A 72,089-nucleotide genomic window follows, 5' to 3' on the forward strand; every position below is an offset into this window, starting at 1 on the left:
AATTGTTTTTATGATGTAATAAAAAATTTTAAAAATATTTTTAAAATTTTATATCATAAAGATAATCGCATCTAACAAGTTGGATACTATAAATCAATAGTGTTTTAAATTTAGCTTGAAAGTAAAAATGTCCTCATCTAATGTATATATGGAGCATATAAATCAAACACAAAATTCGATTATACATAATTACATTTTGAAAATAAGGTGACTAAATTACCCTTAAAAACGTATATAAGTCATCGTTTCTAGTTGGATGGTCATAAGTGGTTGCAAAGGATGGAAGAAAGCAAACACCCATCTCTATTTTTAAGTATTACTTGCTTTTAGGTTTTCAACTTCACAATACCAAACCAAACCAAACCAACCCCTACCTCCAACATATGCTTTTCCACAAATCTAAGGTTTTAATTTAGGTAAATTAACTAAAGTAACCATATTATTAAGATAATTTTGAAATAAATAACAGTTTTTTTTGGTTTTTGGCACATCAACCACTTATTTTGGAATAAGACATTCCTAAGTATACGAAAACAGATCAAGTCCATTAGTGAAGTCCAGTCTTATATATGGGACCTACATCTTATAAAAACCCAAAAATATTAAAAACAAAGCATTTAGTTTAGGTTAGGCCAATGTTCTTTATATATATAGATATATATATATATATATATATATATATATATATATATATATATATATATATATATATATATATATATATATATATATATATATATATAGTGTTAGATTATAATATGAATTGTAACTATTATGCGGATGTAAGGCTCCTTTGTGGTCCGAACATTTTTGCTAAATTATATTATATTTAAAAATGGAAATTATCGGATTAAGGGGTGATTGATTTTTTTAATTTTAAAAATATGATTTTTTAGTCAATTCAATTCGAACATATTTTTCTAATCATAAACGATTTGATTCTGTTAGAATGATATTCTTTGAGATTGAAAAATCTTAGAAAGAACAATTTTTATTTTGCATTCTTGAAGAATGAGATACCAAAAAAAAAAAACATTATCGAAGTAAAAATATGATTTTTTTTAGTTAATTCAATTCAAAAATATTTTTTTTAATCATAAACCATCTGATTCTCTTATAATGATATTCTAAGAGATTGAAAATTCTTAGAAAGAACAATCTTTATATTACATTCTTGAAGAATGAGATACCAAAAAACATTACCGAAGTAAAATACACAAACAAAAAAAACCGAATAAGAGACATTTTATGAGAAAGAATAAGAGGCATTTTATGAGAAACATATTTGATAAAAAAAAAGAATAATAATGTATTCCATTCGAAACATCTATTATAAAAGAAAAAATTATCAAATCAATGAAAGTAGTTGTTATTTGTTTCTTTGAGCCCTTATTTCTTTGATAGAAATTATATATCTCAAAATGATGGCATCATGATATGTGATCACGCTCATAACATTGTATCATTGCATCTAATCATATCAGCATATGTATCAAGATTCAAGGCATGTCAATGTTGAATGGTGTGATATCTTTTTGTCAAGATTCGTGTTTTCAAGGTAAAAAGCTCAATTAAGTCTCAAGATGGGGTTTACATTTTATCTTTTATATACGGGGGCCCTATCAACACTAGAAGATAACAATGTCAAAGTTCAATTCTCAAGCATTAGATCACTATTTAAAAATGTGTACTGGTTAATGAATGAGAAAAAGAATGCATTGCGTTTCAGTTTCACGAAGTAATAAAAATGTAGAAGAAAGTTAAAAACAAAAGGAAACACCTGAAACGTTGTGCAACAAAGGATGCTGGCTTGTAAAAGACTCAATGGATATGAATGTGAGTTATGAAAATATACAAACTCGGAGGATTGGAGAAGATGTAGTGGAGGATAGCAACGTGAGTTCTCAAGATATCTACATCTATTTCTGTGTCGTCTTAATGTATCGCCAATCTCTTATTTTCCCCATCAACTGTTTTACTACTGTGATTTCTTTGTTTCTAATTTGGAGGCATCCCATAATATCGGCAATAAATCTTCAACAAATGAGAAAACTCACAGGAATTTTAGAATCCATAAAATTATAGGTGAATGAGGGAGATAGGGAGGAGAGTAGTGGCAAAATTGATGAGACATGGGTGGATGATATTTATCATTGAGAGCAGATATCGCCATAGAGGGAGAAGACGTCAAAAAAAATTAGATGTTTGAGGGTTTACAAAAGAATAAATAGTTATAGATGTAAACTGATTTCCATTAATTTGGATAAACTAAAGGTAAGATTATCATTTCACTCTTATTTGGGTTTTTAAAATGTTTGGACCATATTAATCCCTACATCCGCACAGTTAAAACCTTCTCCTATAGACCACAACCCTTTGCCGCCAACCTCTACCTCCAATGACCTTATTTAGTTGTTGTCGGATGGGTCTTCTCTTGCTACCATTGTTGTTTTTTCTCTATCTAATATTTTTCCTTCTCAACTCTCTTTACCCTAACAAGAGAGTCGTCATCTTCTATCATTACTTTTTCTTCTCTTGATTGCCATACCAACTAAATATGATGCGTTTGTTGCCTTCTCCTACTGAAGAGTGGTGCATCCACTTCCTTCTTTAACGTCCTATCATCATAGTTCTTCTGCCTCCGTTGAAATCCTAGTTGGCCTTGTCGGATTCCTCCACCGACTATGCTTGAGTTCCATATTGATATCAACTTTTTATCCTTTTGTCATTGTATCTAGCTCTCGCCACCACTGCAACCTCTAGATCCGATCGTTGTCGTTTTCACCAATGCTACATTCAGATCTAGCTACAGTCATTGACTCATGTTCTTGATTTTCGTTGGGCTTCTTATCTTCACTTATGTTTTTTGTTTAGATCCAATTTTAATGTCCCCGATAAAATTGTTGGGGGATGTTCGTATGTTAACATTCAGGGTTTACGCCAAAGGCCCTTAGGGATTAGGTTAGGCTAGGGCCCCATATGTATCCTTTTATATATTAGGTTTAACCCTTTATATCAATCAATATATTCTCTCACATGTGTAAATATCAAGTCCGGAGTGCATATAACATGTCCGAAAATTCGTATTTCATGTACTTTTTTGTTAAAATGTATATCTACAATCGTTGTTAACATGTTAGTACCGTAAAAACCATTAGTAATACACATTAGAACATACATAATGCTTTAAATTAGTTTTTGGAATAGGGAGAAGTAGTCCGAAATGTGAAGAACAGTTTCAAAATGCATTGGTGTTGAATAAGAAATTACGTTATGGAAAGACACAAAATGTCCGGAGTGACTTGTATTATTTTTCACAATGTTCTATTTTTCATATAATAACTAATATTGATTTGCATAAAAACCAATATTATTGAAATAGTGTGAAATCAGAAGCAGTGGTTTGATTGAGTTCGAAGGTGCCCCCGATCAACTTGTGTGGGTTTTGCTTAAGAAAGTAAGTTTTATGGATAAAAAGATTACATACCATTTATAAGAACTTTTAGCATTAAACCTGAGTAAGATAAGCCTGAATTAATATAATTACCTGATTTTCGTATTTTATGATACTAAAATTATTCATTTTTATTTTCAGAGACAAAATCGAATGTGGAAATAGAAAAATAGCCACACTCTCACCCACTAAGGTCAAAGATGAAAATAAGAAGGAAATTAGATAGGGTAGGTGTTAAAGCTTGAATTAGAAAGCAAATAGAATTCCAAAAGATGGTGGTGGGTCAAGCTTAGGTAAACGTGTTATTTTAGACTAGTTGTTGTTTTATAATGTTCGTTATAGATTCATTAACTTCACGCTGTAGATACCATTTTATAATGTTTGCTTATAATTTTGGAATCATTTAATTTTTTTTATAGGATTTCTATATTTTTTTTATCACAGTCTTTGACACCCACTACTACGTGTTGATGTCAGAAAACAAGGTATTGCTTATAGGACTACATTATAAATGATTCATGATTTTCAACATCCACAAGAGAGAATGATAATATTGGAAATCACATTACCACCTTTTGCAGTCAAGTAGCATAGAAAGCTAGCGATGTATAATATGTAACCACTTCTCATTACGATGTCGGAAAATATACAACAATTTGTCTACTAAATGGAAACCATCGAAGAAGCATATAGGGAAAGTGCAACATTAGAAGAACGAGGGGAAATGGCTAATATCGCATTTGACCTAATTAAGAGCTACATGGAATTCTTTGAAGTTCATGTAGGCACTGCTAGGTTTCACAGTATGCAAGTCCTAAATTATCATGGAAACCAACTTTAAATATAGAAAATGTAAGGCCATTTTAAACTTTAAAATGTAAAATGGTATGCTTTTCTTAAATGCAATACTTTTCATTCGCATCAAGTAAACGAACCTTATAAAATTTGTTACATAGTTAATTTCCTTTCTACAAATTCGGAAATCTAAAGGGATATGTATTTTGTTAACAGTCGATAAAATATCCTATAACTCTAACAACAACTGTAAAACACGGTTCCGTTCTGTCTGAATCCCATCAATCTTCACATCTACGTCTCGAATCTAATTCTCGACATCTTTTAGTTTTTTCCAGGTTTCAGCGACCCATTTTTCTTTTTTTCATTCAACTATTCGGCTATAATGGTGGATGGAGTATCTGAATAATTTCTAAGACTCTTCGGTTGGCTTCCAATTTCTGTCACCGCTTTGAAATTTTCATCAAGCATCTTATCTGGGAATGGAAAATCTAGGCCTTCAGGAAATGGGTTAATATTGGAACAAACATAACAATATTCTTCTTCATAATTCCAAATACCAAATTCATATGAACTCATTATGAAGTGATTACTTTGATCATCTTGTTGGTTTACAACACTTTATATAGTGGTGATGTAAATTGGTAGGTAGTAAGTGGTGAGTTGAAGGTAAAATTTTACGGAGGTAGGCGTATATTAAAAGTGGTATGTATTTGTCCAAAATGTACTTATACAATATGAAATGTACTTTGCACTAGTACATTCTTGGAATATGATTAAGGATGATAGAATCTTCATCGGTCACCAAAATTTTCTAGTCGGATCACTTTAGATCTGCTTGATACATATGTTTCACTAGGATTTGGGTCATAAAGCCAATCGAACAAACAAAGAAGTCAAGTCAAAATTTAAGTATTTAACAAGAAGGGTGAAGATTTTCATCAACATTAATCACAACATTGAAAATGTACTACCCAATGAAGATGAAGATGATATTTTCGAGGTGGATAAGGAGCAATATAAAATGCAAAGTTACTAGACCAAATTTTCACAAGAAACTTCTTCGAATATTCTTAATCATGTCTCATGACTTTGGGTTACAACTATTCACATCATCCTCTTAAGAGCGTATAACATATTTTGATGTTCATTTGGTTGGCCAACCTAACACCCGTCGTTCCACTTTGGGATGTTGTGTATTTCTCGAGAACAAGCTTCATTGTCTTGGTCCTCTAAAAGATAAGGAATTATCTTCAGCTTGAGTGTTGAGGATGAATACCAAGGCATTGCATATGTTGTTGCTGAGACATGCTGGATTTTGAATTAACTATGAGAACTTAATCAGCCACCCACTTTAGAAAAAATAGTATATTGTGATAATGTCAGTACAATTTAAATTTCAAACAAAACGATATAGCATCAACCTACCAAAAACATCAAAAAAGACTTACACTTTATTCACATTGAAGTTGCAAATGGTCAACTTTGTGTACTTTGTGTCCCATCACCCTCTCAGTATCTTGATCTCTTGAATAAAAATAGCTCTTTTCCCATTTATTTATAGAATTTAGGTCAAATTTATAGATTTGACAACCACCTCTTGTTCAATTTGTAAGAGGATGTTACTATATAATTATTGGGCCATTAGTTTATCCTAGACAAAACTGCAAAAATGGTCCATGTGGTTTCTCATTTTATATAGTTGAGGTCTAAACCTTTGAAAAGTTGTAGATTTGGTCATTTTCAACAAATTTTGTTGTGGTTTTGGTCCCTCTTTCGTTAACTTTAACATCATGGTTGTTAACTTTTTTAAAATGACTATTTTACCCTCAAGGACCATTTCTATAACCAAACTACAATGACCATTTCTACATATATTCTTTTTATTTTTATTGAATTATTATATAATAATAAATGTTATTTTTAATATATATATATATATATATATATATATATATATATATATATATATATACTATTTATATATTAATCAATATTGTTTAATCAGATTATTAATTCCTTTTAATTAATTTTTAATTTTTTAAAATTTCTTTGTTATCGGATATTTTGATTGGATTATTATATATGAATAAATATACTTTTTAATATATAATATTTATATATTATTATTAATAAGTATTATTATATTAGATTATTAATTTATTTTAATTAATTTTGTTTATTGGAATAATTCTTTTTATTGGATTAATATAATATATTAATAAATACTATTTTTAATTTATAGTACTTATATCCCAATAAATATGACATTGACAGATTATTAATTTCTTTTGGTTAATTTTTTTAACTCTTTTTTTTGGATTATTTCTTTTCGTTGAAATATTATTTTTAAATTATTATTTTTTATCTTATTAATATTATTTTGCTGGATTATTAGTTTATTAGTCTATTTTTAATGTATCGTATTGATTATTTTTAATTTTATGAGTTCCACCACAAAGTTGTCAGAAAAGGCAAAAGAGTTGACTGCTCATCAACGAAAATCATCGGATTCACTGCAAAACACCTTTATTGGGGGGTTGACGTAAACCCTACTAACTTTTTTCACCCAACATCTCTGGTAGCCACCTACGACAACCTCTTTAGAATTCGTTGGAATCCTCCATATCTCACACAATGTACAACAATCTCCTATAAACATTAAAAGTGGTGGTGGTGATCGGGTGATGGTAGTTGTATTATTGAAGGTGTCTTCCGCTTTTATTGATTGGTAAAAGTTAGTGAGTTTCTATCCGACCTCTAATGTAGATGTTTTGTTGTGATCCGAACAATTTTCAATGATGAGAGACAACGCTTTTGCGTATTCTGACGATTTTGTGGTCGAATTAATAAAATTAAAAAGAATTAATAGTATCTTAAGAATAAACTAATAATATAAAAAATAATATTTATTATATAAAAAATAATAAATTAAAAATAATATTCCAATAAAAAAGAATTAATACAAAAAAATGAGTTTGATAAATTAATTAAAAGAAATTAATAATATGATAATATTATATTTATTAGGATATAACTGTTATTAATTAAATATAATATTTGTTAATATAAAATAATCCAATAAAAAATTACCCAATTAAAAAAATTAACTAAAATAAATTAATAATTGAGTCTAATACTATTTATTAATATATAAATATTATAAATTAAAAATAATATTTATTCATTTGTAATAATCTAATTAAAATATTCCACAACAATGAAATTAAATTTTTTTAATTAAAAAAATTAATAATCTAATTAAACAATATTTATTAAATATAAATACTATATATTAAAAATAACATTTATTAATATATAATAATTCAATAAAATTACAAAGAAGATATGTAGAAATCACAACAATACACAAAATAACAAATAAACTTCAAGGGTATGTATTTTAGGTTTAATCGGTTCAGGTTACTCAAATAACGTCCTAATTGAGCCTAAACGACCGAACCGTAAATTGAAAAACCATAATGTTTAGGGAAACTTCGAACTATCTTAGCAGTGTTCGTTATTTGTCAGATTTGTCAGATTTTTTGAAGCGTGTAGATCACAATTTAAACTACTATCTACTTAGTTTCCATGTATTCTCTGGTTATATATTAAATTAGATACATGCACCTAAACATGAGGTATTGACATTTCAGCATGTTTGCCCAATTTTAGGGCAACTTTGAACTCTCATAGCATTTTTTTTTTCGATTTGCTTGATTTTTTTCCAACTTGTATTTAACAATTTAAACTATTGTTTACATAGTTGATATGCATTTGCTTTATTGTAATAAATCCTACATATGTTCGAGATGTTTTGTCCCCCATAGAAGAAGATTTCAATATTTATAGAGCTATGGTTGGATAATTCGATCAACATATGAATTTAAATAGTTTGACTTCCTTTGATTATTATAAATGTTCTCATGTTTATTCGGTCCTTAATTATATAGCAAATGTTATGTGGTTTATTTGGGTAATAACCGAACCTGACCGATTAATACATGAACCAAACCAAACCCATATTGGTTTTATCGGTCTGGTTTTCGGTTCCTCGAAGTAGTCTTATTCGGTTTTCATTTTATTCAAGTTTGGTCTGGTTCCGACCTAAATGACATCACTACGTACTACTTATATCCTATCATATAAATGCTAGCATACATTCTGTAACATCCTAGTTCAGATCGTTCTTTGATTTAAGGCTCATGGGCAGTAATTCGGGTATGAGAAGGTTTTAAGGCTTTAAAGAGGAAAATTTTAGATCCTTTTTGGATATGGGTAAGGTAGGCTACGTGATAAAAGAGTTCGGTTTGTGCTTTAGAGCCCAGGGGTATCGGTCAAGGCGTAGGTTCAGGCCTTTCATGAATTTTGGATCTGAGTTAGAGTAGGTTTCAGGAAAAATAAAGTTGATACAAGTGTAGGGCTTCTCGTTACCTTCCCTTGGATATAAAGAACGTCAAAAATAGAGTTATAACGAAGAAATTAGGACCATTTTAAGTTAAGAGGGTTTGAGCCAAACCGGGTACGCGGGGCGTACCAGCTGGGAACGCATAACGTTCAAGGGAAAAGTGATGCGGGCCAAGATAGGAACATTGGGCATTCCCCAAGGGAATGTTGGGCATTCGCTGAGCTGTTTGAAGGTCTCATTTTAGGGTTTGCTTCCTTTATAAGCATCATTATGGACCAAAACCTCTTCCATTCTTCAACCTCCATCCTCTCTAACCCTGAGAACGAAACCCTAGCCTCCATTTGAGTGATTCTTGAGTTTTTTGGTGATTTAGTGGGTTTTTGGTGCTTATTGTGGAAGAAGGAGTTTCTTGAGGAAGCATTTCTTCGCTTGGAGCTTGTGGATCCAAGCCCTAATCATATTGATCTAGCTCCAGAAAGTATAAATTTTAAATCTTGGTGGCTTTCTCATGTGGATCTAGTTGGGTTATGATTTGTTATGTTTTGGTCCTACAAGAAGACGGAACTTGGTGATCAAGCTATTGTTAGAGTAAAGCTTCTAGATCCAGAACCTTCATCAACTTTGCAAGCAACTAGAGGTATAAAGTTTTTATCTTGATGAATCATGTGTTTGATCTAGCTAGTTTTGGGTTTTATGTACTTTTTGTCCCAAAGCTTTGGTCTTTTGAGTATGGACTACTCTAGACCATTTTAGTTGTCCTTTTTGACTTTTTTGAGTGTTCTAAGTCATAAAAATGTGATATTGGTCCATTCCTTCCATCCATGCAAAGTATTATGAAGTTTGGGTTTTTGTGTTAAAAGTTAGGGTTTGGGTTTGAGCACATTTAGCCATGTCAAGGCAAGAAGTTGGGAACTTTATGTTGACAATTGCCTTCTTGGACCAGATTTGAGTGTTGGGTGAAAGGACTTAAGGAGTTAAGGACTAAATGTGAGTTATTGGCCTCTTTATGGAGTTAGAGTGCTTGAAATCGTGTTTGGGCCCCTTTGAGCCATGATAAGGCTTTAAGCCTTTGAATTTATGGATTAACTCATTATTATGTGATTATTCCGAGGTGATGGATGTTGGACTTAATGGAATAAGTCATTAGAACAAGAATTGGAATTTCACCGGGAACGCAGTGCGTAATCTTCGTGAACGCAGTGCGTTCCATCTTGAGTCCCTATCATCCATTCGACGACGAACGTCGTGTGTTCGTCTGATCAGTGGAGTTGTGGGATTTGGACTTGGACTTGTTTTTTAGGTTGGGATTTGCTATTTTGGGCCTTTGTTGGGTTGGCCTATTGAGCATAAGGAGTTATTAAGTTGGGCCTTAGTGGGCTTGCTTAGATTGGGCCTTGTGCTTTGGGTATAACACTGAATGTTATTTGAGAATAATCTTGTTTGGCTCTGTGTGTGGAGCCATTGTGCAGCAGATACAAGTGTAGGAATTGCTATCCATCGACTAAGGTGAGTCTTCTCACTATACTTACCTGTGTGGTAATTTATGTGTGACCGGAGGGTCTTGTTCTTGTTATTGACCAGAGGGTCTTATTGTTGATACTGAGATATGTGTTATTATGAATTCTATCTTTGTGACTTATGTTGTTATATTATTCTACGGATATATTGAATTATGACCGGAGGGTTCATACCGAGACGTGAGACCGGGGGGTCTTTACTGAGACACATGATCGGATGGTCCTTAACGAGATATAGCCACGAGAGGCTAATTATTTGTGTATGTGGTATTTTGGGGAACTCACTAAGCTTCATGCTTACAGTGTTGATTAAAATGTGTTTTAGGTACTTTTGTAGATTCTGGGAAGGCGGAGGCATGATTGTACACACTCGCCCACTTATGATGTCTTGTTGATTTTAGGATACTCTGATACTTTTTGATAATGATTTATAATTATTGTGATAACTTGGATTTATGAATAATTTTGGTGAAATAAAAATGAAATTTTTTTTTTGAAATTTGAGGTGATACACATACTCGAGATGGTACCACTAGATTCCTTCACTTAATGAGGCTTTCTCTAGTTTCCCATCCTGACCACTTACCAATACTAGGACTTTCCGTGGTGTAAAATACACATATAACATCACATAGTCCACATAATAAGTAAGTTCATTAGTGTTGGGATTTGGGCATAAAATCATTCCTATGGTGTACATGCAACCCTAATTGATTTGGATCTAGGTTTTTCTAATTTGAACATACAACTATGAATAGCAAAGCAATAACCCTATGACTAGCTTTGACATGTACTCAGAAAACAACTGGACTTCTAGAAATCAATACTTGTTGACTTTCTTACCAATGTTCATATTTCTGATACATAATGCTTCGGTAAGACTTTATCTAAGCTTATACACCTTTTATTAGAAAGCTCATATGTGTGTCTAAACTATTTCAGAACTTATATCGATAAGTCCCAAATGTTCAGACTAATTGCCAAATGTCACAATTCGAACTATGAAGAGGGATGTCGTAATCATAATCGAATTTAAGAATGCAATTTACACAATCACTATCTCCTTAAAATCTTCTTAGTGAAAGCCTTTCCTCACAATCATTTTCATGAAGTGGAGAGACACCTTACCACTTAGATTTTATGGTGTATGCATTCCTATCCATGTGATTTTTTCATAACCATTATCACAAGACAAGGTTTGTGACAAATCCAAACTCATATGGACTGAACTTGTTCAATCTATATTTCATGCCATCTGGCAGCATAAGGGCCTACCGTGTCTTCCAATTAGTTGAGGAACTCACCCATACAAATCAATGAACTTTAATTGATTAAGGTGTTCCGCCTCTATACACTCAAATGAGAACTCATAGAACTCGCATGCATAGTCAACTCAACTGTAATGGAACAGAAACAAGAATATATCAACACGATAGGTTATAAACCTCAAGTCGTGTGCTAGTGATAGACAATAGGTTCATTTTCTATTTTGGAATGAAGTATGATTCACCTTTTGATTTAACCATTTCAACAATTTCCAATTCCTCTTCTTAGCCATATTAGTGTACTAAGGTGTCCTTAGAGGATCAACTGTGACACGGTTTCATAATCACTAAGTTAATCATAAAACACGATACTGTTGGGTTTTGAGCATTGTAACACTCCTATGGTGTACATGCAACCCTAAATACCTTGGATTTATGTTTTCTCTATTATACATGCAAATATCAATTTTCCAATGTATTATCCTAACTAGCATATTATGAAGTACAAGTAATATAAAACTAGTAGAATTACATACCTCTTTGTTGGTGCTTAATTCCGTGGAACTCAAGAGCCTAGTGCCCCAAATGTGACACCTCAAATGGTTCACACAACACCATGAACATTTGCAATAACCATGAGAGAAGATATGAGTTCATAGATATTGGCTTGCCCTACATATTATGCACTAGTGCTAATTTCACCAACCAATGGGGTCTTTATATAGCGGGCACATTAGAGTTACACCATGTAACCCATGACTTTACCCATTCCTTATGCTCCATGGGTTTTAACCTCCATGGAGTATCCATGGGACACCACATGGGTTAAACCCAACATAAGGAATCATGGATCATAAGCCCAAATATATAATAATCAATGATTTACACAATCAATCCCCATATATTTACTTAGTCTCTTTTTGATCACTAAATTACTTCCAAATTAATTCTTGATCAATACCAATTAAATAATATGATTTCATATTAATATATTAGAGCTTATAATATATTAATATGTGACAAATATCTTCTTGTCATTAAAAGGTCTACCCAAATGTTTCGATGCCATGCAGCCCAAATGGACCATGCCAGGTCGGGTCAAGTATATACCAATTATAGTTATGAACTTAGACACTAATCCAACAGTCTCCCACTTGGATAAGTCTAATAACTATTATTGCAAGTATAACTTCACAACATGACCAGAAATCGTAGCTCTTAAAAGCTACTGCCGAACTCTGAACAAATCAATGACGCGTCCATTAGATAAGTGATCATATATTCCTCCATTCTAGATATCATATGGACTGAGACATGAATTATAATCATTCTCTCTGTCCATTTTTTGTTTCCTGATTTCCGATTTATGACGACAGGCTAATTGAACAAATCAAATCAGTCCAGGATTGGCCAAGCACTTAGGGGTGCCATCACTAAATCATCGAGGGGCCCAAAGATATCGCTTTTATCCCAAAGGTAAAAGGAATGGAAAAACGTTGACTCATATGCTTGTACTGACTACTTTTTGAATCATACACAAAGGCACGTTTTATAACATCGAGTTACCAATCTGTTTTCATGCAATCAATATATAACAAACTCATAGTCCACAAATCATATCTCTAGGTTTGAAGAATATAAGATATTACCATCTCACGGTTCACTCTTGATAAAATCCATGAAGTGAATCCAAATGAGCGTGGGTTGAATCCAATACTTAGGCCTTATGAGTACTCATGAATGTTGCAACAACCATTGCTATGTCTAATGCACATTAGACAAATCATACAATCCAAATTCATGAAAATTTTAAATCAATACCTACTTCCAAAGTATGATTGACTGTAGAGAGTTTGAAAAAGTTAGTCATTTAGGAAGAATGACCTAGTTATTCTGGAAGTCAAAACATGAAAAGTGAAACACAAGAATAATACTTAATCCTATATGGTCCCAAACTCTTGAGTGTAAATAAAAACCCTTTTATCTAAGCACCATATTGATTACTCATTGTTCATTGTTTCAATTTATCAACTTAATACTTGAATTGAAACAATAGTCATGCCATGCAACAAACACACATACTATGTTCGTCCAAATAATAGTTATGCCATACTCCAAGTATGCATACTATGTTTACATATGGTCTTCTCTTTGTGAAATAGATCAATTGACAATATTTTAATGATGTTTGTTTCACAATTCCAATCCTTATTGTAAATGTAAGAATACCAAACTCTTGCCATCTACTATAATATGTTAGATTCTAAACTTATATGCAATGATCCCCTTGTAATGACTATACACAGAAGTCACAAAGACAAAGGATTTGAGTAAAATTAAATCTATTATTTAATTATTTCAAATCTTACTTTGCCTACAGGTTACCTAAAATATAAATAGGACCACTAGGCATGTAATTTTCATCAAGGTTCTAAATGGCGTGAGGCGTGGCGTGGCGGCAAGGCCACGCCTCAAGCTTAACGATCCATGGCGAGCCATGGCGTTTTTTCAAGGCGTGATGTAAGGCGGGAATTTTGTATTAATTTAAAATTATATTACCACATAAATATAAATTTATATTAAATATAACTACTTTTAGCAATATTAGTTCAATAACTAATAACAAAAAGTTAACAAAAACCAAAATACTTGTATCTCCGATTAGAAAAGACATAACAAATAGCAAAAAACTGTGTCTCAAACGAAAAAACACGCGCCATAACACGCCATAACGCGCCATATCGCGCATTGCCACACGCCACGCCTAACACCAACGTTATAAGGTTTTTCGTAACGGCGAAGCGACGCCTCACGCCATGGCGCGCCTTTTAGAACACTGATTTTCATTCATGTCATTACATATAAGCATAGGAATAAAATTTCCCTTATATCTCCTCTCTCCTCATCATTCTAGGGTTTCTGGTTTTGGGTGTGAGCTACTAGAAGCATCATCCTTTTGGTTCTAGCTTTCTAAGACCAACAAATACAAGGGATTGAAGTGATTTGTTTACTATAACAATTCAAAGGTATGTAACCCTAATCCTATGTATATTTTGATTATAATAGGTTTCCTTAGGGTTTTTGATGTTCATAGTTTATTGCTATCAATTAGAGAAAACATAGATCCTTTATATGTTGCATGTGAAGTTAAGGGTTAAGATTTTCACTTCATATTTATTTTAATAACCTAAAAAACTCATCAGTGGTTTCAGAGCCAGTTTTTTCTATTAATTTTGCATAGTATGAATGGATCAAAAGTTAGGGTTTATCAAAAATAAACCCTATCCCTTTGAAAATATTGACTTGGCAAGGGTTTCCTGAAACCCTACCCTCCATCCCTTATATTTGAAATTTCCTTAGGGTTTCTAGTTTCCTTAATTATTATTTTAAATGCCTTAAAAGTAGAATAATTAAAACTTGGAAACTCTATCCCCCAATCTTCGAAAATTAGGAGGTTATAGGATTAAATTTGAGTTATTTAATTAATGGCTTAATTGAAAATAATTATTTAATCCATAAATGATTTAAATTATTTTAATTAAAAGTTTAATTAAAAGATAAAGATAAAATCATAATTGGTTTAAATTTAATTAATTAAAAGTTTAATAATTAATTTTAAACCTTGTATTTTGAAAAGTTATAAAATACATCTTATATATATATATATATATATATATATATATATATATATATATATATATATATATATATATATATATATATATATATATATAGTTAAGAGAAAAACTTGAGTCATACTTGAACAAACATTAGAACAAGTGATAATGCGAAATAAAGTTTAATTCAAAGGATCATTAAAGCTCAACAATAATAATAAGTTAGAATTAGAAGGTTAGAAAGTTAGATGCGGAAATATAAGGAAATATAAATGAGAGCAAGTATTATATCAAGTATACACATAAGTTGATACGTAATGAGAAATGCAGTCAATTCAAGTTAGTATATGAGATCAAACTTAGTGATGAAGTCTAGAAGGACTGCTCCGAAGAGAGATCAATTAAACCGATATGAAGTAGTGAATAAGTAAGAAGAGAATAAATCAGAGATAAGAAATAAGATGCGTGAAGAGATGTATTTTCATTCAGAAAATGAGAACTCCTTTTATAGTATTAGAAGTTACAAAAGTCCTATCTGTTAACCGATGCCATGTAAGGCACAATAGATAATAGGAAATTACATTTATAAAATAGATAAAAGATTGAGACAAAATGCTAATGAGAAAGAACTGCGGTTCCTGATCTTGGCTGTGGATGAGTCTTGTATAAACATGGGATAAGAACTTGGAGTCATACAATTTGAAATTACATGTACTAGATCATCACCAAGTTTCAATGGGACAGGAACTTGAGTCATACAATTTGAAATTACATGTACTAGATCCAATAGTACTTTACTTGCATTATATAAACATGGGATAGGAACTTGGAGTCATACAATTTCAAATTGTATAAACCGAAAATGATCCTTTTAGTTATCACTAGCACACAACCTGAGGTTTATAACATGTTGTGTTTAGTTAACATATTCTAATTTCTATGCACTTCTAGTTGAGTTGGAAATGCTTATGAGTTCCATGATCTTCATTTAACTGCAAATAGCAAAGTACATTGGTCAGTGATAGTATAGTGATAAATATGGGTGAGCTATTAATAATATGGAAGCACTAGTGGGCTCTTGAGCTGCCAGAAGGCAAGAAATTCTAAATAGCAAAGTTTAGTCCATGAAGGAAAAGTGAATTTGATTTTGTTTTTTCCTAAACCTTGTCCTATGACTGTAGGTTGGAATTGATATATTCACATGGATAGGAACATATGCACCTATAAATCTAAATGGAAAAAGGTTTCATTCTAATTCATGAAAATGATTATGAGGAAATACTTTCACTGATAGATTTTAAAGACATGATAAAGATCAATATGGATATTATTTGTGTCAATTGCATTCTCAAATTCACAATATCATTACGACATCCCTCTTCATATTTCGAATTATGAGGAATGGGAAGGAATTGTTTGAACTTTCAAGAGATATAATTATGAGTCTTGAAAGGGTTTAAACACACACACACACATTATCAAAATAAGGTGAGTAAGATTAAGAAGTCTAGTTAGAGAGTTATCGAAGCTTTGCATAACAGAAATCTAAACTTCCATAAGAAAGTCAAAGGGTATCGATTTCTAGAAGTCTGGTTGATTTCTAGGTACATGTCAAAGCTAGTTGGAGCATAATTGTTATGTTGGTATTGCATGTTGACAATTTTTTCATGGGGAAAAATGTCTTTGTTTTTTTTTTTCAAATTACATAGTTCGGAAAATGTTTTGCTATAGTGGACTTAAGGGCATGGGCACTCATACTTCATTTCGTATATAAATAGTTTAGATTGTATGGACTAACAGAACTTAGTCAAAGATATATATATATATATGTGTGTGTGTGTGTGTGTGTGTGTGTGTGAATATCATGTTGAAATGTTTCAACATAAGAGATTCGATATATAGAAATATTACCTCAAGATACTGAACAAATATCAAATCTTTATGTTGGACATAATTATGTGTGTATCATATGCTTCAGATAAATGATTAATAACATATGCTATAATATTCTCTTATTCTAACTTTTCAAATGCCTTTAGTGTTATATGATATTGTTAGGAAACACCATAGTGATATGTTTTAGATTGAGATGGTCCTTAGTCAGAATTAATGGTGGTATATGAATATGGAAATGTTTCCATAGTAGAAGATTCTTGTAGAATCTACATGTGATTTAGAAACTTTAATGCAAGAGAAATGTTTATGGAGTGTACCTTGAACTTGAGACTTCATAACCATGGAGTTGTTTCTAGTAACAAGTTCTAGTGGAACATTCTGTAATATCGAAGGCTTAGTCTTTGTGACTTTAGAACCTTGACATCACATAAAGACAGTGCATGAAAGATGAAATTCCACTACATCTTCGATAACGATAATAATTTGGAATAGTGAAATGAGCATCATTGGAGTAATTTATAGTTAATCTACTCACAAACAATGGACGATCATGAGGCATAGTATGCATGTTCATAGCATGGCATGACTGATGGCATCTAATTCAAGTGGTTAGTTGATTACTCAAAAAAATATATAATGAATAAATTCGTAATATTATGGTGATTAAACAATAGGGATTTATTTATGTTCTATGGTATGATACCAAAGTTAATTAATTTATTCTTGTGTTTCACTTCACATGTTTTACTTCCTGAATAATTTTCTTATTCAAATTCCATATTCATTCATAGTTTTGAAAGTAAGTTGTGAATTAAGACTATCATGAATAGATTTTAGATTGTTCATATAGATTGGACATTGCATGGGATTGCTATAATGTTCATGAGTACTTGAAAATAGGGATTTTAACTATTGGATAAACCCATGCTTAGAGATTACTTCATGGATTTATTCACACGTAATTCTAACATGATAATATCTACGATTCTTCAAACAGAGATACATAAGTTGTGCACTGGTATTGCGTAAACTCATTAGTAACTTGATGTTATAAAACATAGTATCATGTATGATTTGATGAGTAAGGTTATAGCTATGTAGTCAAGGTTTATCCATCCCTTTTTCCTTAACAAGAAAAGCGATATATTTGGGCCCCTTGATGATGTGAGTTGATCAATAAAACCCACTCCTGGTCCAGACTAAATTGACATGTTCGATTTTGTAGTCTAAATTTGATAACAAATTAGGAAATCAAGAAATAGACAAACGAACATGAGGTTGATTATTTATCCATAACTCTGGTCATACGATATCTTATAGAATGAAGGAATAGTTGATCACTTATCTTGGGGCCAGCGTTTGATTTGAATAAGAGTTCGACAATGTCTTTGGAAAGCACTCTTTGCTGTTGAGTTCAAGGTTATACTTGTAATTGTAGTTATAAACTTATCTAAGTGAGAGACTGTTGAATTAAGGTGTCTAAGCTCATAACTAAATTGGTATACTCTTGTAGTTAGAAGAAAAGTCCTTTTTGGGTTGCCCTCGTAACTGGAAATAGCAAGAAATGATATTATGAGAGAGAAGTATAACTTATTAGATTATTATATGATTTATTGATTTATTATGTGATTAACATATTAATTAGAAATAGATAGTTGATTTATTGATTTATTATGTGATTAACATGATATGAATAGTTAAATAATTGACTTGTTAATTTATATGTAAATCAGTGTGAAATCAATTAGAATAGATTAATTATTAATCAGAATTAATCTAGAATGAATTCAGGATTAATTGCAATTAGTTCAAGGTGCAAGGGATGCATTGTAATCGTTCAATAGTTGAACAAAAGAGGCAATTCTAGAACCCTACATGGTATGGACGGTTTTGGAGGGGTTCCTAGGGTTTCTGGAAGCCTCGTGGTTGCATAAAAGGAAATGATTTGAATTATGATTAAATCAATTATTTAATTAATTCAAATCTTGCTTTGCCAGCATGTTACCTAAAATATAAAGATGGCCCCATATCTTGCAATTTTAGTTCATGATATAACATATAAGCATAGGAACGAAAATTTCCTCATATCTCCTTTCTCCTCCTCATTCTAGGGTTTTTGGTTTTGGCTATGAGCCATTAAAGGCTTCATTATTTTGGTGCTAGCTTTCCAAGACCAACAAACACAAGGGATTGAAGTGATTTGTTTACTACAACAATTCAAAGGTATGTAACCCTAATCCTATGTATATTTATATTATAATAGTTTTCCCTTATTGTTCTTGATGTTCATAGTTTATCGCTATCAATTAGAGAAAACATAGATCCTTTATAGGTTGCATGTGAACTTAAGGCTTAAGATTTTCACTTCATATGTATTTTAATAACCTATAAAACTCATAAGATAGTTCTTGTATCTCAGGAAATGCAAGTCAATATGGTGCTTTAGCAACTGGCGTTGTGCCTGGGATCACATCAATCCGAAACTCGACTTGTCGTTTAAGAGGAATGCCCGTCAAATCATTAGGAAACACATTCGGAAACTCTCTGACTATAGGGACCTCATTGATAGATAATTGTCTCCGGTCCGACTCTCTATCCAATGTGAAGGCTAAATAACCATCACTTACATGTTGTAAGTACATCCGAGTCTTGGCTGAAGAACAAATAACTGATTTTTCCTTTTTTTCTCACCATAAATCACAAGTTCTCCCCTACTTAGGGTTTGAAATCGAACCAACTTTTGTCTATAATCAATTAGCACATAATGTCGATCTAACCAATCAATCCCCAAGATGGCATTGAGCTCACCCATAACAATCAGAATGAGGTCAATGGAAATATCTCGCCATAGATATTGATAATGCAGTCTCTTAAAACCCTATCCACACTAACCATCCTATCATCAACAATCTCTACTAACATCGGGGCCTCGAGCATTCCAGAAGAAATGTTGAAATTCTTGCTAAAAGCAAGAGATACAAAGGACTGTCTTGCTCTCGAGTTGAAAAGAAAAAACACCAGGTACATTATTAACAGGAAAAGTATCTGTCGGTACATTAAGGTTGCATTAGCCTTAGTGGTTGTTAGTTGAAATGTCCTTCCACGGGCTCTTGATTCCTCAGGCTTTTTATGCTTGCAATTCATGATCGTTAGAGTAGTCAGAATAAGAGCCATAACCTGCTGACTGACTCTATTTGGTCATGTTGACATGACTTCTCCAAACTGATTCCATCAAGAGCATTGCTTTGAAGGCCTTTTACAATCCTTTTGAAACGTACCAGTTTCTAGTACTTATAACACATTGCATGCCCAACCATACACTCCTCTATAAGATTCCTTCCACGCTTGCCGCAATTCAGACCGACCTTCCTGCTATCCTCTTTGTTTCCAATCGTCTTAAATTTCTTCTGTAGCTATCTAGTCATCTGAGTAGGCATGGGTATCTGAAGATTCGTCTTCCTCTCTAATTCGATCTCACAAAAAGGAGCTACCTCAATCATAACACAAAGATTTTTGCACATTGTGGTAACCAACTACTCACAAATCTCATCCTTCAACATAGAGAAATACTTGGAAATCTTCATGGCCTCCATAGCCACGTAATCAGGGCATAATAATGACTTCTCATAGAAGAACACAATAATTTTATTCACACATTGTGTAGTCTGCTTCAAAGCAATGAACTCTGTGACAACCGTCAAATTCAAAGTCAAATAAAGTCAACAAGTCAAACCGGTCAGCTCAACTAACCCTTGTGTACTTGGACTTACGTTCAGTATTTACTAAACAACTCGCTATTCTGATAAGAAAACATAAATCGAAAAGTACGTACAACTAGATCTCTTTAACCTAAAAGCTGCGGTAAGTGGCAAGCCAAACTGATAAAACAATGATGCATACTCATCGAGAGTGTGTAAGATCCTTAAACAAGGCTTAACAGGGTTTACGAACCATGCATTGCGATGCCGGACACTCACAATTGTCACACATGGATCCTCTCTCAATCGTTTTCACTCTATCCCTCTCTATGTCAAATCTCTCCTTAATCTCTCCAAGTGTGTGAAATCTCTCTCTAATATCTCTCTGTATTAGAAATCTCTCCAAGAATGTCAAATCTCTCCTTAATCTCTCCAAGTGTGTGAAATCTCTCTCTAATATCTCTCTGTATGAGAAATCTCTCCAAGAATGTCAAATCTCTCCTTAATCTCTCCAAGTGTGTGAAATCTCTCTCTAATATCTCTCTGTATGAGAAATCTCTCCAAGAATGTCAAATCTCTCCTTAATCTCTCCAAGTGTGTGAAATCCTCTCTAATATCTCTCTGTATTAGAAATCTCTCCAAGAATGTCAAATCTCTCCTTAATCTCTCCAAGTGTGTGAAATCTCTCTCTAATATCTCTCTGTATGAGAAATCTCTCCAAGAATGTCAAATCTCTCCCAAATCTCTCCAAGTATGTGAAACCTCTCTCAAATATCCCTTTGTATGAGAAATCTCTCCAAGAATATCAAATCTCTCCCAAATCTCTCCAAGTATGTGAAACCTCTCTCAAATATCTCTTTGTATGAGGAATCACTCCAAGAATGTCAAATCTCTCCCAAATCTCTCTCAAAAGTTTCCCGTAACTTTTTGGAATCATTCGGGTCATTCCGGCCCTTAACCGGATCAAAAACGGCTTGAAACGGGGCGAAAACGAGAAAAATAGGCTTTAGAAACCGAAACCGGAGTGAGAGGCTTCTTAGACCAGAGACCGAGCCTCTGGTGGCTAAGCACGCGAGACCGAGCCTCTGGTGGCTAAGAGACCAGAGACCGAGCCTCTGGTGGCTAAGAGACCAGAGACCGAGCCTCTGCCTCTGTCGCTTCACGCTCTGCTCCTCTCGGTCTCTGTTCGCTACTCCGCCCCTCTGTTTCGCGCCCTCTGTTCCCTTCTTCTCGCTCTGTCTCTGTCTCGCGCCCTCTGTTCTCTCCTTCCCCCTCTCGGTTCCTTCCCTCTTCCTTCTTCCCTCTCGGTTCTGCCCCCCTCTCTCTCTCGGTTCAGCACCAGAAGGCCGAGCCTCGGCCAGACTTGGGGAAAATGCCACTTTTAGCCCATTTTTGATATTTTTAACTTTTTAAGCCCGTTTTTCGTGATTTTAAAGCGGGATTTTCTCCAGAAATTATATTTTAATATAATAAACTCTAAATATTCATAATTTAAACTTATTTTTATGAAAATCATTATTTAAATAATAAAAATCAAATGGGTGAATTATTAAAGGTGGAGTGTTGACTTTGCCTTATCCAATGTCACAAGCAACCACCCCACACCCACTCTTTGACTAACCACACCTCTCCACCTTACCTAGGTCACATCAAAGTCCTTTCCACCCAATTTACACTCATTCCCACGTTTTTAGAGCTGGAACAAACATCCTCTCTCCTCATTTTCTCTCATTTGCCCTCATTTCACTAAGTATCAAACACCACTTTCTCTCAAACTTTTCCAACTCCAAACTCGAGATTCAAGGCTGATCTTCACGTGTTCTTCCACTCTTAGTAAGTATAATTCATCCTCCTTATGATTATTTCACTTCATTCTACTCAAATCATGAATATCTTACACAAACTCCATCATATTAGCGTTAGAGCTTCGAATCTTCAAGTGTTCTTGGGTTGAACACTTCTCTTCTTCAACACTTATCTACTGAAATCACTTAAGGTGAGTTCATACCCCTACATTTTCATGTTTTCTCAAGTTTTCAGGGGGGGAATACAAGTTAAAATACTAAGAACATAACTAAATTTTTCTAACAGCCTTCATCGGAAAAGTTCAACTCCATTCACGGACTGTTTTGGGCATCTTAAACATTTTTGTTTTCAAAACTGTACAAGGTGCAAATAGTTCAAGTTTTTAGCTTTAAAATGGCTACTTGCACATCTCCATACGATTTTTCTACAATTTATGGTGATTTTTACAAAACTGCCTATCATTTCAAACAACAATCCGGACCAGTCTGTGATTTTGGACTTTTTCACCCAAGTTGGAGGTCATTAAAAATCGTGATAAAAATTATGAGTAAACTAGACACATTTTTTGAACTCTCAAAATTTACGGATCTAGTTTTCGACTTCGTATGATTTTTCTATGATTTTTCCAAAAACAGGGCAGAATGGCTAAAGTTAGCCAACAGCATGTCAATATCATAACACTTTGTATTGTGTTGAGCAAAGTGTATAATCATAAGTTCTAATATTTGAATGTGTTTCCTTATTAGTTTATCATTATGAACTGAAACTAAGACATTCATATTAAATATTATTCATTCATTTTGGAACACGTATTATTTAACTATAAAAAGTATAGTTTGAATATATTTATAACACTAATACATTTCCATAAAAGGGTTCATACATATTACATACATTTTAGATAAACTATAATAGGTATAGTTTATGATACATCACTCAACGCACTCGTACAAGAAGGGTACATTCATACAAGAAAGATTTATATTCACACACATTTCACGTAAATTTGTTAATCTATGGTTTGATAAATTCACAACACTAATACATTTCCATAAAAGAGTTCATACATATTACATACATTTTAGATAAACTATAATAGGTATAGTTTATGATACATCACTCTACGCACTCGTACAAGAAGGGTACATTCATACAAGAAATATTTATATTCACACACATTTCACGTAAACTTGTTACCCTATATTGTGAGACTCTCTCTCTCTGTCTCTCCCCGTACGTCCGAGTGCGGGATATAATTCCTGGTAGTTATAATCAGAATCTCCTTGAGGGAGAACGTGATACTTGTATATAGATCTATATTGGGATTGACACCCCACACCTTGCTGCTAGCTACAGTTGGACCTGCAGGTCTACGGGTGACAAATGTCATTTCATTTTTCGCGACACTGAGAACGTCGTGGCAGGTTCACATAGTCATAGTATGATTATAACGACTCACATAGGGATATGACAATCCATAAGTTTACGGGATTTTATTTTTAAAACCTAAATGAGTTTTACGTCGATTTAAAATCACATTTTTATCTCTATGGGTACAAATACAAAGTGTCGGGTCTCTATATAAAGTTATTATGATATTAAAACTATACTTCCTCTAGAATTGTTAGACTTCAACTATAGTCGCTGAGCGTATATGTTTGAGTCATATAAGAATTTAGTCTTGGTTGGCCTAGAATTGGTGGTGCCCGCCTCATCTCCTGTTCCTCGTTGGGTTGTGGACCTAGGGCAGACCCACTATATTCAACGTTTTATCTAATTTAAATCTTATATAACTTATATACACTGGACGATTATAGAGGAACTCTACGGGTCATTCTAGGGTTCATTAATGCATCATATAGGAATATTTCTATGCACACTTAACTAAGAAAATATTGGATTTTCTGGAAATCAAACTATATCGATCTTACAAGGAAAAACGGTTTCTACTTCAAACAAAACTCTTATGAACTCACCAACCTTTGTGTTGACACTTTTTAAAACTACTTGTATTCTCAGGAAATCAGTGAAACAGGAAAACTTCATCGCTTTGAGGATGGGACGTTAAACCGTCAACAAATTTATTTTGTCATCATAATGTAATTGCTTTTGAAACATGTAAACATATACTTTGGTGTAACTTTTGCAATTATATATATGGTGGTTGTTTTTACTTTGAACACTATTATACATGTTGTGATATTGTACATGAAGTCCTCCACCCCCAAACGTTTCCGCCATCCTTGGTTTGGGGGTGTGACAGATTGGTATCAGAGCATTGTTTATAGTGAGCTAAGTATATCGAACCACATAAGATATACAACCTATAAATGCATTGGGACTAAGGTCTCTAATTTTAAGATTTCAAAACCACTATACCTTTAGGAATAAATAAATTTTGTTAAAAGTATACATGCATGCATACATAGTAAGGTCAGCATCATTTTAGGACAAAACAAAAGTAATGATTGTTGGATATCACAGGTAAGCCTGGGGATGTATGGTCAGTCTTGGGAGTGGCATAGCCTGATCAACTATGCTGGTCCGAGGAGTGATTAGCATATGCCCAAGAATGGTTGTGATGTGGCAACAAGTCTAAAAACTTACCAACACTACCACAATGAAATACCATAGGGGTATTTTGGCATTATTATAATTACATACGTGAGAACTAAATAGATCTTTATCAATAGGTCAATAGTTGCTTAGTGGATACATTAAAATTTTATGTATCCAGGACGTCATAGACTTAGAATCTGTGGATCTTTGCTCTACTTCCTGTTCTCGTTGGAGTGGGGATTTAGAGTTAGGGTCGCTTATTCGAAGGTCTATCCTGTCCCGAATACATATAACTAGTATGCACTAAACAATATGTTGAAGTACCTGATAAAGATCATCGTATAATTAGCTAATTAGTACGTTTGCGTAGTTATTTCTTATATCCCCATTTCTCGCGAAGATATCATGGCTGGATTCCATCCACATGACGACCCGTACTACCCTAACCACGACAATACCAAATGGCTCGGAGAGGAGCCAGAGAATGATTACCCAACCCCTGTAGATGGTCACCAAGCTGAAGGCTATGCTGATGGTTCTGACTCCGACCCTGAAGTGGAGAACTTAATCCCGATGACTCTTGTTCCGAATCCCAACCCTCGACCGGCTTTCAAGGCCCAACGCCTCCTTGGGTAGAGTGCTTGGAAACCTGGAGCAAAGAACAAGACCAACATATGTCGTTTAATAGAGAACGAAGTTTCTACAACATAAACGAAGGAAGCTCAGCAGATAGAATTTTTCCAATCCTAGTCCATAGAGTTGCCCGAAACGAGATTCAGGGTAGAACAACTCTCCATAGTATCGCAGAGGTTGATGCAAATGCAAGAATACATACGATCCGCACCAATCGCCTTGAACACACTCGTGAATTGTCTAAGAGAGACCCTGAAACCTTGCTGCGAGCACAGGCTGAAACACGAACCGAAGTTATAGAACTCTAAGTACACCAGAGGGTATACAAAAGGCACCTGCCTGATATGGAGTGGCAACTAGTTGAACTGAGGGTTCACCAAAGGGATGATCGTCGCTAGTAGTAGATGCCTTACTTCCTTTCCTTATTAACAAGGAATTCTTCTTTTCCTTATCTATGTCCTATGTGGCATCCTATATGAAACCATATTGTACTGTAAGTACTTTTAGTTAGGCCTTGAGGCGGCCAAAACTCTCCTGCTCCGGATGTGATGTAAGACCCTCTCCAAGGTCAATTTTTCCCCAATTTGCTACATCTTAGACATCAATGACGTTCTCAGTCAGAATAATTCCGTGACACTCTTTGTTCAAATACTTCCTGATGAGTCTATCTGAAGCCCACTTGGCCACTTTAGTCAAGTTGTTGGACTAGAGTAATTTAGCTCCGGGATCGTTCCCAATTTCTTTCAAAGGTTGAATCATGTTATTCACCAACCAATGGAACCCGGTTTGAACGACAAACGTCATTAGATCATTCTTTGATCTTACTTCTACTCTATAGGTGGACAATCGAAATACATCTAGGTTCAATGATAGCCCTTACTAGGAATTCTAGTTCACCAAGAGGGATTAATAAGAATGTTATTTGTTATGATTTCCGCACATATACATTCCCCAGTTATATATAACGAAGACTTGGTAGACAATAGAATGTGAGATTTCTAACCTAGTTTCTTTTCCTCGTTGGGATGTGAAACTAAAGGAGAATCACACATTTTACTATCCGCCCAGTCTTGGTTATATCATAATGTGTATATGTTAAGTTTTCATGTATAATAACTTATCTTTAGTCAGAACCAAAATAATTCAGAGCCAACCTTAGTCACTCACAATTTCCTTGTGTTTCGTATTACAGAGTCATGTCATTGATAGCTTCATTTTATTTACTTATTTTTATAGTTTATTTTAGTACATTTCATTCGCATTTTAGTTAACTTTCATGCATATTTTCCCTTTTGTTATTTTTATGACCATTTCGGGGTACTTTCTAGTTTCTTGAGCATTATTGCAGATTTTCTTGGAAACTAGCGGGGCGGCACTCTTGCGAGGCGATTGGGCTTGAAGGGAATTGGAGATTTCATGCTTGATGGCTATGAAGGTGATTCATGGGGTGGACTTGTCAATTGCTTGAAGGCTTGGAAGAATTGAGCTTTAAATTTGAAAGATGCGGAGGAACATTCAAGCGTATGAAAATTATTAATCGGGCAAGTTCACGAGCTTTGGAGGATTTAGAGAGGTCAAATTGGGCTTTAAATGAAGAAAAACTTGAAGAAAGTGGGCTAGGAGGTGATTGGATTCGATTTGGGCTAGTGGGATATGCTTTAGAGGCCCAAAATCTCAAAGGAGCCCATGTCAGGTACCACCCGCGCAACCCACCCGCGCAGCAGCACGCGGGTCGCGCAAGGCCCTGCAGGGGCAATTTCGGAAATCCTTCTTTTGAGCTATTTGAGGAAGGTTGGTGCCCATCTTTTGCATACTCTTGAACCCCCGATTTTTGAAGATTCTCTCTGGAGTTTTGGGGACTTTTGAAGGCCAAGAACCCTTGAAGAACATCATATTTTTACCTCTTGATTCTTGCTTAATGTTTGGTACAAATTTCTCTAACTTTGTTTCTTTGGGTTTAGCCATGCTTGGCTAAGCTAATCTTGGTTGACTTTTGTTTAATCCTTTGAACTTTTGTTAAATGTTGAAGAATCCATGAACATGTTCTTGAATCTTTATGGAAATGTTTTGTGTTTTAACATCTTATCATTACTTGTATGTTTTAGTTCATGAGTTTAAATGTGTTTGTGGTGATTAGTTGGCTAATTTCTTGATTAAGTAAAGGATCCTCAAATTAGCAAGCAACAAATGATTTTTGTGTTGTTTTTACTTCACACAATCGTAAAAACATTTCCTCCAACATGGTGGTGAAAGCATTTGACCCCTCTTGGATTTGGTGACTTTTTGGTTCTTAATGCTAGTTGACTTTCACTAATTACATGCTATTTGGAATTAGTGACTTTGACTAAGGAAATTGTTATGAGCTTCTCTAGCCATTTCAACAATTAAGAAAAGTCTAGGTAATCTCAAGCTCCTTGGATTACTATAGCCAAATTGAGGATTTAAAACAAGTATTGCACCATTGAATTCTAATGATATGTTCATCAAAAGTCAAAGTGAGAAAACTTTAAGTCAACCATCTTTCCCTTATTGATTTTACATCAAATTCTTATTTTTGTTGCAATTGTCTATTTAAATCATAGTTAATTCTAGTTAGCATCAAGTATTCAAAACACCAAAACCCCCCATTTTATTTTTATTGTTATTTTACAAGTATTTTTACAAAGAGATTTTTCATAGAGTTAGAAATTGAACCAATCTCCGTGGATTCGATCCCTTTACCACTATACACTATTTTAGTGTGTAACATTTAGGGTTATTATTTGTGTTGGCCTCGACAACCACCAGTCATCATCCAGAAATAGTCAGCCGAACAATGAAGCCCCTAACCTTCATATCGACGCCGCAACATTTCAAGCCGCGGTAACAGTTGTTGTGACAACTGTCCTTACAAACCTCCACACTAACGACGCAACCACGACTGACAAGGGAATTGAAAATTTCGATTGTTGTATCGATCTTGGAAGCCAACAAAGGACAACAGTCTCGGACATACAAAGTCGTAAAACCGAGAAGAGGAAACGAAATCGCCGAGCTCAAAAGGAGCGTCAACGATCCCAAAGACTTGCCATGCAATAGCAACAAGTGGCAACTCCTGCCCCTTCAGCAGCAGCACGACCAATTCCTCAAATCCCTAGCATCGGGACAAACCGTGCACACAAGGTTGATGGGAAAACCGGACCCCATAAAAAGAAAGTTTCGAAGTGGATGAATGAGGAGGGCACCCGTGTCCATGTAACTCTAACTAAACACCTCACTTCCACCACCAATGCTAGTGCAAGCCAGATATGTCATCAATGCGGCGAGATTGGACACCTTAGAAAGGAATGTCCAATCATAAAGAACTCTGGTGTAGACGGGAGGATACTAAGGATCACTACCGCAGGAGAAACCACTCCGGAACCGCCCGCAAATATCAGTACGTGTTTCTAACATCGACACTTAAATCCCGAATTTCTTTATATGCTAAATCTAGCATCGATTAAAGCATGCATAGTAGTAATCATGTGGCATCGGGCAAGTTATTCCTCACCATAATCAAATTCTTGTACTACGAAAAGTTATCCCCATCTTTCCCCTAAATCCCTGGATTCCCATTCGAAATGCAAATTTCGGGACGAAATTCCCTTTAACGGGGGGATGATGTGACAACCGTCAAATTCAAAGTCAAATAAAGTCAACAAGTCAAACCGGTCAGCTCAACTAACCCTTGTGTACTTGGACTTACGTTTAGTATTTACTAAACAACTCGCTATTCTGATAAGAAAACATAAATCGAAAAGTACGTACAACTAGATCTCTTTAACCTAAAAGCTGCGGTAAGTGGCAAGCCAAACTGATAAAATAATGATGCATACTCATCGGGAGTGTGTAAGATCCTTAAACAAGGCTTAACAGGGTTTACGAACCATGCATTGCGATGCCGGACACTCACAATTGTCACACATGGATCCTCTCTCAATCGTTTTCACTCTATCCCTCTCTATGTCAAATCTCTCCTTAATCTCTCCAAGTGTGTGAAATCTCTCTCTAATATCTCTCTGTATTAGAAATCTCTCCAAGAATGTCAAATCTCTCCTTAATCTCTCCAAGTGTGTGAAATCTCTCTCTAATATCTCTCTGTATGAGAAATCTCTCCAAGAATGTCAAATCTCTCCTTAATCTCTCCAAGTGTGTGAAATCTCTCTCTAATATCTCTTTGTATGAGAAATCTCTCCAAGAATGTCAAATCTCTCCTTAATCTCTCCAAGTGTGTGAAATCTCTCTCTAATATCTCTCTGTATTAGAAATCTCTCCAAGAATGTCAAATCTCTCCTTAATCTCTCCAAGTGTGTGAAATCTCTCTCTAATATCTCTCTGTATGAGAAATCTCTCCAAGAATGTCAAATCTCTCCCAAATCTCTCCAAGTATGTGAAACCTCTCTCAAATATCTCTTTGTATGAGAAATCTCTCCAAGAATGTCAAATCTCTCCCAAATCTCTCCAAGTATGTGAAACCTCTCTCAAATATCTCTTTGTATGAGGAATCTCTCCAAGAATGTCAAATCTCTCCCAAATCTCTCCAAGTGTGAGAAATCTCTCCCAAATCTCTCTCAAAAGTTTCCCGTAACTTTTTGGAATCATTCGGGTCATTCCGGCCCTTAACCGGGTCAAAAACGGCTTGAAACGGGGCGAAAACGAGAAAAATAGGCTTTAGGAACCAAAACCGGAGTGAGAGGCTTCCTAGACCAGAGACCGAGCCTCTGGTGGCTAAGCACGCGAGACCGAGCCTCTGGTGGCTAAGAGACCAGAGACCGAGCCTCTGGTGGCTAAGAGACCAGAGACCGAGCCTCTGCCTCTGTCGCTTCACGCTCTGCTCCTCTCGGTCTCTGTTCGCTACTCCGCCCCTCTGTTTCGCGCCCTCTGTTCCCTTCTTCTCGCTCTGTCTCTGTCTCGCGCCCTCTGTTCTTTCCTTCCCCCTCTCGGTTCCTTCCCTCTTCCTTCTTCCCTCTCGGTTCTGCCCCCCTCTCTCTCTCGGTTCAGCACCAGAAGGCCGAGCCTCGGCCAGACTTCGGGAAAATGCCACTTTTAGCCCATTTTTGATATTTTTAACTTTTTAAGCTCGTTTTTCGTGATTTTAAAGCGGGATTTTCTCCAGAAATTATATTTTAATATAATAAACTCTAAATATTCATAATTTAAACTTATTTTTATGAAAATCATTATGTAAATAATAAAAATCAAATGGGTGAATTATTAAAGGTGGAGTGTTGACTTTGCCTTATCCAATGTCACAAGCAACCACCCCACACCCACTCTTTGACTAACCACACTTCTCCACCTTACCTAGGTCACATCAAAGTCCTTTCCACCCAATTTACACTCATTCCCACGTTTTTAGAGCTGGAACAAACATCCTCTCTCCTCATTTTCTCTCATTTGCCCTCATTTCACTAAGTATCAAACACCACTTTCTCTCAAACTTTTCCAACTCCAAACTCGAGATTCAAGGCTGATCTTCACGTGTTCTTCCACTCTTAGTAAGTATAATTCATCCTCCTTATGATTATTTCACTTCATTCTACTCAAATCATGAATATCTTACACAAACTCCATCATATTAGCGTTAGAGCTTCGAATCTTCAAGTGTTCTTGGGTTGAACACTTCTCTTCTTCAACACTTATCTACTGAAATCACTTAAGGTGAGTTCATACCCCTACATTTTCATGTTTTCTCAAGTTTTCAGGGGGGGAATACATGTTAAAATACTAAGAACATAACTAAATTTTTCTAACAGCCTTCATCAGAAAAGTTCAACTCCATTCACGGACTGTTTTGGGCATCTTAAACATTTTTGTTTTCAAAACTGTACAAGGTGCAAATAGTTCAAGTTTTTAGCTTTAAAATGGCTACTTGCACATCTCCATACGATTTTTCTACAATTTATGGTGATTTTTACAAAACTGCCTATCATTTCAAACAACAATCCGGACCAGTCTGTGATTTTGGACTTTTTCACCCAAGTTGGAGGTCATTAAAAATCGTGATAAAAATTATGAGTAAACTAGACACATTTTTTGAACTCTCAAAATTTACGGATCTAGTTTTCGACTTCGTATGATTTTTCTATGATTTTTCCAAAAACAGGGCAGAATGGCTAAAGTTAGCCAACAGCATGTAAATATCATAACACTTTGTATTGTGTTAAGCAAAGTGTATAATCATAAGTTCTAATTTTTGAATGTGTTTCCTTATTAGTTTATCATTATGAACTGAAACTAAGACATTCATATTAAATATTATTCATTCATTTTGGAACACGTATTATTTAACTATAAAAAGTATAGTTTGAATATATTTATAACACTAATACATTTCCATAAAAGGGTTCATACATATTACATACATTTTAGATAAACTATAATAGGTATAGTTTATGATACATCACTCAACGCACTCGTACAAGAAGGGTACATTCATACAAGAAAGATTTATATTCACACACATTTCACGTAAATTTGTTAATCTATGGTTTGATAAATTCACAACACTAATACATTTCCATAAAAGAGTTCATACATATTACATACATTTTAGATAAACTATAATAGGTATAGTTTATGATACATCACTCTACGCACTCGTACAAGAAGGGTACATTCATACAAGAAATATTTATATTCACACACATTTCACGTAAACTTGTTACCCTATATTGTGAGACTCTCTCTCTCTGTCTCTCCCCGTACGTCCGAGTGCGGGATATAATTCCTGGTAGTTATAATCAGAATCTCCTTGAGGGAGAACGTGATACTTGTATATAGATCTATATTGGGATTGACACCCCACACCTTGCTGCTAGCTACAGTTGGACCTGCAGGTCTACGGGTGACAAATGTCATTTCATTTTTCGCGACACTGAGAACGTCGTGGCAGGTTCACATAGTCATAGTATGATTATAACGACTCACATAGGGATATAACAATCCATAAGTTTACGGGATTTTATTTTTAAAACCTAAATGAGTTTTACGTCGATTTAAAATCACATTTTTATCTCTATGGGTACAAATACAAAGTGTCGGGTCTCTATACAAAGTTATTATGATATTAAAACTATACTTCCTCTAGAATTGTTAGACTTCAACTATAGTCGCTGAGCGTATATGTTTGAGTCATATAAGAATTTAGTCTTGGTTGGCCTAGAATTGGTGGTGCCCGCCTCATCTCCTGTTCCTCGTTGGGTTGTGGACCTAGGGCAGACCCACTATATTCAACGTTTTATCTAATTTAAATCTTATATAACTTATATACACTGGACGATTATAGAGGAACTCTACGGGTCATTCTAGGGTTCATTAATGCATCATATAGGAATATTTCTATGCACACTTAACTAAGAAAATATTGGATTTTCTGGAAATCAAACTATATCGATCTTACAAGGAAAAACGGTTTCTACTTCAAACAAAACTCTTATGAACTCACCAACCTTTGTGTTGACACTTTTTAAAACTACTTGTATTCTCAGGAAATCAGTGAAACAGGAAAACTTCATCGCTTTGAGGATGGGACGTTAAACCGTCAACAAATTTATTTTGTCATCATAATATTATTGCTTTTGAAACATGTAAACATATACTTTGGTGTAACTTTTGCAATTATATATATGGTGGTTGATTTTGAACACTATTATACACGTTGTTGTGATACTGTACATGAAGTCCTCCACCCCCAGACGTTTCCGCCATCCTTGGTTTGGGGGTGTGACAAACTCCTTAGTGGCTTGTTGAACCTCCACAACTGGAATAAAGTCCTTAAACAGTGTCGAGAACCAGGGCTAAGTCATGCTTGTAACCTTACCTGGTGAACGAGAGCTTCTAACCAACTTCCACAAGTCCTTGGCTTCATACACCTAGTCTCATCGAGTGATTTTCCCCTCATCGACCAACATTGTCCAATCTACTGACAAAATTACCTTCGATTAAGCCTTATCGTCATCGCTTCTGTTAACCCTACCAACCGAAGCTACTAGTGGTGGTGGTGGCTCTTTGACAAAAAACATTTTTGCCTCAAATCCCTATCTGCTACAATAAACACTCATTTTTGCAAGTTGACTAATGTACAACTCTATATTGACAAGAAATATCGACTTCAATTTGCCATGCTTGGTTGATTACACCCACAATTGTTATAGCATCTTCAAATCTTAGTCGTTTTGTTGAAGAATTACCCACTTCTATTGATTTCCGCCTGTTTTGTTTTAATACTTTTTCAAGTATTTAAGTTTAGTGTTTCTAAATAAATTTTGTCTTAATAAAAAAATTTGATTGTTGGTTTGTATTTATTTTTTAGATGTAATTGTTAATTTTTTAAACTTGGTGTTCAAAAACTGATAAAACAGATTTTCCCAACATCAACGTTTCTTATATCATTTAAGGAAAAAGAAAAAGAAGGTTTTCAAGATACTTACAAATCAAACCTCCCTACAAAGCCCTAATATACTCTCTAAACTAAACACTCAAAGCTAATCTAAAATGATTTACAATAACGATCAAGAAAAAAATGGTTTACAGTGGTGAACTAAACTATTGTGAAACCCTAACTAAGAGAATTAAGAAGAGAATGAGAGAGACGATTGTAAGTGAGTGTGTGTGTGTGTCAAAATATCTAATCTGAACTCATCTTCCAACATATATACTTGGTTCATGGATATGAACTTAGTTATGGGCATAATGCACGAACCAAAAAGATTCGCGTACATATTACCTGAAACTATGATCCACAACCCATAAGAATTTCATGATGACAAAAACAAACCCTTTGGCTAGAATTAGAACAATTTGAATGCCAATCAAGAATTCAGATATTAACATATATTACCTAAAACAATAAATAAATAAATAATGAGATTGAATATTAGAAAATACACAGTATTTTCAACATCCTACCTCAATCGAATTATTTATTTCCTTTTAAACACATCAAAAATAACATCCCGGTCCCAGCCCAACCAGTTCCATCGGGTTCCGGTTCCGGCTGGTTCCTCGGTCCATATGCTCATCCCTATACTGGAATTACAGGAGGCCGCTAGACAGCATGAGCTTGAGATTGGGTTACAGTTAAGAGAGCAGAGGTAGGCCTTGATGTAGTTATAGCCTGCACCGAAGTGGTCTAAGACTGCTGATTCTAGGTCTGGGGGTCATCGCGGTCGCACTTGTAGGAAGTGCGGGAAGGTTCATTCCGGAGTTTGTATATCCGGTAGTGCGTGCCGCAAATGTGGCAAGGAAGGGCACTTTGCGAGGGACTACCACCAATTAGCCATGGTTCAGGATATGAGGATTTGTTACCTAATGTATGTTGGCCTAAAAATAGTCTCTCTATTAATTTTATACATATTAGGCCTAAAAATATAAAATTTTGGCTATCCCCCCCCCCCCCCCCCCCCCCCCCCCCCCCCCCCCTTAAAAAAAATCAAATGTTGAAGCTCCGCTTATGGCTGCTAGTTTACATTTTATTTTAATTTAATCATATAAATTAGTCACTTTCTCATAATAACTAAAACAATTGGCTCATATTATGACCTATATCAAAACAATATATACCATCTACATTATATATATATATATATATATATATATATATATATATATATATATATATAGATCTTTACTATCGTATAAAACAAATCCCACTATTTCTAAAAATATATTGAATAAAATAATAATATTTTTTAAGACGTCCAAATCATTAAGCTAATTGTACAACTAATCACTAATAAAATAATATTAAAATTTAAACAAACTTCTATAAATCTCATCTTCTAAGGTTTTGATCAGATCTTTTTTCATCCAAATAAATACTCTACACCCTATAATTTGGTCATTTCATGAATTTTTTTTATTTTTAATATAACATGCTTACTAAAACAAACTAATGATTGAATTGAAAATAATCATTCTCTATCGAAAAGAAATTAATTGTCGAAACAAACTATTTGTCGTCCGCCGCTTTGCGTAGGTAAACGGCTAGTGTGTGTGTGTGTGTGTGTGTGTATATATATATATATATATATATATATATATATATATATATATATATATATATATATATATATATATATATATATAAACCACCTTAATTGACATCTCGAATTTTATTCAACCAATGTCACGTGGCATCCTCTTATACATCTTAATTTCTAACCTTGTTTCTTAGTTGATAACCTCATATTCCTTTCGGTACTCCTTTCTCTGACTTTTAATTATTATCATTTTTATTATTCTAGTACCAAAAAATACCCACTAAGAAAGAGAATATTATTTTATGGTGGAGTGAAAAAGGACAAGAAGTTGTATGTACTTTGGCATCTCTTGGATTCATGAGTCCTGATATATATAATAATGGTGGTCACAAGGGACTTGAGAGTTGAGAGAGGGAACCCATTTGAAGACATTTAGTGAGCGAGCCATTAAGTAATGGGATAAAGCAACAAAGAGCATGGGGTCCTTTCTTCTTGTTTCGTTTCATTGTGGTTGTGGTCACCCTTTTGGAATTTTTTTTAGTTTTGTAACAGAAGTTGTCATAGCATACATGCAAGCATGTGGGTTACTTTTTATTACTTGATATTTTGATTTAGTTTCCTAATGTCTGTTGCCGGAAACCAGTTTTGGTAGGGACTTAGAGAGATGATAATATGATATTTACCTTTTCTTCACTTGAACAAACATATAAAGTATTAGTAGGATTCATTTGTGTAATAATATATAGTTGATATATCATGGAAAAGACCACCATTATATTATTATATGTGTAAGATGACTATTACAAGAAATTAATGTATTAAATGTTAAATATCTTGATACTATCTAGATTTAGTATTCCAATATTTCCATGTGAAATTGCTATGTGGTCTTTTATGTAGCAAAGAAGGCATGAATTGGTAATGAACATGAAGTGTTGACTCAAAAATATCAAGATTACGTTTCCAAAGGATCTTAGATGAGTGTGTAGATACATGTGGATTTCCCCCTTGTGGTACACTTACCAAGTTCTATGATTATACATAGACCTGACAATCTGTATCTTATATGGTATGTTTATGTGTTAGACACGAATTTACACAAAACAAATTGTAAAATGTATCAAACTCATTTTTAAATTAAAATAATTTTGAAATACAGATCTAAAACAAGCTCATTTTATCATGTTTAAATTACTTGGAAGTTTGTTTCGCTTATGATTAATTTTGAACCAAATTGACGCAACACAACAAACTAATTTTTGCAATCTCTTACAATCTCAACAACAATAATAACCTTATATAGAGTTCAAATCAGATACAACATACACGATTTTTCATCAATCATATATTGATTTTAACCTTCAATTTTGGCTGATTTTAATTGGTTTCTTTTTGAAAGAAATCAACTTTGCATGTCAACCATAAGTTCCATTTTAGCATCGACGTTGCATGTTGAATAACTGCTGGTGTATATTGAAAGCGATTTATAAAAAGTAAAGAATTAATAGGTAATTTTGAATAAACCAAAGATCAATTTAATATTTTATTTACATTTCCAAATTTATCAAGAATAGTCAAGTCTTTTGAACTATAGACCTTCTGAACAGTTTCACATGGTAGTTGACACTTGACATTTATGTATATTAGTTCAATAAAAAGAAAACAGAAAAGCTTAGCAATAAATTATTAAGGAAAAATAATATAAACCTGATTGTAGTTTGGTATGTTTTTCATTTGATGGCAAAATAATAAATTGTCATTTGATACTTGGTCGCAACAGATTAAACTGTTTAAAACTTTTTAAACATCTTTTATGAACATTTTTATCAAAAGAAAATGAGAAAACCACCTTCACGAGAAGGCACACATGCCAGGTTCTTTTGAGAAAAAAAAAAGTCATGGATAAAAATAAAAAACCACTATGGTTGCATTTGAGCTAATATAAAATTAAACCAATTGTAAGTAGGAGAAAATAAAATGTAATTCGTGTCCCATTAACATGAGTCATGAGTCTGTCTAATGCAATGCGCACCAAACACAATATGTTCTATTTTGTTCTTTACAGTCTTGTTCTATGAAACAAACGGGGGGCCTTACTAAACGCGTTTAAGCCAATGGAAGTAGCTTAAGGTCTATGACTTATAACCCTCATATAACCATGGAAACTGGGAAGTAAAAAAAAAAAAGCAATGAAGAAATATCTAGAAAATATACACAACCAAATTGGCAAAGAAAAAACAAATGATTTTCTAATTTAACAAGCAAAAAAGGTTAAAAGTTGTGAAGGTAAGAACCCACGACACACCATTGAGTAGTTATACTGGCACCCTTTTGCCGCGATAACGATCCAACATCTGTATACATAAATCAAGTAAGTTATTTTACTCTATATTTCTAAACACTAAACATGCACCAGATTAGAAACGACAACATAATAGTAATGACTAACAATAATAAGGTGTTGTTTCTTTTTCACTTATCTTAATGGGGAAATGATTTAGAAGCTGCTGTTTTTCCTTTAAACTTAATGGGCCAAATGGGTTTGTTAAACACTTATACCGTTTCTTTTTTACTTAATCTGGACATAATAATGGTTTTATGGGTTAAGCCAAAAACAAAACTTAGCTAAAACCCTCTCAATTTCTCCCTTAAATGGTTTTTAGAATGCCAACTAGCTTTATATCACATAATTAATATATACTTTCATTCAAACATGTACATTATATATTTTGTTTTTAATGATTCTAGTAACTAAACTTTGGTAACTTAGTTTAGAGGTCATCCACCGATCGGATCCACATATATATATCTAAAGTTTACACTTACAGCCTCCAAAATCATTTTACTAAAATTCAAAATATTATTTTTTACAATCATATTTAAAAACTGACGTTTAATTAAAATTTATCCACAATCAAAACAACTCTTAACTATTAAGTTGAATTTAAGTTACTATTTACTAATCATATTGTGATGGAAAATAATTACATCTATACCACTATAGTACTATTTGTAGAAAATAAACATTGATTTACAACAGTTGTTAAAAAAAACAATCATTTGTTATTTCTATACTGAATATTAAACTGGTCATTTATTCAAATTCAGACAGTTCATTCAGTCTATATGCATACATTACTTTATCCACACATACATCATTACCCATTCATCCATTATTCCATTTTACTCTTTATCCATACCATGACTTAATAACGAAGGAAAACCTTTATCCAGAAAATATAGTTTTTTCTATGTTAATCAGAAAGAAGGGCTTAATTGAGAAAGTCATGGAAATGAGGCTTTTCCCCCAACTTTATAAAAACTTACCCTCATTTATTTTTTCCTTCCATTTTCTCAAATATATTATATTAAACATCATTTATCCAGACTGAGAAGATATTAACATTTACAAGGGTATGGAAAACATACCGATCTAAGGTAAGGCTGTTGAAAAATCCAACCAATAACAGGTATCTTCTGCACAAAAACTGATAGTGTAGGCCAGAATCCACTGCATAAATGGAATCTTAAGTAATTAACAGCAATTCCTATGAGCAAAAACAAAAAGCAATCAAACTATGAGAAATGTATCAAGCAAACCTGAAGAGAATAATGAATCCATAAGCCTCTGCTGCCATTCCTATTACAGGCCACCCAATGATAACAAAGAAGAATCCAACACCAAATGAAATTGTGCCCTGTAAATGCAGTGAATGAATCAAAGGATAGATAACTAGATGTACAAAAGAATTTTATGAGTGAGTATTAGAAACCTTAAAGTTGCTGCGTTTCATGAAGAACTGCAAGGAGGACTTGACTCCAATGGTCATTATCACTCCTGAGATGAATAGGATCTGGTTCAATACCAAACAAAATTGACCCTTTGTCAGTAATTGTCAAATCAGCATCAGCAATAAGAAAAATAGATTAAGTCACCAACATTTCCAATGGCAAGAAGCCCCTTGTCGAAGAAGAAAATGATCCCCAAAAATGAGAAAAAGACACCAAATCCAGTCAATCCTAACCCGATCTCTGTTTCATCAAGAAAAAAGAACCGATTAGTGGAGTAATATTTTAAAAAAATCAGTTAACACTAATTAAATCTGAGCAATTCTCTTTTCCACAACATTCTTTTAGTAAAAAAAAAACCAAAATCTGCAACCTGATCTGTGTAACCATAAGAATGTTACTAAATTAACTCAGTTTCCAAAGGTAATCTAGTGTCTAATGAAATACTCCAATAAAAGAAACTGAAATCCTATAACCACCAATTTGGATGCAACAAGGAATCACATCCTTAGATAGAGTTCTAAGCATTTACAATACTAGAATACAAATACAAAATTTTCATCTTTTACTAGCATGTCTCCTAGCAGTCTGGCACCATGCTTATACTATCCCCTTATCCCTTGAAATTGTAACAATTTCTAATTTGGCATATCCCATATTAGTTGCACTTGCACATGTTTCTTTATTTGGTAATATTTCAAAATAAAGTTATTTATGTGTCCGTTGTCAATTATTCAAAGGAGTCAATTCTGGTCCATAAGATAACCCTTGTTTTCTTTGTTGCTGAAAGACTTAGACATGTGATTATAGTCTTATATCCTTATAGAACTATGTGCCCTTTCTATTGGTCCACAAGATAACCCTTGTTTTCTTCATTGCTAAAAGACTTAGTCATGTGATTAATAGTCTTATATTCTTATTAAACCATGTGCCCTTTCTATTGCACTGAAGGGGAAGAAATCTTGCTTAGTGCATAATGCATTTGAATGCAGTGGTCAGGTATCTGTGCAAAGAATTCTCACTGGTTGGACAAAAAATATGGCAAAGAATAGTTGAAGCACCAATTCACATAGATAATCAAATCTCTGCTCCATGAAGATTGGCCAATCAAAGGGTCTAGGTTTTTTTAAGTTTCTAATCTTTAAAACTGAGCCAGCTAGAGTAGAATTTCAAACATATTGGTGCTAAAGCAAAATCAAGGCTCAGGGTTTAGACTCCAGAGAGTTCATCAAACAGACTGCACAATGTCCCAGGCCATACAATTATTCATCTTATGTTCATAAGATACAGGAGTCTATCCATGACTCATAACATGTATCAATCATCAGCCGCATATTAAGCCTTGATTACCAGGTGATTAAGCCTTATGTTATACAGTAATATAGCATCATAGTTGGCAATGATTATACTAATAACTCTAATACGATCAAATGTATAGAACGGTCTATATCAACAAAAATTTCAAATTATTGTCAAGTGCGAGTTAACTCCAACATTATGATTAAAATTTATATATACAGTAACTTCAAATTGTAAGGGGGTGCAGAAAAAGAACAAAGATGCTGAAAACTCACTTTTCCAGTCGTTCATCTCTAAGCCAACCATCCTGCCTACTCGGATGAAACTCTCCAACGACTAGATCAAATTGATTTCCGTAGACTGAATCAGAAGCAAAACAAACCTAATACAGATGAAATTAATCAATATTAATCCACAGTAAAGTATAATTCAAACTAACAAAGTTCTAACTATTATGAGATCACGCAATCGATTTAGGGTTTTAATACGCAAAATTCGGCTTAATTAAGATCTCAAAACTCAAATCTTCTTAACTAAGATCACCGATCTGACACGCAAACGAAACAAAAGCAGATACCGAATTTACAAAAACTGATAACAGTTTAATAAAGAACAAACATACAATTCGGTTGTGTAACTTCAGAAATCGTAGGAGATAAACCTGTTTCAGAAGGAGATAAGCACATATATACTGCTATGCGAATTAGTGTGTGTGAGGACTCGGAAGATGAGATGGTAGAATTTGTATTCTCCCAGTCGGGTATCGTTCTTCTCTCTGAAGAAATCGATCGTCATCGACGCGTTGTTTTTCAAATTCAGACCTACACCAAACAGCTAACTTGGTCCCTGTACTTTAGGTATTAGTATCTAAGGTCCATATACTTCTACGTGATAGTATCTTGGTCCCTGTACTTTAAAGTATTTTTAGGTAAGATAATTTACAACTTAAACCATTTTTGGCCATCTTATATGTATTTCTAACTTGCATTTAGTGTTTTGCAATGTTTGTTTTTTATGGTTATTTACTTATTTTATAACATTGGTTTCAACATAAAAGAAGATTCGAGAGTTCTTTACTTTTCATGGATCATTAATGTTGTTAGAAGGTTATATAAAAACCTAAAGGTGAGGTGTGTGTCAGTGAAGAGTAGTGGCCAAATGAAGACGAGAGTATTTTGTTTACGACTACCAACAAATTCGTTGAAAATGACATGGTTGATTTTAGGGATAACGAAAATGGTTAGGATTGAAGGAGGGGTCAGAAGATAAAGACAAAGTGTAGAGTTCTTATTAGGAGAATAGACAAAGATCAATGATTGGGACCCAGTTAATGCAGATAGTAGGATGGTAGGTGTCGTTCGCCTCGACAGTAGCAACATAATCGATCATAAGAGAAAGAGACATTATAAATAATTAAAGGATACATACAGTTGTATATAGTTTATGATAAGAGGAAGAAGGAGAAATTGGTAACAAATGATGAGATGTTAAAAAAGAACAAAAATATCATTCTTTTGTTTGTGTCTAACTCTCGAATGCGAGAATTAGTTATCATCATTTTGTTTGTATCTAACTCCCGAAGCGAGAATTAGTTATGGCGATGGATCACGTAATGATTTGAAGTCATAAAAACTAACTCGTGATGTGTTTCCGTAGTTGTATTTAAAATAAAAGTTTTAATAAAAGATCAATTTAAAACTTTTATCTTAAATAATTTTATAACTTTTTATTTGAATGACAAAATAATCATTTTTCAAAAATTGTCGGTGCCAGATCACAAAAAATTAGTATATTTGGACCTGTGCAAAACCGTTTTTTTTTTAAATAAAACTTATCAACAAAATCATTATACAGCAAATTTTGCAGTTTACCCCATAATAATGAATCTAAACAAAAAAGAGTGAAATTTTGAACAAGGGAGACTCGATCAACTGTATTCTATTCCACCCAGCGACTCCATTTCAAATCAATTCAAAATCGACTACTTAAAACAGAAGATTTGCAACTCAAAATCTGAGAGGTCTCTAGCAGGATCATCATATTCCAGTACTACTTCATTGACGTGATTCCATCAAATCAACAAAATGGCACGAGCATCAGCACTAGCGAAGTACAAGCTGGTGTTCTTGGGTGATCAATCCGTCGGCAAAACCAGCATTATTACTCGCTTTATGTATGATAAGTTCGATACCTCTTATCAGGTGCGAAAATTGTTATCCTTACACTCATTGAATCAGATCTTCATAGCAGTTTGTGCAATTATCATGTCAAATCGGCGATCTGATTGTACCGAGTCCCTTTCTTGCTGTTTCGCTGATTACAAACAGATCTGTAGTTTTCTTTTGCTTTCAATTCTGTTGGTATAAGTTTTCTATCCCGATTTGAAGCGTGTTTCAGAAATTGTGCAAGGATTTTGAGTTTTACTTAATCAATGTTGTTACAAGGAGTAAGGGACTACGGGAGTGTCTATTTTTATACATAATCATGTCTGCACCAAGTTCAGTGAGATGTCGCTGTATTGGTGGCGGTATCATGATCTAGAATCCTGCTCCTGTGTTACTTGTTTGGGGTATAATCCATGAACTCTTTTAACCATATGATCATGCTCAGAGGAGATAAGCATCTTGTTTATTGTGCTTTTAGTGAAACATTTTTATTGTTCATGTTTGTAGCTTAGGATATAAACTCAACCAGACAACAATGGTATATAGTTTTATACTGTTAGTCACAATATATCGATTTATTACATTACCCACCTCCTTTCCAATATTTGAGATGGATTCTGACTTTTGCAGATCAGAAACCTTTCTACTGGTTGTATTTCTATAACTTTTAACCAACTCCTGTTATTCTGGTTTCAAAGTCAAAATGCATATTTGATTCTTAATACCAGATATTATGTATGCACCCTTTTCCACTTACTACAATAGTATCTTAATTCTTAGCATCTATATATCTTACTTGTCTGTACCATTATTCTTGTGTGACTGTTACCAATTAGCTACTGTTTTCAAAGACTTCTTAAGAGATCATCACAAAGTTAAAATAATGTTTCTGTTGTATTAAATGTTAATTTTAACCTACTCTCTTGAAATCAAGCTCAATTCATATATACCTTAAACTAAATCAAGTTGTATGTTGATCAGGCAACCATTGGGATTGACTTCTTATCTAAAACAATGTATCTTGAAGATCGAACAGTTCGTCTGCAGTTATGGTAAAATGTTATAAACTGCAAATATTTACTTTTCTTGATGTCATCTTACACTTTGAATATGATAATTATATATTATATCAGGGATACAGCTGGGCAAGAGAGGTTTAGGAGTCTCATTCCAAGTTACATAAGGGATTCTTCGGTTGCTGTTATCACATATGATGTTTCAAGTACGAAATAATTCAACTACCATTTTTCAATCCACTTTTTCAAGATTTGAAATTTGTAATTTTTTTTTAATAATTAGGCCGGCAAACTTTTCTTAACACTATAAAGTGGATCGAGGAAGTGCGTGCAGAGAGAGGGAGTGATGTTATTATTGTTATGGTTGGGAACAAGACTGACCTTGTGGACAAAAGGTGATCATATGCATTTCATAGCATTGTACTTTCCAATTGTTATTATCTGTATAAAATATAAATGATATTTATTAAAAAATATATATTCACCAGGCAAGTGTCAGTAGAGGAAGGTGAAGCCAAAGCTACTGAGCTCAATGTGATGTTCATTGAAACAAGTGCTAAAGCTGGGTTCAACATCAAGGTATGCAAAAAAAAAAAAGAATTTGTTATATTTTATTGGAAGTTAAAATTAGAAAATGATTTTTATTTATGTATTTATTTTTATTACAGGCTTTGTTTAGGAAAATAGCAGCAGCGTTGCCAGGAATGGAAACACTTTCATCAACAAAACATGAAGAAATGGTTGATGTGAATTTGAAGTCAACAAGCATGAGTTCATCTCAGCCTGAATCTGGTGGTTGTGCTTGCTGAACAAAATTGAAAAAATTTGGGAACAAAATATTCAAATGAAATCCTTTTGTTTATTGGTTTGTATGTAACAAATTCGTATGTTTTTTCCCCTTTAATTTGATATTATTACATTTGTGACGGGAGTAGAATCATCCTGCATTACTGAGGTGTAGTTTTTTCATGTATAAAAGGATTTATGTGGAATCGCCAAGATTTTGAATTGCTTTTTTGTATTGATGGATATTTTAAATCAAGGTATTTGTGTTTGGGAATCTGCATATTCAGTAAAATATCAACATGAATACAATAGTTCATATATTAATTAATTATATACTTACTGTATAAGAATTTTATAATTCAATTGATCAGATATTTAGAAAAGTTAGACATTACAAACTACTAAAAAGTAGGTCGTGTAGAAGTTAAATAATAAATATTGATAGAATATAGATTAAATACTATTTCAGTGACAACCGTTGTAATATTTAAAGGGATAAATTGCATGCAAAACAATAATTTAGAGCTTATAAAAACTTTACTTATCTAACGTAGTAAAGTGTTTGCTCTAACTTTTTGAAAAACTTTTTTGTTTTTATGTATCATTTTCTTCACCAACTTTATTTAACAATAAACTATCTTTGTAAATTTTCTTCTCCGATGTACGATTAAAAAAAAAAAAAAAAAAACTTTTCATTAGTTAAACATTTGTTCTCATCTATTAGGTGTAAAACTTGTGTAATACAACGAGTTGATTAAAAAAGATTATATACCAAAGTGTAAATAATAAATATTTTTTAAAATAAATTTTGAAATAAGGAATGAAAAAAACATATTAATTGCAATTTTTATCACATTTATTACATTTAATACTTTACATATATAAGTATATATAAAAATAGAAATTAACATGTGGATATTATTTTATTTTAAAAATATAAAAAATGACAAGTGTTAAAATTTACGAGAGATTGACATGTGATAAAATTAGATTTGAAATATTATATATAGTCAGTGGCGTCGTCTAATTGGTTGTATTTTTAGCACATACCATATTTAATGTTAAAATTGTTTTGACTAGAATGATGACGGGTTGAAGAATTGCAAATAAATAAATAAATAAATTCCACTCCGATGCAATGCTGGTTATAAAATGTTAAAAAACCATACACCGTTCTATTAGAGATGTGAGAATGAGAAGTTAATTGATATAGATATGAAGAAGTTTAATGATATTGTGGCGATAATGCCGAAATGGGTTTAACGATCAAGTGAATGGTTATTGAACAATCCAAAGTTTTAATTTTTTTAAATTTATTAAGCCCAAATTCTAAGAAACCGTAATTTTTTGTATATTGTTGGGATGCTTGAGGAAAGGTTATTGACTTATTTCTCAAACAAAAAAGAAGAAGGAAGTTTCGTGGGCTTGGGTTGGATGGGGTTTTAGCAAAATGATGGTTGAGCATGAGAATCGATGCTCGCTTTATTTGGCCTCGAACAATAAAATCTATTCACAATCACTTCGGGCTAATTCCCCAAGGAATAAGAAATCCATCCCCGGTACATGGAAGAATTTTCTGAAATGAATATTGATGTTGTGAGTTTTTTCAGATAAAAAATTGGTAATGGATCTAACACACGGTTTTGGAAAGAGAATTTCCATCTGTATAGGACCAAGAAGGCTACCATATGTGAAGGATTTTGAATCTACCAGGGCGATGATACTTGGATATGAGTGACAGATAAAACAAATGTCTTTTCAGTAACATCCATTGACGATCGATTGGAATATATGGTGCCAAATAAAATTATTTGCTTTACTTGGAGACTTGCTAAAAACTGGATTCCTCTTTCCAACCTTCGAGGTATGAATATTCAAAGAACTTCATGTGCTTAATGTAATCTAATTGATGAGGGTGCGGGCTAAGGAGTGCTGACTGGGCTGATTGTTTTAATCCATGAATGGTTCCAATTTGCCCCAAAAATTTCCTTCTACCCAACCAATGTGGTGGTATTGTAAGTAAGGAATGTGATTATTTAAAATAAAATAAAATAAACGAGATCTCCCCTACCAAGAAGAATGATAAAATACAATCATACAAACCTTAAGCATAAAGAAAAAAAAAACACTATTAGCTCCCACGAATGATGTAATCTATTAAGCCCATGCTCGTTTTGAATTCCCTCTTTTTATTTTTATGCTAGCTTTACTCTTTTAGTACAATCATTTATGACATTAAAAAAATGAAACCATATTATGAAATATTAAGATATTTATAAAAAGAGTAAATTACTGAAATCATCCTTATGTTTTGGTCAAAATTGCACGTTTAGTCCCTAACTTTTCTTTTGCACTCGGATCGTCCCTATGGTTTGATTTTGTTGTGTTTTTCGTCATTTGCCTACATAAAGTTAGGGACCAAATGTGCAATTTTGACCAAATCATAGGGACGGAAAACGCAACAAAATCAAACCATAGGGACGATCCGAGTGCAAAAGAAAAGTTAGGGATCAAACGCACAATTTTAATCAAACCGTAAAGACAATTTCAATAATTTACTTTTATAAAAACCGCGGATTAACATAATATCTCATTCCTATAAAACAACTGAACTAGTATAACATCTAAGATTTTATAAAATATATAGATTTTTATTAAATCTCTGATAAATATCTAAATTATAATTTTTACTGATATTCTATAAAAGTATATTAAAATGATAAATGATAAAACAATTAAACATGATGATATGAGAATATTTGAAATAGACTGTGTAGATTATAATATAAATTTAAATAACAAATTGATATGGCAATGGATTTTTTTTTTTTTTGTAAGTGACCAAATATAATCTTAGTTACCAAGCAATGAACTAGTTATCAATATATCAATAATTCAATTTGCATGTCATTTATCTGATTATAAACTTATAATATATATGTTTGCTTTTAACACCATGTCAATCTTTTGAATATAAAGTTTATGCGTATATCATTTGGAATGCATATCCTCACTAATATGATTAAATTTTATATAAAAATAAATATAGAAATAAAAAAGCAAGTAGCCCATGAAAGTTTTCATAGGATGAGGCCTTCATTGCCGACCATTCATCTGAAGATAACAAAAACCCTCTAAAATCACAACTATTCAATCCCCATCATATCTGCTTCTTCTTCTTCTTCTTGACCCAAAAACACACACACTCAAAAAACACACACACATACACACACTTAATGGCTCTTAGAATGTGGGCTTCTTCCACAGCCAATGCTCTAAGGCTATCCACTTCTTGCAGACCTCATTTCTCCCCTCTTTCACGATGCTTCTCTTCAGGTAAATTACATTTCTATCCTTCCAATATAGCTGCAGTAATCCATGTTTGTTTTTCTTATGTCCCTTGGGAGGTGTTGCAGTTGTCGATGGGTTGAAGTATGCAAATTCACATGAATGGGTCAAGCATGAAGGTGCTGTTGCTACCATTGGTATTACTGACCATGCTCAGGTTCTTTTATCTATTCTTTTTATTTAATTTTATAATTTTATTATTGTCATTAAGAGTTAAATGCTTATTTATGCAACATCTTTTTTTTTTTTTTTTTTTCAATTTATACAACTAAATGTTTTTTCAAATTACGTGTGCCACAGCGTTTCATTTTACGGCCAAAAGATCCATTATTTTAGTTATAATTTGTTTAACTAAGTAAATCTGAATGCATATGTTGTGTCACTTGGATAAATTGGTAAAAAAATGGTAAAAAAGTGAAAACCTTTTCCTCTAAATTTGAAAACATTGTTGCATCAAAATGAAAACTTTTTAATTTATCGACAATCTATGTTTGGTTTAATGTCACAAATAGATAACGAGTTACTTTTTTTCTTCATAACACACCATTTATTTTAGAAAAAGTTCATTATAAGGTGAGCTAATGGAATTTTTTGGTTACAAAATATCCTTTTTTCATGGTTTTAAAACATTCAAGTTGCTTATCTTTTAATGATGCTCTTTTGAAACAATGGTGGTTTAATAAATAAATAAATAAATAAATAAAAACATCTATACCTATTTATGATATTAACTCTTTATGTTTTTAATTGAAAAATAAATATAGGACCATCTTGGAGAGGTGGTGTTTGTGGATTTGCCAGATGCCGGTGGCTCAGTAGCCAAAGCCACCGGCTTTGGAGCCGTGGAAAGCGTCAAAGCCACCAGTGATATTAACTCCCCGATCTCTGGAGAGATTGTGGAGGTGAACTCAAAGCTCAGTGAGACTCCCGGTTTGGTAATTCTCTCTCGTTTTCAATTTAGAAATTAAATTGTTTGACGTTAAAAGTCAAAGAATATCGATAAAGATATTATTTTCTATTACTAATGTATAAATTTCACGAATGTTAAAGATCAACTCAAGCCCATATGAAGATGGATGGATGATTAAGGTGAAACCAAGCAACCCATCGGAGTTGGAATCATTGATGGGTGCAAAAGAGTACACAAAGTTCTGCGAAGAAGAAGACGCTTCTCACTAGACTTGAACATACAAAATGTCCTATGAATTTTTTTTCTTTTTCGTTTCTTCCTCAACTAACTGAAATCTCAGTTGTTCTAAATAAATGATATTATTTCAAAGTCTTGATGTTAATTTATTATCTACTATAAATTATGATACAAGTAAGTTACCCGTTCATGTTACCACATCTATGCAATCAATCACAATTTTATCCCATTTGAGGGTATATATCATATTTATACTGTCAAATGTTACAAAAGTAGCACGAATTATATAATTTTATACAATTGTCACCCATATTTATATCATGAGCATATCAACACCAATATGTGGAACCGGTGGAGGCCTTAAACCTCACCATAGCCGTTGCAGTTTGAAGGGGAATAAGAAGAAGCAATTGATATCAGTTTCAGTCTTAGTTCATTGCTGACTGTGTCAACTTTAGTTTGAGTAGCCACAACCTCAACTTTTGGGATTTCAGATTTAGTCACATGTGAAAAACTTTCGGGTTCACAATAAGAAATGGCGATGAGAGATTCCCTCACATGCTCGAGTGAAAACTTCTTTGTCTGTGGTTGATAATAACCCATGTAACGTAGTATGCTTTATCCTGCAAATATTCCGAAATTAATGTAAACGTCGTTTTTGTAGAAGGTTTGGTTTGATGACACTTTCAGGCCTTGTTTGTTAGACAGATTAGCACAAGAACAGATTGCATTAGTGACAAACAAAATGTAATCTTTTGTAATTGATTGAGTAAATCAAATTGTTTTAAAACACGCGTAGAAATGGATTTCAAGTATGATTCGTATGATAAAAATGTTGGCGTGTTTCTGTTTTTGATATTTTGGTCAAAGGTATCATTTTTTGAACCAAGATATGGCATGCTTTTACTCCCCCGTTTGAGATTTAAGTAGTTTTCTCATAATTCGATCATTTGGTTTCGCTTAGCTTAGTGATTTAACGTCAATCTTGGATGTTAAATTCGAATAGAATTATGGAAAAAAGTCAAAATTGATATCTTAAAACAGAGGAATATGTTTTGTTATGGTTTATTGGTTTTCATTGCTGTTCTTTTGTTCAGCTTCATAAAAATGAACAGAAATTCAATAACAAGTCAAACGAAAATAACCGAAGGTTGTAATAATGGAAACCATATCGACAGAGTTTCAAAATAAATCAACTGAAAAAACAGAGGATAATATGAAAAGCAACAATAAATATAAAAACCATCCGCAAAACAATCAAACTTTTGGAAAACAAAAACGCAGATCACGAGACAAGGGATAGAATTTCAGATTAAAATCATGAAGAAGAAAAAGAACAGACCTTAGTTATGGCGATTATGGGTGAAGCAACGGCGTGGATCTCTGCCTCCGTCCCTCGGCGTTTGGGGGAAAGGACAGGAGGAGCGAGGGAGGCGTTAGGAATGAGAGGTTTGGTTGGTGGGGGAGATTCTTTCGTCTGAATCTTTTGTACCCAAACGCCTTTTTTTTCCGACGTGTAATCTATTAACCAATTTTGGATAGCTTTGACTTGGGATTTTGACTCTATCTATATCATCCAAACGAATCCCTCTAATAATAAAATAAGTAAAACATACTCGCCATACGATTTATAAAGCTTTAAATACAAACCTGCAGCTATATAATAATAATAATAATAATAAGTTGAGTGCCATTAGAATGATTAAGAGCCATTTCTTTTTCAATGTGATTGAAAATTATTGATAAGCGATATATAAATGTTTTTCTTTTTTTTAAAATAGAAAGATATTTTTCTAGAGAAATAAGTTTTTCTTTGAGAATCATTAGCTCAAGATTGAGAGAAGATTTTTTTTATTTGAGATCATTTACTTGAAACGTAAGAGATCGATTGTGTTATCTTTTTCAATATTACAAATAGAGGAAAAATTAATACGATTTTTTACCTGATATGCTAATACATCGTTCCATTCTAACTTGATGTTATCAGCAGTGTGAGGAGAATCAACGTTAAGAATCTCAACATTGTCATGTGAAGTGTCTGCGTGATATTCAACAGTCTAGGACATGAGACATTTAACTTTATCGTCTGAAGAGTATTCCTTATCAAAAGCAGATGATAGAGTGATCATCATCTCTTGAAAAGTTGAGCAGTTTTGGACCAAACGATAGACATAAAAAGGAAGTGAGTTTAAAATATCAATTTTAGCTTTTACATTAAGATTTGGCATCCTTTTCTCTTACGTGCTATAACATGGAACATACTTCCCTTTCAGCTTACTGCCAGATGCACCATTGTTTGATGATCGATGTGAAGCAGCTATAGGACCTTTCTTGATGACATCGAGCATATCAAAATCCATGAACTCTAGAACATTTATGGCCTTTGATTCCAATCAGAGAAGTTGTATTGGTCAAACGGGGGAATCTTGTTACAAACAGCTGACCTAGGAACTAAGAAAGACAACATGATTACTTGAGTGTATCACAAACCTACTTTGATACCAATTGAAATTTTGTGTATGATCGGATACACTTCAAGTATGAATAAGAAAAGCAAAACTAAAATAATCAACATAAAGTAAATAATACACAAGTTCTCCAAATATTTCTTTCACCAGAAAAGAGGTTTTGTCTTCACTAAGAAGACGGATTTGTCATAAGACAATTGACACAAAGCTACAAACAAAACTACTCAACCTCACAACATTAGGGTTTGCCCTAATGTTGTATATATACTAATCTATACATGTATGTCCCATGATTGACAAGATTGTATCTAATCTATACTAATAACCGATTTTATCATAAGGATACGGGATCTGATATCTATTCTATATTTATCTATAAAAATTGCCTAATATACAAAAATTACAATCGGAAAACTATACTATAGGTTGACGCTGTTGAACTTATGATGCTGGCGCTGATGACTTGTAGACGCTGATGCTGATAGATCAACATATAATGCGTTTGACTCATCAGATCATAAGGTGCGACCTACTGACCTTACACTTTCTTTAATTATATTTTCATAATTTGTTGTATTGAATTCAAACATTCAAATTGAGGACGGGGAATTCTCAAATGTTATAAACTAGAAAGCCTAAAAGAGATAAACTAAAAAATAGGAAGATTTGAAACATTTTGAAATTTTTGGGTCTAGTCGTTGAATGTGGTATTTTAGACGTCGCCTAGGAGAATTGCCTTTCATAATTGATAACATCCATGAGGCATATGATTATTAGCTGACATCAGGCCGAATGGTATACTTACAACGAAGGAGTCTGTGGCATATGTGGCCACAAACCATGATCGTGCACATCGCCCCAATGTGTCGTCGTGGGTCGTGGTCGTGGTCGTGGCTATTCATGGTGGCTACGACAGAGGCGGTCGACCAATTAAATTTTAGGGCTTTCACCGTTCAACGGTCAATTTTTGTAGTTTTTTTTTACAAACTCAATGCCTATATAAACACAATAAAACCCTCACTTTTCATTAAATTTTACACTCTCATTCTCTAAACCAAAAAACACATGGATTTCTTTAAAAAATTTGACTCGGATGATGACAGATAATTCAACTCAGCCTTATTTAACGTTGTGCAACACTTTCACGATGAAGAAAGTTCGAATGTTGCACGTTCGAGAACGATCGTCAATCGTGATCGCCAAGCCGCACACGACTTATTGGTACGTAATTACTTTGCTGATAATTGTCTTTACAATGAGGACTCGTTCGAACGTCGTTTCCGTCTAAATAAGGCTATATTTTTACGTATTAGTAATGCTTTAGAGACCCATTATGATTTTTTTCAAACAAAAACCCGATGCTAGAGGAAGAATGGGGTTTTCTAGTATACAAAGATGTACAGCTGCGCTTAGGTATTTGGGATACGGTATAACATTTGATGCATCCAACGAGTACTTAAAGGTATCCGAGAGGACCGCAATTGGTTGTGTAGATTGGTTTTGTGCATGTGTGTATGAGATTTTTCACAAAGAATATTTGCTTAAACCTACTACACATGATATTGAGATATTATATTTGGCTCATGAAGACAGACATAGATTTCCGGGTATGCTTGGTAGTCTAGATTATACACATGTGGCTTGGGAAAAATGTCCAAATGTGTGGCGGAGTCAATTTAAGTGAAGTGATATAGGTGAGCCAATTATAATACTATAAGTTGTTGCATCTAAGGACTTGTGGATATAGCATTCGTTTTTTGGAGTTGTGGGGTCTAACAATGACATTAATGTTCTTGGCCAGTATCCTTTTTCAATGATATTTGGACCGGTAAAGCACTTGATATGTCGTTCACGGTGAACAAACATTTGTACAAATGTAGTTACTACCTTTGTGATGAGATAAACCTTGATTATTCTATATTTCTGATCGCATATTTGGTTCCTCGAAGTGAAAAGACAAAGTTGTTCACAAAAAGGCAGGAATCAGCGAGAAATGATATCGATAAGACATTTGGAGTCCTCAAGCAGACGTAACATATAGTGAAATAAGCTACACAACTCTAGGATAAAGATAGAATTAAACTAATGGTCGAAGCATTTATTATAATGCATAATATGATCACTGAAGATCAAGGTTGAGCGATTTGCACGTATGATTCGGACGACCTTGTCATCCCGATTGAAGATTTCGTACCCGGAACGAGTGAATTTTTAGCACGAGTTGTTGAATTTCATAATACTGAAACGTGTTTCAATCTTTGAGAAGATATCGCATAGCATTTGTACCAACTCAACATAAACGAAGATTAGTTTTTCTTTACTCATGTTTGTTTGTTTTTTTAATTATAAGTTATTTAAGTAATGTAATGTTTTCTTTTTAACTCTAGATTAATTAAGTAATGTAGTTTGAAATTGTACTTTTATCTTTATAATTAATGAAAAACTAGTTAAAAAAAATTCAATGTTTTTTTTTTAATTTTTTTAAATGTAATTTTATTGTATTTTTGATCTAAAAAAATGATATAGAGTTGAGTGGTAGTGATGGGTATCCCATATGTTTAGTAATAGTTAGTAGTGATTAGCGTGGACATAACACGATGGTCTTAAAGTTGTCTTAGTAAACACTTCTCTTAATGGATGCCAATAGAGATCCTCTATTTTGATGTCTAGTATTGTATATCAAAAGATCTTATACTTGACTTTAAAAGTTAGATATACCTTCTTTTTTTTTTTTGTTAACCAACTTGATCTAATTTGATGGTGTTTTAAGTATTTAATTTTTATATGATCTTTAGGAATTTAATTTAGTATATCTTTTTTATTCTTTTTTTATGTTTGTATCAAACTATTTTTGTTAACAAACTATGTAATTTCCAACACAAGTAACATGAACACCCTTTTATTCTACAATTCTCTCTTTCTTAAGGATAAGTTAAAAAAGGACCATGTTTGGTTCTTATCAAGTGAATTCATCTAATTTTCCATAGCTTTCTTTTAATGTATGGAATCCTTCAATTTCAGAACCTTTGGATAAGATTCATGTCACAAAGTTCGTAACTAGATAGTATGGTTTCTCTAAGTGAAGATGACAACAGACATAAAAGCCAGTGAATATTGTTGATTAGAGGTAATCTTGAATGTTGTATAAAACTCGATGCTTTATTTTTTTTTCATCGCGATCTACCAAAATAAGGATTTCACCTTATGGGTTGGTTTTGATGTTTGGTTGTCATGGTCCACTTTGGCTCAAATATATATGTAAAAAGGTTGACCGTCTTGTAGAAAGTTTGATTTGAAACCATTTTAATAAAATAAAAGGTCTTTATCTTTATATTTTAGAAAACCTTATTAAATTGATCAATTTGGATTAGGCACGGTTTATTTTTGTATTTTTTTAAACATATGCATTTTTTTTTGCAAAAAAAAAAAATCTCCGATAAAGTTCTAATATTATGGGTTACTTTCCGTTTTAATCCCAACATTTATTTTTCGAATGTTACAAATCTATTTTTCCATGAAAAGATACGTATCACATTCCATTCCTTATATAAGAGAAATACAAGCTAGGGCTATAAACAAATACACTGGGATACCAAATAAGAGGGTTAACAATCTATACAAATATAACAACTATAGCCCATATAAATGCATACAAAATATATTGTTAACAGCCCCACAGTCTAAACAGGATGTCTAGAACGAACGTTCAGACTAGATCTAAAGTCAAGAAAAAGCGAAGACGGAAGCCTTTCGGTGAAGATATTCGCATACTACAAGGAAGATGGAACATGGAGCACTCAAACTTGTCCCAAAGCAATTTTGTCACGAACAAAATGGATGCCAATCTCGATGTGGTTGGTACGCTGGTGTTGAACAGGGTTGTTGGACAAGTATACGACACTAACAATGTCACAGTAGACAAGAGTGGCTGTAAGAGGCGGATATAAAAGCTCGCATAGAAGGTTGTGCAACCAACTAGTCTCTGCAACGACATTCGCAACACCACGATACTTAGCTTCGACACTCAATTTTGAAATCATACCATGTCGTTTAGAAGACCAGGAGAGAAGATTGGGGCCAAGAAAAACACAGTACCCTGAAGTGGAGCAGCGAGAAGTAGGGCATCCAACGCAATCAATATCAGAATAAGCAATCAGTCCCCAAGAAGGGGAGATATAAGTTGAAAAGTATAATTTAGCGCAATAATCCCTTGGGTATTGATCTCAATATATATAGGAAACAATACAACTGTAATCCTAAGATAATGGATTCTATCTATACAACAATACATATCTAATATTTGAAATATAAAGCTATCATTTCCTATGTTTACATTCCCCCTCAATCTTAACTGTTACTAGGTTCAGATTGTGTTGCAATTTTGCTAACATACTTCAAGTTGTAGGCTTTGTAAGTCCATCTGCAACTTGATCATTCAAAGATATCAACCAAACATCCAATGCTCCCATTGCTACCTTCTTTCTAACTAAATGAAAATCAACTTCTATATGCTTCGTGCGAGCATGGAAACCAGATTTGTTGTTAAGTAAGTTGCCCCTAAATTATCACACCATAGCACATGAGCTCGATCTTGCCGAATGCCCGGATCCTTTAATAAAGATTGTACCCAAATTACTTCTACTGTACCATTTTCCAAGGCCTTGTATTCTGCCTCTGTACTTGATCGAGACACTGTAGGCTGTTTTCTTGCACTCCATGAAATTAGATTATGGCCTAAAAACACTACAAATCCTCGAGTAGACCTTCGATAATCTAAGCATCTTGCCCAATCTGCATCAGTAAATACACTCAACAATATGGAGGGTGACTTGTGTATATGAAGTCCTGTAGATATCGTGCCTTTGACATAGCACAATATTCTCTTTACAGCTTCCCAATGAACATTGGTAGGTTTGGATAGGTATTGACACACCTTATTAACAGGGAATGCAATATCCGGTCTTGTTAGTGTAAGATACTGTAAACCGCCCACCATACTCCTATATTTGAAAGTTTCTTCATCATTAAGAGGTGTTCCAAAATTCTAAGCAAGCTTTTATGTGACTAGGATTGGGGTTGAAACACTTTTACAATTCTCCATATTAGCACGACTAAGAAAATCGGAAGCGTATTTGTGTTGCATTAAGATGATTCTCCCTGAATTGTGAACCACTTCAATCCCCAAAAAGTATTTAAGCCGACCAAGGTCCTTAATGGGCAAAGAAGAGGAAAGAGCATGAATTAACTTGTCAACAACTTGCTGCGGGGAACCAACAATAACAATGTCATCAACATAAACTAACATATAAATAGTGATAGTAGGAGTGTGAAGCATAAAAAGAGACGAGTTAGCTGTAGAGGAACGAAAACCAAGATGATGCAATTTATCACTTAGTCTAGAAAACCAAGCTCGTGGCGATTGTTTGAGTCCATAAAGTGCCTTTTGAAGTTTGCAGACATATGTTGGATTTCGAGAGTCTTCAAAACCGGGCGGTTGTTGCATATACACTACCTCATCCAGAAAACCGTGTAGAAAAGCATTATGGACATCAATCTGTTGAAGATGCCAACCATAAGAAACAGCCAAAGAGAGAACCAATCTAATGGTTGCGGGTTTCACAACGGGACTAAAAGTATCCTGATAGTCCACACCATATTGTTGTGTGAAACCATGAGCCACCAACCGGGCCTTTTATTTATCAATAGAGCCATCAGGGTTTTGCTTGAGTTTAAAGACCCATTTACTCCTAACAATATTTGTTGGGTTTTGAGTAATCTAACACTCCTAAGTGTACATGCAACCCTAAATACCTTGGATCTATGTTTTCTTTATTATACATGCAAATATCAACTTTCCAAGGTATTGTTCTATTCTAGCATACAAAACTTTGAATAACACAAGTTAGAATAACATACCTTTTGTTGGTGCTTGTGTTCATGAAGCTTGAGTGCCTAGTGCCCCAAGTGTGACACCTCAAATGGTTCACACAACACCAAGTACACTTGGAATAACTTTAAGAGAAATTTGAACACTCCATGAAATCGTTTAGCCCTCACACACACACACATAGTCACCGATTTCTTGAGGCATGGGTTTCTTTTATATGGTGGCTATTAGGGTTACACCATGTAACTCATGACTTTACCCATTCCTTACGCTCCATGGATTTTAACCTCCATGGAGTATCCATGGACTTAGTCCAACATAAGGAATCTTGGATCACAAGCCCACATATATAAGAATGAATGATTTACACAATCAACCCATATATTTAATTAGTCTCCTTTTGATCACTTAATTAATTCCAAATTAATTCTTGATCAATGCTAATTAAATAACCTTATTAATATATTAGAACTTATAATATATTAATAAACCTTAAGTGTTATTTCTCTCATTTTAGTCTATCCAAGTGCATGATGCCATGCAACCCAAATGGACCATGTCGGGTCAGGTCAATTCTTACCAATTATAGTTATGGACTTAGACATTAATCCAACAGTCTCCCACTTGGATAAGTCTAAAACTATTATTGCAAGTATGACTTCAAAACCCGACTAGCAATCATAGCTCTCAAAAGCTTCTGTCGAACTCTGACCTTGTAGATGAACTCTGACCTTTGTCAATGACTTGTCCATTAGATAAGGGATCATATATTCCTCCATTCTAGATATCATATGGACTGAGACATGGATTATAATCATTCTCTCTGTCCATTTGTTGTTTCCCGATTTCTGATTTATGACGACTGACTAATTGAACAAATCAAATCAGTCCAGGCCCGGCCGAGCACTTACTTTTGTCATCACTAAATCATCGAGGGGCCCACAGATATCGCTTTTATCCCGAAGGTAAAAGGAATGGATAAACTTCGACTCATATGCTTGTACTAACTATTTGTTGAATCATACACAAAGGCACGTTTTATAACATCGAGTTACCAATGCGTTTACGTGCAATCAATGTATAACCAACTCATAGTCAACAACTCATATCTCTAGGTTTGAAGAATATAAGATATTATCGTCTCATGATTCACTCGTGATAAAATCCATGAAGTGAATCCAAATGAGCGTGGGTTGAATCCAATACTCAGCCCTTATGAGTACTCATGAACGTTGTAGACTTATAGCAACTATTGCATTGTCTAAAGCACTTTAGACAAATCATACAAACCAAATTCATGACAGTCTTGATTCATATCTACTTCCAACATATGACCGACTATGGATGATTTGAATAACTTGTTCATTCGGTATAATGACCTAGTTATTCTGGAAGTCAAAACATGCAAAGTGAAACACAAAATAATACTAGTCCTATATGGCCTCAACACTTTGAGCGTAAATAAAACACCTTTTATCTAAGCACCATATTGATCACTCATTATTCATGTTTCGATTAATCAACTTAATACTTGAATTGAAACAGTAGTGATGCCATTCTCCAAGCATGCATACTATGTTTCTCTAAACAATAGCTATGCCATACTCCAAGTATGCACACTATGTTTACATATGGTCATCTCTTTGTGAAATGTATATCAATTGAACATGACCTCAATGATTCTCATTTCACGATCACAATCCTTATTGTAAATGTAAGAATACCAAGTTCTTGTAATTTACCGTAATCTATGCAATGATCCTCTTGTAATGATATTCACACAAGTCACAAAGATTTGGCAACAAACATTACAAAGTATTCCAATGGAAAGCAATTCCATGGAGATGAAGTCTCAAATTCAAAGTACATTCCTTTGAACATCCTTCTTTGCATTTACACAGATTCAAAGAATAACTTCCACCTATGGAAACAATTCCATATTCCCATCTTGACCATCACTTTTGAACAAGAGTTGTCTCTTTCCAAAATATGTCAATATGATCCTTACTTTATACTTCCAATTGTCCATGAGTAACCAAACTTTGGAAAACCCCAAATTGTTCTCGATAATTGCTTAATCATCTTAGTCATATCCAGTTCTAATCCATTTTCCCTTCTTAACGCCCTAAGCATTAGGAAAATTTAGAATGGATGAATATTATAACACATGCAACCGATCCTATATCCGAAGCATAAGGGATACGATTCATGCTATAATATTTTTATTTGCCATGTTCTCATAATTCGAACTATGAAGAGGGATGCCGTAATCATAATCGAATTTTGAGAAAGCAACATATATAGAAATTCCTTATGTTGAACCATTCCAACATAACATTCGTATATATATATATATATATATATATATATATATATATATATATATTCTTGACTAAAGTTGATTAAAATCTCAATCTAAGCTTGTAGAATTGAAATGAAGTATAAATTTCTCTCCCTTAATTATAGTAAAACAACTTTTTCAAAGCGAGTTGAAACTTTTGTTTTCTATAATTAACATTGCTAACTTGCAACATAATCATCAAGCTCCCACTAGCATAATGATTATTATCTAACTAGCATAACACTTTATGCTCCCACTTGCTTTGACATGTACCTAGGAATCAGTCAGATTTCTGATACTAGATTGCCTTGATAAGACTTTATCAAATCATACACCTGGAGTCTAATCTTTTCCTCAGATAGCTCACATGTGAGTCTAAACCTTTTTCCATTCTCATTAGTTAGTGTGCCGGTTAACCACACACGCTCCACTAACGACATGAGAATGCAAACTTCACACTTGCTATCCACTTAAATCTACTTAGTGAAAGAGTTTCCTCACTATCATTTTTATGAATCGGAGAAAAACCTTATGACACTTAGATTTAATGGTGTATGTGTTCTTATCCATGTGAATTGTCAAAACCATAGTCACAAGACAAGGATAATGACAAATCCAAACTCATATGGACTGAACTCAATCTAATTTCTTGCCACCTGGCAGCTCAAGGGCCTACCATTGCTTCCAAGTTGTTATGAAACTAGTTGAGAACTCTCAGAACTCCAATGCAAACCCAACTTGTACTGGAATGGGCACAGAATATGTCAACACGATAGGTTACAAACCTCAAGTCGTGGTCTAGTGATTAACAAAACTCTTGATTAGTTCTTGAATCTATCTTAAGATCCTTTTAAGACTCCCACTGACCTCTTGACATATAAGACTCTCTTTGTCAAGAACCATTCCTTGACAAAAATGAATATTCAAGAGTTAGTGCAGATTCTTATCAAGTTAAACACTTCTCACAATTGGTCTTAGTTGGTCTTTCTTTTATCAAAAACATCACAACTTACCAATTACAAATGTACAAGAGTAAGAACACATTCTACTCTACATTTAGCAAGTGTTTTAAACCTTTTTTAAGATTATGTCACTCAAGGCTTAATCTTGGAGTATGACTCTAAGATTTAATTTTGGAACGAAGTATAATTTATCTTTTGATCTAACCATTTCAACAATTCACAATTCCTCTCCTTTAGCCAAAAAAAAAATGAACTAAGGTGTCCTTAGAGGATCAATTGTGACATGGTTTCATAATCATTAAGATAATCATAAAACAAGATACTCAAGTACTCTCCCATCTCTTCAGATTAGAGAAACTTTTATCTTTCTGCCTTATTTGATTCTTCTTACTCATTATATCTATCATTGAAACTTTTCCAATGATCCAGAACTATACTTAAACCTCTAAGTATAACCATATTTACTAAACTTTAGTAAATCATAATGAATAACCTTATCAACTTTGTGTGGACCTGATCAGCACACAACCAAGTGTATCCGATCCCTTAGTCCTTCACTTGACTCACATGCGAATGTGAACAAGGAATTAGTCTTAATTTCCCAAATATAAAAAAAATTCTCATGATCATACAATACAAGTTGCATGATTCCAAGTTTCTATCCAACTGAAACTTGGGTGATGAGAATCCTTATTTGGTAAATTATGACACTACCACTAATGAAAGAATCAAATCCATTTACCCATATTGCTTATCAATGGAAACATATAATCAACAATTTTCCACAAATGCCATTGTAAGGACACTTAAAATAAATAAAATCAAAACCATTTTTCTTTTATTTTAAAACTTTGCGGAAAAATTTATCCTTACAATCCATATGGAAAACTTGTTGTTATCTATTCCTAAGCAATATATCATAACTTTTAAGTAACAACTCAAACTTCTGATCACCGAACCATGCGATCGAAATCCATCTTCGCGATCAGAATCAGCATATACTTCCTTTATGTTTCTTCACCTTTTCTTTTATTCTTAAAACATCAACATATGACCTCGTCACATTATGCAATAAGAATCTCAGAATAGAAACTTAATAGAGTTAGACAATGGACTTTACCTGAAGTAGAGTCAAACCTATTGACTTTACCATCCTTAAGACGTTTCAGGTAAATTTAGCAGCTTCGCAACCAATGTCTTTCCTTTGGCAACAGAATCATATGGACTCTTTGGAAACGGTACATGGAACTATTACAGACTTAACCTTTCTCTTTACCATTTGGTCAACCGAGTTAACTATGGTTGATCCCTTTCCATTGGGAAGAGACAGTTTTTCCTGGACCTCCATTGTCACCATTTTCAATGTCCAAATAGGTTTGGAAAGTAGATCTTCCAATTCAATTTGCTTTACTAGTGCTCCAAATCATTGCTGATTCAGCATCTTCGAGCAAATAGGTAAGCTCATTAAGGGTCCTGTCGCGACCTGTCAGCAGGGAGTGACTGAAGAACCAAGTCAGCAACCAGCTACCTCGAGACTTCGACACCCGACTCTCCCGACTTGTCAATATGTGGCTTAATCTCCAAGATCTAAGAACATATAGACTTTGCTTGCCAATAGGGATTGAGTGACTTAGAACTTAACAAGTCTTAAAACTTGCGGGATAGGGAGATTTATTAGAGGAGGTGGATGAAGTGAAGTATGATTTCTAGTCCCACAAATACCCAACAAAGGGATTGATCTTTCACCTTGATTGCCATTTGGGATATCATCTTCATTAGGAAGCTTGTTCCTAAAGATTTGGGAAGACCATAGCTGTCTAAACCAGACATCTATAATGGGAGAAATTCAAGTTAGTTGATTTAAAGTCCTTAATATAACACCCAATATGAAATATTAAGGCTAGGACCCCACAACCTGTTTATAACTGGAAGAGGGATGCCGTAATCCAAATTATAAAATAGTTGAAGGTAGGTAAATGATGAATTGTCAATTTCCACCATGAAAACGAAATATTTTATTATTAGGTTTTATTGGTTTTGAAACTCCTAGATCTTTTGAGATACATTGAACTTTTCAATGGCATGTTTGAATCTCGATTGTGCCCTCTCAAGTTTGTGACTGGGATGCCGAGGATCACAAACAAGGTGTGAATAACCATACAAATTGACTTGGTACCCTCAACAATATTACCTAATCGATGTGCTGGTTAACCACACGCTCTCCACCGATCTATAATAAAGTCAAGTTACCCTTTGCCACTCTTACTAGTCCATGTTAGTGTGCCGGTTAACCACACACGCTCCACTAACGACTTGGTAAGGTACAAAGTGTAATTTTATGGGCTAGCACCTTTTCACATTTTCCTAAGTAACTAACATTGGGAATTTATAAGTGTTTAGTTACTTAGTATTTTTTTCATTATACTTTTAATGAATATTTAAAGTCGTATCCTACCCGTTCGGCTAACGACCCTCCACCGATCAAGGAAGCGGTGGGTGAGAGTGGACACCCATTAAGTCACCATTTTATAGGCAACAACCTTATACCCCTCTTATAGACCGGCTTCGTGAATGAGGCCTACTAACGGTAAGATTGACTTCCTCTTATACATATCTATATAATTAAAATTATAATAATAGTATAAGGGTTGAATTTTAAACCTTTTAAAATTTCAATGTTCAATTTGGAATTAAAGTATACATGAGGAGTAACTTTTCAAATTCCAAAACTTGAGGGAAAGTTTTGAAACTATTTCAAGACTCTTTAAATCATAACTTATGAGTTTAATGGTTCATTAAAATGAAGACTCTTCATTTTAATGTAACCCCTTATTCTTTAAAAACACTTTAAAGAAGTGTCTCTTCAACATCCATAACTTGAGGACAAGTTATGGAGTCATTAAACTATTTAATGGAAAAAACTCTTACATTTTATGTAACCTACAAAACTTTTATGAGTTTTTAAGATTCATAAATATGACTTTTCACATAACTTGAAGACAAGTTACAAAAACATATTTTATGAACTACTTTTAGACTAATATGGATTGAAAACAACTAAAACATAATTTTTTCATTATCAATCTAAACTAACTCATAAATCAAGGAAACATAAAATTCTTGAAAATTCATAACTTGAGGACAAGTTATGAACTCCATACAATTTTTCAACAAGATCATGAATTATATCAACAAACAATTTGCACACAATTCCTATGATCTAGCAAAACTCATAAGCATGATTATTCATAATCAATAATTTTCAAGAATAACATGAACACATGTAAACTTGAAACTTCTATTATGTCATTGAAATTGGTTTAACATAATCATTACCACATTCAAAACAAGTTTTATAAGCCCAAAACAGTCAAAGGTAATGATTCTAGACCAATTCCAGCACCAAAACTCGAAAATATGCTGTCTGGGGGTCCAACTCGTCGAGTGCATGAACAAAACTCGGCGAGTTGGATGCATTTTGCCTTGGACTCGTTGAGTCCCTTCATGGACTCGGCGAGTCTGCTCGGCAGACAGCACCAAAAGTCGATTTTTAAGCAGTTTAAGCAAGTACAACAAGAAAACAAGCCTTGGCTCTGATACCACTGTTGGGTTTTGAGCAATCTAACACTCCTAAGTGTATATGCAACCCTAAATACCTTGGATCTATGTTTTCTCTATTATACATGAAAATATCAACTTTCCAAGGTATTGTTCTATTCTAGCATACAAAACTTTGAATAACACAAGTTAGAATAACATACCTTTTGTTGGTGCTTGTGTTCATGAAGCTTGAGTGCCTAGTGCCCCAAGTGTGACACCTCAAATGGTTCACACAACACCAAGTACACTTGGAATAACTTTAAGAGAAACTTGAACACTCCATGAAATCGTTTAGCCCTCACACACACACATAGTCACCGATTTCTTGAGGCATGGGTTTCTTTTATATGGTGGCTATTAGGGTTACACCATGTAACTCATGACTTTACCCATTCCTTACGCTCCATGGATTTTAACCTCCATGGAGTATCCATGGGTCACCCCATGGACTTAGTCCAACATAAGGAATCTTGGATCACAAGCCCACATATATAAGAATGAATGATTTACACAATCAACCCATATATTTAATTAGTCTCCTTTTGATCACTTAATTAATTCCAAATTAATTCTTGATCAATACTAATTAAATAACCTTATTAATATATTAGAACTTATAATATATTAATAAACCTTAAGTGTTATTTCTCTCATTTTAGTCTATCTAAGTGCATGATGCCATGCAACCCAAATGGACCATGCCGGGTCGGGTTAAGTCTTACCAATTATAGTTATGGACTTAGACATTAATCCAACAATATTGACACCAGTAGGACGAGGCACAAGCTGCCATGTATTATTTTTTGGTAGGGCATCGAATTCAGACTCCATGACGGCTCGCCAAGCCGGATAAGCTAAAGCCAATTGATAAGAAGTAGGAGTAATGACAACAGAAAAAAGTCGTTTGGTAGAATCATACCGAATAGTGCCATCAGTAAACTGTTTAGAAAAAGTTTTGCCAGCACGTGCTCGAGTCTGAATGCTAGGAGTGGTGGCACTAAGAAGATCTTGATCAGCAGATCTTGTGGGAGACATTACTATAGGCGGCGATAATTGAGTTGGCGAAGATGGAGGTGTTGTGACTGGTAGAGGTTGAGTCACAGCAGGTGACGATGTCAATGGTGTAGGTGGCACAGATATGTCATGACCCGGAGAAGATGCAATTGGTACCGGTGGCGTGTGAACTGGAGTGGTAGTGCTTTGTGTAGAATTATATTGATGCACCGATGGCAGTGGTGCCAATGATGGCCCTAATGAAAGGGGTGCTGCAGCTGCATGAGAATCATTAGCTAACAAGAGAGATAAGTGATAATTTTGCATATGATCATTTATAATTGTCGGTTCTATTATAGGAAACGAGATAACTTTAGATATGTGAGGTGGAGTGGTTGAACAATTTGTAGTTGCAAACGGGAAACGTGATTCATCAAAAATAACATCTCGACAGATGTATATACGACTGGTAGATTTATCTAAACACTTGTAGCCCTTGTGAATGGAACTGTAGCCAATGAAAACACACAATTTAGATCGAAAAGCGAGGTTATGAGTATTATATTTTCGAAGACTCGGCCAATAAGCACAACCAAAAACACGAAGAAATGAATAATCTGGATTTATATTTAAGAGACGTGTGATGGGTGTAGTATTATATGTGATACGACTAGGCATACGATTTATAAGATAACATGCGGTTAGAAAAGCCTCATCCCAAAAATGAAGAGGAAGGGACAATTGAGTAAGAAGAGATAAACCAGTTTCAAATATATGATGATGTTTGCGTTCAACTATTCTGTTTTGTTGAGAAGTGTGGGGACAAGACACACGATGAGTAATTCCATTTTCTTGAAAATATTTGTGATGTCTTTGATATTCTCCACCCCAATCAGATTGAACACTACAAATTTTTGTATTTAGGAGTCATTCAACATGCTTTTGAAACACATAAAATACTTGTTCAACATCAGATTTGTTTTTAAGATGATAGATCCAAGTGTATTTACTAAAATCATCCACAAAACTAACATAATATCTAAAACCTCCACTAGACACTTGAGCAGGTCCCCAAACATCAGTATGGACAAGCTCAAGAGGAGAAGATGTGACACGAACATAATTATTATAAGAAAGTTGATGATTTTTGCACGTTGACATGCATCACAAACAAATGAATCACTATTAAAAGAACGACCTAATTTATTAGAGTTTAAAATTATCTTAACAACTATTGAAGTAGAGTGACCAAAACGTTGATGCCACTGAGATGTGGAGACCTTGACACTTGACAAAGCATGATGAGATGGACTACTGGAGCGTCTGACAGGCACTGGATATAGATCGTCTTTGCTTCTACCGAGTAGAAGTGTTTTCTTCGTGGCAATGTCCTTAACAAAGAAAGCATTAGGATAAAGCTCAATGAACACATTATTATCATAAACAAGTCTTTATGCAGATAAAAGATGTTTATTAATGTGGGGGACACGTAAGATGTTATTAAGAGCAAGAGGTCGACCTAAACCGGGAATTATAGAATGACCAATATGTGAAATAGACAAATCTGCACCATTCGCAACTTGAACTTGGTCTTTTCCATGGTAGCGATCTTGCACAGTGAGACGATCAAGATCACTAGTCAAGTGATCAGTTGCTCCTATATCAAGGTACCAGCTAGTGTCGGGATTATATCCTGCTGATGTCACACTGTTTCCGCTACGATAGTCTTCAGACTGGTAAGTATGGTTGAAGCGATTCCTGCAAATTAATGCAGTATGACCTGGTATCCCACAAACCTGACAGCGTGGTCCACCACCATTGTTTCGGCCGCGGCCGCGGCCTCGTCCACGACCGCCTTTGCCACAATAATTTCCTCGTTGATGACTATAAGAGTTGTTATAGCCATTATTGTTTGCGTGATTTCGGTGAGAGGCACTGTTGTTGTTTGATTCTTGGCGAGAGACATTATTAGCAGAAGATGAAAATTCAACTGTACTTCCCACTGCATCAGCTTGGGCCTCATGAGCAATCAGATAAGAATAAAATTCAGGGAGAGTCACCTTTCGTTCGTTGATGAGTACAGTAATTGCGGTGAACAGATCACCATGCCCTGGTCCTAGGCCAGCTAACAGATAACATATTACCTCTTCATCATTCATTGGTTGACCAATATTCGCCATTGTATCAGCGAAACCGATCATTTTCTGGTAGTATTCGGCTGCACTCTTATCTTCCTTCTTTGTGGTTGAGAGTTGTGTCCGAATTTGAATTGAATTTCCTCTATGTTGTGCTGAGAACATTGTGTGGAGTGTTGTCCACAATTCTTTAGTAGTGCCAATGCAGCGGATTAGCTGGGGAAGGACTTCTTCAGTCATGGAGGATAAGAGACCTCCAATCACGACTTGATCTTGAATTACCCAAGATTCATAGTCTAGATTGGGTGATTCTTTTGAAGATTATGTAGTTTCTTTTCCAGCAGCAGCAGCAGCGCTAGTTTCTGTGGTTATCGTGGCACGAGGTGGTGGTGGTGTGCCATTGAGATGGCCAAAAAGATGAACCCCTTGTAAGATAGGAGTAACCTGAGCCTTCCACAACAGAAAATTGGTGCGTGTTAATTTGCATGATATGGCAGTAGTAATGGTGGATGATTTCACAGGTGCAGGCATTATAGAAGAAGAGAGATACTCTGAGGAAGGAGACCAACATAATTGAATATGAGGTTAGGGTTTTTAAAGTAAGCGGATCAAACTCTGATACCAAGTTAAAAAGTATAATTTGGCGTAATAATCCCTTGGGTATTGATCTCAATATATAGGAAACAATACAATTGTAATCCTAAGATAATGGATTTTATCTATACAACAATACATATCTAATATTTGAAATATAAAGCTATCGTTTCCTATCCTGTTTACAACATAAATTTGTAGGCCATGATCAAGAGTGTCACAAATGTATCTAAATATGCGTTTGAGATTAGCAAGGTGGAGCTCTCTCGGATCATGCATGTAGAGACAGACTTGTTGCACATCATATGTAATATCAGGTTGTGTGAAGGTCAATTACTGAAGAGCACCAGCAAGGCTGCGATATAAAGTCGGATCAGAGACATGCAGACCGGTGCCATCAAATTTTGCAGATGTGTCAGCAGGTGTACGGACATGTTTGCAATTGGACATCTTGGCATGATCAAGAACTTATGTTGCGTACTTTTGCTGATATAGAAACATGCCATGAGGATCTCTGGATACTGCGATGTCTGGAAAGTAATTCAAGGAGCCCAAGTCGGACATGGAGAATTCAGATTGCAGTGTAGAAATAACATGCTGAAGAAGACTTGGGGATGATGCAGTCAACACAATGTCATCAACATATAAAAGTAAATATGATATACGATCATCCTGTCTGTAAATGAAGAGAGAGGTATCAGATTTGCTATTAGTAAATCCGAACCGAGTAATGAACTGAGCAAATCGGTGATACCAAGCCCGTGGTGCCTGTTTGAGGCCATATAGAGACCTCTTGAGAAGACAGACATGATTAGGTGTAGTCGGGTCACGAAAACCAGGTAACTGGTGCATATATACGGTCTCTTGTAGATGGTTGTGAAGAAAAGCATTCTTCACATCTAGCTGACGAACATGCCAACGGTGAGAAACAACGATACTGAGAACAATCCGTATTGTGGCCAGTTTGACAACCGGACTGGAAGTCTCATCACAATCAATGGCAGGTCGTTGACTATGCCCATTAGCAACTGAGTGGGCCTTGTAGCAGGCGAGAGATCCATCTAAATTAAATTTCTTTTTGAACAACCAAATACAATTAACCACATTAACATTGGTAGGTCGAGGAACAAGTACCCAAGTCCCGTTAACAATAAGAGCATTATATTCATCTTTCATAGCATTTAGCCAATTAGGATCACGAAAAACTTGAAAATAATCACGAGGAAGGGGGAAGATAGGATGACTTGGGTATTTGATTGAGACGATCAATGGGCTTCCAAATGTCATGAGTAGCCCGAGTTTCCTTGGTATGAGTGCGAGTGGGGCCGGAAGGAGTGAATGATGTGGAAGAGGAAGGACATGTAGTAGACTAAGAGGGGCTAGAAGGCTACTCGGTGGAGGGAGTGATGTCGGGGCAGCGTGATCAGAATTGGAGTCGTTGTGAGACGACGAAGTAGACTCACTTGAGAGAGATAAAGAGGTCGAGATAGAAGATCCGAGAGGAATGGATGGCTAGTACGGATCGTTGAAGGAATTCTAGGGGGCATCGATATCAAGGAACTGATAATCGGGGGATTTGATTTGGAGTCATAGAACCAAAAGGATATGGTTAACATAGAATACAAAAATCTTGATTATCTAAATTTATATGATAATATGTCGTTTTTGTTGAAAAAAATAAAAACTATTTCGTTAATTTGAACAAAATATAAAGTAATCAAGACTTTTATGTTCAACAAATAAAAATTGAGATTGAATCGTAAACTGACCTAAAATATTGAGACATTATTTGAGATTTTCCAATAAAAATGCACAAATAGTTTTTCTGTAAATTACAGGAACAATGTTTGTAATTTGTTTTCTACACATTGACCAAATTTGCCAACATACAAAAATGTTAAACATAGAGACTGATTTTGTTGAAAACCACCAAACATGGACCTTTTCTGTAAATTATAAAACTATAGGAACTTAATGTGCTAATATTAAAAAGTTTTGTGATAAAAGTTGAAATGTAAAAACTTTACTATATGTAATCTATAGTATAATTTGCTTAGGCAAAATAGGCGGTTTGATATGAGATAATAAAACTTTGGTTTGGAGAAAAAGAGACCTGCTAAACTACATCAGTTTTGTGTGTATGGTAAAATAAATGGGAGAATTTCATATATACCCTTCTTAAACATCAAAATATCGTATTTACTCAACTTAATTTCTAAATATCATATTTACCCTTCATAAACTTTCTAAATATCATATTTACCCTTCATAAAATTTCAAAATATCATATATGTCCTTTTTAAACATCAAAAATATCATATATGCCCTTTCTTAAATGTCAAAATATCGTATATGCACTTTTTGAACATCAAAATATCAATGATAATATCTAAAATATCTTCTATATACAAAATTATAATAATCAACAACAACAAAAACTAAACAATCAAAATATATATTTCATAGAAAGGGTTAAAGATGAATCTTTTTGTCTGTCAAGAAGCCAACATTCTAACAATTTACAAGTTCACATTTCATTATCATAGATGTAAAGATAATATGGTTAAATTTCTTAATTATTATAATAACTCTAAGGTATAAAAATGATTATAAAATATTAAAAACAATATAAAAAATGATTTGGGCAAATATGATATTTTGAAGGTTTATGAAGGGTAAATATGATATTGAGAAATTAAACTGGACAAATATGATATTTTGAAGTTTAAGAGAGGCATATATGAAATTATCCCAAAATAAATTAATAAATGAAATAAATTAACTAGATAATATGGTAAAAACTGGGACCTTATTTTTTCGAGGCCTTGTATGGTCACACACTACCACACCGTGCACCCCTTGAAAGATTTATGCCAACAATTTATTTGCAAAAATGTCTTCGACAAGCACTCAGATTTTTCTGGTCACTTGAGTCGTCAACGTTCTTTAAGCTTGTATAATGATGCAACCCATAGCATAGAGACAAAGCCTGATTTGATCCAATGAAGCTTTCTTTTGATTACTTGGAGCATATGGATCTTGACTTTTCTCGAGTTAATCTTGATCAAAATTAGATATACAATATCTTCCAAGAGACAAACATATGATCAGTATATCAAAATGTAATTATGGTTAATTTTATACGTTTGTTATCATCAAGACACAAAACAACACCTGGACCCGAAATTTCACTTTCATTATTAGACCTTGTATATTCGACTCCAGTCCTGGCCACAATTAAATTCTTTGCCTTTATTGACCTTGATCCTTCAATTAACAGCACTCAAAAACCCTAAATGATTATTCACCAACATGTTAAACTAGTGGCACAACTTGTTTTATGCGTAGTCGCAATCATTCATGTTCTCATATATATTGGACCCTTTGAAACTATATAAAACCGTTTGTCATGTAATGCGATGTATTCGGCATTTTTAAAGTTCGTAGATCACTAATGATATCATATGTAGATTTGAATCTTGCTTAACTGATATACTGAAATCAAAACAAATATGATCGAACCCATGTCCCTCGAACCCACATATCCTCTCTAAGTGTGTGTGTGTCTTTTTTTTTTTCTGGGTGCATATATACACATTTTAATATGACAAAGTTATGAAGTACGCATTATTTGTCCTACAGGGTATAATATGTCACAAATGATTTTGTTTACATTTTTATAATTTGGTTTAAATACCAAAAGCTCGGGTAAATCTTTATATTTTAGGTGAAGCTTTTTCGTATTCCATCTATTTTTAACCGGGCATACATTAATTTACATATAGTTTACACATTTTTATTCGTATAATTTTACCTACATATTCTACTTATATAGTCTTTATATTTGAAGTTGAAGGAGATCAATTAGTAAGCAGATTTGTTAATACTAACTCGATGGTGTTCCAAA

General features: G+C 34.0%; 3 protein-coding genes and 1 long non-coding RNA gene across 6 annotated transcripts; 2 read left to right on the top strand and 2 right to left on the bottom strand.

Moving 5' to 3' along the window:
* Positions 1 to 37,615: 37,615 nt before the first annotated feature.
* LOC145034548 (vesicle transport protein GOT1-like) lies at positions 37,616 to 41,549 on the bottom strand. 3 transcript variants are annotated; one of them, XM_078982988.1, is made up of 8 exons: positions 41,402 to 41,549; positions 41,016 to 41,122; positions 39,593 to 39,684; positions 39,426 to 39,506; positions 39,253 to 39,350; positions 39,082 to 39,163; positions 37,958 to 38,006; positions 37,616 to 37,817 (listed from the first exon to the last, which is right to left on the bottom strand). In XM_078982988.1, exons 2-7 carry the CDS (start codon positions 41,044 to 41,046, stop codon positions 37,968 to 37,970), a joined length of 423 nt encoding a protein of 140 aa, XP_078839114.1. In that variant the 5' UTR covers positions 41,047 to 41,122; positions 41,402 to 41,549; the 3' UTR covers positions 37,616 to 37,817; positions 37,958 to 37,967. The 3 variants fall into 3 exon arrangements, with proteins under 3 accessions (XP_078839114.1, XP_078839112.1, XP_078839113.1); XM_078982986.1 differs by having other exon boundaries at positions 37,616 to 38,006; XM_078982987.1 differs by having other exon boundaries at positions 37,616 to 38,006; positions 41,363 to 41,533.
* Positions 41,550 to 42,679: 1,130 nt separating this feature from the next.
* LOC145034550 (ras-related protein RABH1b-like) lies at positions 42,680 to 44,963 on the top strand. The gene is made up of 6 exons (XM_078982989.1): positions 42,680 to 42,941; positions 43,887 to 43,957; positions 44,039 to 44,127; positions 44,205 to 44,316; positions 44,410 to 44,500; positions 44,590 to 44,963. Exons 1-6 carry the CDS (start codon positions 42,825 to 42,827, stop codon positions 44,728 to 44,730), a joined length of 621 nt encoding a protein of 206 aa, XP_078839115.1. The 5' UTR covers positions 42,680 to 42,824; the 3' UTR covers positions 44,731 to 44,963.
* Positions 44,964 to 47,814: 2,851 nt separating this feature from the next.
* On the top strand, positions 47,815 to 49,334 carry LOC145034551 (glycine cleavage system H protein, mitochondrial). The gene is made up of 4 exons (XM_078982990.1): positions 47,815 to 48,043; positions 48,124 to 48,212; positions 48,820 to 48,990; positions 49,106 to 49,334. Exons 1-4 carry the CDS (start codon positions 47,944 to 47,946, stop codon positions 49,232 to 49,234), a joined length of 489 nt encoding a protein of 162 aa, XP_078839116.1. The 5' UTR covers positions 47,815 to 47,943; the 3' UTR covers positions 49,235 to 49,334.
* Positions 49,335 to 49,406: 72 nt separating this feature from the next.
* Positions 49,407 to 50,815, bottom strand: LOC145034552 (uncharacterized). Its single transcript, XR_013678105.1, has 2 exons — positions 50,545 to 50,815; positions 49,407 to 49,825 (listed from the first exon to the last, which is right to left on the bottom strand). It is a non-coding gene; the product is annotated as an uncharacterized LOC145034552 (long non-coding RNA).
* Between the last annotated feature and the right edge of the window lie 21,274 nt (positions 50,816 to 72,089).

Source organism: Lactuca saligna, chromosome 3, assembly GCF_052625555.1.
Source record: "Lactuca saligna cultivar CGN05327 chromosome 3, ASM5262555v1, whole genome shotgun sequence".
NCBI classification, from domain to species: Eukaryota; Viridiplantae; Streptophyta; class Magnoliopsida; order Asterales; family Asteraceae; genus Lactuca; species Lactuca saligna.

Excerpts from the sequence above, each read along its gene's own strand:
- LOC145034548 (XM_078982988.1), bottom strand. The coding sequence starts at position 41,046 with ATGGTTGGCTTAGAGATGAACGACTGGAAAA. Across the intron at positions 39,351-39,425 it reads TGAAACGCAGCAACTTTAAG|GGCACAATTTCATTTGGTGT; the intron begins GTTTCTAATACT and ends CTGCATTTACAG. Across the intron at positions 38,007-39,081 it reads AACAGCCTTACCTTAGATCG|ATGTTGGATCGTTATCGCGG; the intron begins GTATGTTTTCCA and ends TTATGTATACAG.
- LOC145034550 (XM_078982989.1), top strand. The coding sequence starts at position 42,825 with ATGGCACGAGCATCAGCACTAGCGAAGTACAAGCTGGTGTTCTTGGGT. Across the intron at positions 43,958-44,038 it reads ACAGTTCGTCTGCAGTTATG|GGATACAGCTGGGCAAGAGA; the intron begins GTAAAATGTTAT and ends ATATTATATCAG. Across the intron at positions 44,128-44,204 it reads TATCACATATGATGTTTCAA|GCCGGCAAACTTTTCTTAAC; the intron begins GTACGAAATAAT and ends TTTAATAATTAG.
- LOC145034551 (XM_078982990.1), top strand. The coding sequence starts at position 47,944 with ATGGCTCTTAGAATGTGGGCTTCTTCCACAGCCAATGCTCTAAGGCTA. Across the intron at positions 48,044-48,123 it reads TTCACGATGCTTCTCTTCAG|TTGTCGATGGGTTGAAGTAT; the intron begins GTAAATTACATT and ends GAGGTGTTGCAG. Across the intron at positions 48,213-48,819 it reads GTATTACTGACCATGCTCAG|GACCATCTTGGAGAGGTGGT; the intron begins GTTCTTTTATCT and ends AAATAAATATAG.